Source organism: Perca fluviatilis, chromosome 6 (genome assembly GCF_010015445.1).
Source record: "Perca fluviatilis chromosome 6, GENO_Pfluv_1.0, whole genome shotgun sequence".
In the NCBI taxonomy this organism is placed as follows: Eukaryota; Metazoa; Chordata; class Actinopteri; order Perciformes; family Percidae; genus Perca; species Perca fluviatilis.
In genome coordinates, this window is record NC_053117.1 from 30857391 (window position 1) to 30929479 (window position 72089).

Below are 72089 nucleotides of genomic sequence, written 5' to 3' on the forward strand. Positions count from 1 at the left end.
CCGCCAACCACAAACTAATTTATTATAAACCAACCAAACGAAGGCCTCAAGTGTTAATAAATTCATAGGGCTGCAAAATCCCGGCTATAACTTATATAGGGCATTTTACTGTGGTAATAAGAGTGTCCAAATACTTTTGGCCACATAGTTTATAACTTCCACTTCCTTGTGGGCTGAGCTTCATTTGCCGTTACCATGGGAAACAGAGGTCGCAGGGCAAAAAAACCGCGAGGAGCCAAAATTTGTAGAAATGTTTGTACACTTTAACTCTGTTCATTTACTCCAGTGATATATCACTGTTTATGTACAGTTTGAGTTCACTTCTTCATTTACAAACTTACTATGATTCATCGAAATTCCACGCTGGATCCGTTACGTTTGGGTACAGTAACGCCTGCCCTCGTTTGTGACCAGAAACGTCGTGCGCGGGCTAATACTGCTGGGCGTCCGGTTCGGAAGGAGTCGGACTCCCGGCACGCGCCCTGGAGCTCGAGTGAGGCACCTTCACATCTGGAAACTAAACCAGTGATCCAGGACAATGTGGGACAACATGTGGAAAAGGTATTTCAGTTATTATCCTAAAAACGGCACAATTTCAATCAAATTCAATACAGTTTGTTTTGTTTGTCTGTGTGTAGCCTATATTGGAACGAGACTTTATCAAACTTTCTCTCAGATGACTTTCCATCCCCACCCCCTGTAAACACATCATTACCAAATCATTCTGATGCCTTGAATCAGGATTAACTTCAAAGATGGCTTGCAGTTTATTCATTTCACCCAAAATATTTTGAAGGAACCCAAACTCTCTCTCTCTCTCTCTCTCTCTCTCTCTCTCTCTCTCTCTCTCTCTCTCTCTCTCCTCTCTCTCCCCCTCCCTCTGTCTCTATCTCTCTTTCTCTCTCTGCTATCTTTTTTACAATTTCTGATTGATCCCATCCTATCTGGCAGCTGCTAAAGATCAGAAAGTCTTCACATGGTCCCTTCTGCTTTTCCTTCCTTGAACTGCTAATGCCCCTCTCAAGTTATATTTTCATATCATTCTGTGTTTGTGATCCCTTTCATTTCATGGCAGTGCTTATATCTCTCATTCATCAGTAACCCAAGCTGCTCCCCCTCCCCTCCCCTCCCCTCCCCGGGCTACACAGAGCAGTCCCATCCAAGACCAGTTGCTCTTTAATGGACACATGCGTGCCCTCAAGCACATCAAGTGTGTCGCAAATCAAATGCTCTAGCCCAGATGAAAACAAATTTTGAATATGCAGTCAAAGTATGGGAAACACACCTATGGCCCAGTTTACTTGAATCGTCCTCAGTGTGCGATTTGAGGTGAAGAGGATCTCAGAGGTAGTTTTGAAGGCCCGGTGGGCTCTGCAGAGTCAGCTTTCATAAGCAGTAACACAGGTGTTGTGTCTGATCCCCCAAAGCCTGTTACCACTAATAAATGCATTTGAAGTAAGATATTGCCAATTGTACGATGATAACAGTCACCTATGCTCAGGGGAGGGCTCAGCAGAGGCCAATCACAGCGACTCATGAGGCTTCAAACAGCCCGCCGCGGAACCAGGGGGTATTAGCGGCTAATGCATCAAGGGGGATGAAGTGTCAAATGGCTGGTTTGTTCCTGTGGACACTGCATTCATCATAGTTATTGTGGAGCTGGCTCAGTCACTGAGGATGGCTGGAAAATAGAGAGACGTGGTCCATATCAAAACTGACACATCCGAATGGAGTGGCTTATATATGGAAATATATTTTTGGAAAAGCCGTTTTACGAGTTATTGCAGCCAGCAATGAGTCCGAAATAATTCGGAGTGATGCTTGAACCTCGATCTAACATAAAACGATGGTATTGGTGGAATAGAAATGTTTTCGCAGAATTGGTTTAGCCATGCCTGTTGCCAATCCATTGTCTCTATGTCTACAGTGAACAGGAATCGCCCCGTATACACTTTAAATCACCAAGGAGGGAAAACGAGGCAATCTCATCTTCTGTTGAATCCTGCTCTGTTATTGCATTCACAATGCTTTTGATTTAGCACTCTGTGGTGCTGTTAAGACAAATGCAATACTAACAAAATTGTTTGGTTTATGTGTGTTACTCCTGGGTGGAGATGGAAATACACAGGACAAGGCCACTTCACAGACCACCTCTAAAAGAAGTATTTTTTTCTGTTATATGTATAGTATTAGAACATGCATTTCCTGTGTGCGTTCATGTGCGCACATACAGTATTCATATGCTGACATCTCTATTCTTTGCGTCCACTGAAGTAGCAGAGAGGCAACAACAGTGTCCCGGTTTGACTCAAAAGAGATTTGCAGCAAATGAGCTCATCCATCAGCAGAAGTGTGTGGAGACAAGGGGATGATGAGGAGAAAGAGGGTGAGGAGGAAGATGAAGAGAGGCGGTGGGGCGGAGCAGGGGCCCAGCAGAGGCAGGACCGCTCAGAAAGCAGCCTCACATTAAAATATGACGGCTGTGGCATTTCTGTGGTCTCCAGCACCTTCTTTTGTCCTTTGGATGTTGCAGCTTGAAGACCTGAGCTCATCTTGGTCTTGTCCAATTCATCGGTAGCTTTGCCATAAATAAAAAAAAAAATCATGACATTTACAGTGGTAGCATTTTTAAGTGTATTAACCACCAAGGATTCAGCATTTGCTCTCTGCAGTTTTCCCCTTTTTCGCCAGTTGTAAGGTTGGAAATCATCCTTTCTGACAGTATCATTTACAGTATATTTGGTATCAGTTTGTTTCAAGTCCTAATTGAAGATGTATCATATTTACAGTAGGGCTGTGTATTAGCAAGAATCTGGCGATACGATACGTATCACGATACATGGGTCACGATTCAATATATTGCAATATATTTTTCGATACTGTGCGTAAGGCGATAAATTGGGATTTTTTTTTGAAAGTATCATTTTATAAAAACTAATATTTAAAAAAAGACATGATGTGCATTAAAGTCAAAGAATATTACTTTAGGTAAACAATTCGGTACACAGAAAATCAAACAGCCAGTTTGGGATTGTGGTTCACAGGTTCTTAGTGAGCAAATTTTGATATGCTAAAGTAGGCCAAAGTTCAGCCATAGCTAGATTGTTAGCTTCTAGCAAAAAGTCAGGCACTGCTAGGAAAGGACACTAGTGGTGCGTCTCAGCATAGCCATCTAGTAGTAAATGTGAACCACTGTCTTACATGTATATTTTTGCACGTAAAAAAATAAAATTCGATATTGCGTTTTTGAAAATCGATACAGTATTGCAAAATAAAATATCGCGATACTCAAGTGTATTGATTTTTTTCTTACACCCCTAATTTGCAGTGAGTAAAATATTTAAATCTAAGGCTTCATGTGTTTTTGGTCTGATCATTATATGGAAATATTCTAAATTTCTTGTGCATCATTTTAGACACATTTCCCCCAATGTGGTATCTTTGGAAACTTTGGGAACTAAGTTTTTAACAGCTTGGGGCCATGTTGGAAATAAGTGTTCTAACGTTAACGTTCCTTATCTCTTGGATCTAATGTGTTTTGTAGATGGCTAAACAAGTCAAATGAAAAATCTGAAGAAAAGAAAAATCCATTAATATCAAGTCCAAGCTAATGACACTTTGCCTCCTCTCTGATGATCTATTCATAGGCGACTACAGATGACCCACCAAAGAAAGTCGACCAATCCATTAACCGCAACCCTCCAGATTCCACAGGAGGTTGTAAGGTGTGACTGTTAATCATTGAACCCACATTTCTTCTCCTCTCTCACCCTGCTATCTAATTTATTTAGTAGAAAACATCAGTTTATCTTGCACACAGAGATTTCTTTCTACTCATTGCAGTTAATAATTGGAGATTAATTGCCTGATTATCTGTCGTTTCCTTGAACAATGTCATATTAGAGACACAATCCTTAATCTTGGCCTAGTGCCCAATTTTCCTCAGCAGAGGTCACATGGGGATGCGTCAGAGCTTTTCATCGTTGAAAAAGTGCTCCGAGCTCCAGAGCTACTCAGAAGACAAAACGATATTAGCTGCTTGTCCTTTTTTGTTTTTTATGCCTTTGTTTTTATGCACTTTCTTTTCAGAGTTGGCCAGTTTGTCGTACGCAGGCTGGAAAACGAGCAGATATCGTTTCCCTGAGGAAGCATCTGGGCCACGCCAGGTGAGGGTTACATCTGTGGGTGTGGAACAATGAATCCCTTCTGTTGATATAAATATGTGGCGTCTAGCTGCTTTTCCCCCTGAAACAGATGTAGACTGCAGCTATTTGTAGAGAGAAAAAAACGTCACATTTAACAATAACAGGAAAAAAGGGTAATCTGCAACAGTTTGCTCACTGCAGGTATGCTCAGCTTTCAGCGCTCCTGTGTCCTGCAGCCAGTGGAGTCCTGGCACTGACAAAGCTGTGGCATTTGGACTGCCGTGTGTGTTATGAGTGTGTGTCCAACCCCCTAACCCCACCACAGGGTGTGGAGACAACATCCTCTGGGGGCAGCCAAGGGTACTTCCAACCGGCTGACATTTCTGACAGCCTCTGATAGAGCCCGGAGTGTTGAATTATTCATACAGGTGTTATGGGGAAAGGTTGCCATTTTCACAGGATATACTAACCCCCAGATGAATTGTAGCTGTAAGTGAACACAGTAGTAATGATTTGGGGCTGTGATGCCTTTTAGGCCAAATGGCAGCCCAGTCTCTGTCAGCTCACATGCTGAAAGCTCCTACATCTCGCTGCTTCTCTGGCCAGAGCAAACCTGTTAAACTTAATCAGCCGGGTTTTGTTTTTCAGCTCGGGGAGTTAGGTGGAAACATTTGACACTTATTGATCAGTTTTTCAGCTATTCCACATTTCATAACGGCTGTCTTAATGGAAATATGAACAATCTGAATAATCACCATTAGACACTGAAGGGTCTGTTCACTCAAATCACAAAAAAACACATTGTGTCACTTCCCTCTAGTGGAGGATACAACATGTTACTTAGTGAGCTTCAGAGGTGCTGGTAGGCGTGTTTTTTGTACTTTAGAGAGAGCAAGACAAGCTGTTTCCCCCTTCCAATTTTTATGCTAAGCTACGATTATGGCTCAAATACAAGTATTCCCTCAAAGTGCTTTCTAATGAAGAAATGATCTTTGTCATTGTTATTTGTATGAGTTTCATTTATTTATTTATTTACTTTTTTCTTTTTACATATTTTGAGAAGCACAGTCACACTTAATGGCATTATCATGTACATACTACTGAATTATTTATCAAATTCCATTCACTTCCATTTGGATGAACGGGCAGCTATACAGTTCATAAACTATATGCAAAGAATCTAAATGATTATCTGAAATGCATCACTTTGTTTGATTAAAATAATCAAAGGCGTGCTGTCAGGTCTAATATCCGTTTTGTTTTTGACATAGGTGTTTGACAGAAAATATTTATGGTTTATTGGCTGGCAGGTGTCTGTTAAAGTTAGATTCCAGGACAGCTCAAATATATTAAGGTCGACAGTTTAACTACTCTTCCATAATCCTCTTGACATGAATTAAATTAATGAAGATCCTGACAAGTGAAATTCTTTTCACTTGTCAGGATACATTATTTTCTTTATCTGGATGTCCCAATGTGTTGTTGCACTTACTGTATGTATGGTACACTACCGCTGAAAAACAAGATCAAGGGATAAGTTTAGTTTAAATTATTCCGTTTTCAAAGCTTTGTTTGCAATCAGTTTAACATCATAGTTTCCAGGAGTTAAATATACCTTCAGAAAAAATATCACAATTCTAAAGCACAAAAATATCGGAGAAATGGAATGACAATATTGCATAGTGTCAAACAGTGTTTTTGCGTCGAGGTTTACTCCTCGACGCAGGGGGCCTGGGTTCGACTCCGACCTACGACCCTTTGCTGCATGTCATTCCATCTCTCTCTACCCCTTCACTTATTCAGCTGTCCTGTCAATAAAGGCCTAAAAATGCCCAAAAAATTATCTTTAAAAATCGGTTTGTGGAAGACTTAGGTGCATGTATTTGGCGAGGGGTTTATGGGTACTCCCCTAAGAAAATATACATTTTTTTCAATACAAAGAAATGTAATTTCAAATCATTTGGACCATGGATATTACCATATGTGTGTCTAAAACATTGGAAAAGCAGATAATAAATAAATAACACTCAAAAAGCCTAAAGACAAAACTTGCTAAAGAAGTCCCCTGGGGGCCAACTACAATCATTAGATCTGAGAAAAGTTACTTACAGTCATTTGGCCTAGGTGGCACCCAAAACGGCTTGGGTGCTGCGCCTAAGCCTTATATTGGTAAGGAAAACCAAGTCAATATATTTTTCAAATGGCCTTGATCCTCCTCTGTAGGATGGGGATTTGTTGCATAATTTAGGTAATCCCAAAAAAACACAGACACAGATGTAATGAATTGTCTCCATTTAAAAATGAGGTGGAAATTAGGACACACATTTAAAGATATTCACTTGAATTTGATGGATTCCTGAATCACAACAGTCATGTTATTTACATCATATCTACATAAGATGTTTTTTTTTTTTTGCATCTTGGCACTGCTTAATGGGTTTTACTAATCCTTATATAGCATGCATGCAGTCACTAATATCTGTCACAATATGGAGGTAAAGTGGGATGCTCCATGAAATGATCTGGTGTGCAGATACCATGTGCTTCAACTTTGGTTTTGTATTTTAGCTTTTTCTGTGTTTTGTCTGAGTAGACCCTGCAAAGCCTAATCATGTCTCTTACCCTTGCCCATGGCACTCGGTCATTCATGAGTGCGCCAGCCTGTGTTGTCGTGGTCTGCCATTTGTCTCTGGCGATGTTGACATGAAACATCCCACGCTGTCTTGTCAACACGACTGCGAGTCCTGTTTCTCATCACGTTGCAGCTGACAGATAATACTTCTCAAGTAGCGTTGTTTTTGCTAGATTTATAATTAGGATTTAATTACGAAATGTATTTGAACTTGTAAATGTCAATGTTGCAGTTGCTTGTGTAGCATACCCTACAAAATTCACCATGCTAAAGGCTTTAATCATAGCTTGCGCATGAAAAATTCACGTATTGAAAGTGATGATGATGTGAGAGTAGATCCAGAATGGAGCCACACCATCTGAGTTGGTCTAATCACTGTAAAGATTCCTCACCTACTACAAACCCTATCTCTTTTGTTGCCTGGCAACAAGCTGCCACCCAAGGGCTCCCATGATCTGATCTGGTAAAAAAAACTATCCCCCTTCACCACCACCCTCCCCCAGTGTACAAATGTCTACATTTTTTACATTGAAATCAATTTTTAACCACCGATCAAGCCTCCCGTCCAAGCATTGTCATCTTTAATGAGCTTTTCAAGCCAGGCTCTGATTTGTGGTTATGATTCACTCTCACAAAGAAGAATAACTTGTTATTGACTGGAAAGACAGACGGTGGTGGTGATGAGAAAAGGCACAATGGGGTTTCACTTCAGAGATTCTTGGCTTTCAAACACAAAAGTTCCATTGTCTCTTTATGTATTGATGATACATTGCTTCTTCTCAATGCCTTTTATTTTCTTGTCACACCAAATTCTGCAGCCTGTCATTGACTCAGCATTGTTCTCCTGTCTGCCTCTTTCTCTCTCTTCCCCTCCTTTCCCTTCACCTTATTATTGTTCAGCTTTCATGTTACATTGCTGCTGTTGTCACAAACACTTGTGCATATGGTGCATCAAACACAAGCAAAATAAAACACCCACTTGCCTGCCAGTTAGAAGATATTAATCAATTAAAAAGCACACACACACACTAGCTGAACTAAATTGAAGGAGCCACTTTAGCACAAAGCGCTAACAAAATTAGTCACGTCTAAAGGCAAGGTCACTGAGCCACCTCCCACACTCTTGGCAGGGAAAAACTTTTTGCACATTCGAAGCTACGAGTCATTAGCGATGCTGATAGAAACACACTTTAATTAAGACTGCTGCATTTTGGACTTAGATGTCACATCTGAAGATTAATAAGTTATATCAGGGGTGTGGTGGTATGCAAATAGAGCAGACATGCCTCCGAGTTAAACTAGTGCACTCAGTGTATCACCGTACAGAGCCAAATTAGCATGCTGGAACACAAGTGCTCTGTGGCCCCCTCCTAGGCTGAAGTGCTTGGCTCTACTTGTGGGCGAAATATTACCAGCCAGCTGCTCGCTAGATAACAAATAGGAACTGGAGCAGCAGAGGTTTGGAACATATGCAGGCGTTTGTGCCTTTGTCTGGTTTTACCATTGCAAAAACATCTAGTTTGCCTGTAAAGGAAAAGTCATGAGAATATTGTAAGGTCACTGTGGCTCTGTCCCTCACTCTTCTTCTTGTTGGATTCTTGCCATGTTTATAATCCGGAAATTAAAGCTGCTTCTTGTCTTGCTTCTTCTCTATATTCATCGTGAGTCGCTCTGGGCAACTGGGTTAGCTACATGTCAAACAAACCTAATGGATGCATTTCCCTCCTCCATTAAACATTTGCAAAATTGCATAATTTATATCATGGTTGTCTTAGGAGAACTGGATAGCATGTTCGAAAAATTTGCTCACCGGCCACATGCTCTGAAAAAGTTTTTCAGGTTTACTTTGGCTTCCGCATTTTTGGGCTCTTAGAGTATGAGCACCAGAGTCTTCTCTGGCCGAGCCAGTTGGAAGGCCCACTGCACATGCACGTTAGTGTATCTCCCGCTGGCCATATTTCCTGCTACGTCCGTAGACTTTACATTGAGATGATGTCATGCACATGCAAACCTTTCTAGGCTCTGGGAAAGTTTTACAAATATAAAGCCTTCATGAGTTAAAAATGTATAATACAAAGAGTAATAATTGACCTGTTTGTAGGTCAAGGTGTCCTGTGAAAAGTTTTACAGACGTCACTTTTATAATAGTAGTCCATGAGCCTTTTTGTTGCAGTACAGCAAGTGGCCACTGGAACAAATTGGCAACAAAGCTGAGTGGTGGCACCTATCCAGCGATCTTAGTACATCCATGGCTTACATCCATTTTTGCTAGTTAGCTGTCTTTTTCTTCTCTGCCTTCTTCTTTTTGGATAATAAGTAAGGTAAGGGTCATTAATGCCACCCACTGTCAATCAGTGGAATAGCATTAAACTTGTAATTTGCATTGCATCATCTGTGTGCACATCCTCATGCATGTGCTAGTGCACATTCTGTTGGACCTCAGAATATTGTAAAAGAAAATACTATGTTCATATCTTCTCGATACAATTTCACTTAAAGTATATAAACAATAATATAGAATTAGTGACCAACCCTAAATCAATTATTCTCTAGATTCACAGTCATATTGGAATTCCTGACTGCTAGCCTCTTCCAACATCAGCAACACCAATATAAGCTAAACCAAAGCCTTATTTTATTTTGTTATATTTTAAAGCACATATATCCCTGTAATATTCCAAAATCAAAGGATCATACACAACTTTGACTCGTCATTACAGCTTACCATAAAGAGCTTCGTAGCAGCATGCACTTTGACCAGCTTTTCTCTGCCTCCTTCACTCAAAAGAAGGCAAACTGCTCATGTTATTAAGAAACACTGAGGTGTGTTACCTCTACTGGCAATGTCACCTCGACCGTTGCTTCTAAGCAGCGTCTTTTAATTTTCCACTACAGCTTTATTGCAAAGGTAATTACGCGTGCAGGATGAGAAAAACAAGCAAACCATATTTGAGAAAAGGTTATGGTTGAAAGCTAAACCGCAATAATTAAGTCATTAATCTGGCCAGACGTAACACGTTTTTCCCATAATGCTCTAGTTTCATTGTCATTTGTGCTTGCCTGCTGCTTCGGGTTGCTCTGATTTGGATGATTTACTGTGTGTGTGTGTGTGTGTGTGTGTGTGTGTGTGTGTGTGTGTGTGTGTGTGTGTGTGTGTGTGTGTGTGTGTGTGTGTGTGTGTGTGTGTGTGTGTGTGTGTGTGTGTGTGTGTGTGTGTGTGTGTGTGTGTGTGTGTGAGGGATAATTGTGAGGACACGCGAGCACTTTTGATCGTAAGTCATCGGCTTTGATGGTTTTTGTATGACTGACAAAGACAGGAGAGGCTTGGCATTTGTGGTTTTCTTTTCTTTTTCTGTCATTTGGGTTGTTGAAAAGTGAACATGTGTCATTATTTTTGTGATCAACAATTTTTTTTGTTTTTAACACAAACGCACAAAACATACAATTTGCAACATGAACATTGTCAACACAAAAATCAAGAAAAGATGACACAGTAACTACAATTTTCAAGACCATACAAGAAAAATAATACCAAAATAAGTACATAATGTATAAATGACAACACCATAAGCCCATCATTCACGTCTCTCCCCCGCCAAAACTTCTTAGGAGCCCCCACACACACACACACACTCACACACAAGGGAGAATGAATGCGTGTGCATGAGTAGTGATTGACACGCAGATTAGACACCCCGGCCCAGATTGGTGCATCTGAACAGGGAGCTGTGGATTTTTGCAAATCGCGCTACAGGCTGTAGGTGGTGCCAGAGGAGCCTGATTTTTTTTTTTTTTTATTACCTGCTTCATGTAGTTCTACTCGATCATAGGGTCAGTTTCAGCAAATATGACAGAAAGTTAGTTTAATAAGTCTTACCTACTGCACCTTTTAAAGCACGCTAGTGATTCCCTGTATTCAAGACCCTTGCTTTTGTCTCTCTGCTTTGCAGGCTTTTGTCATCAGCAATTAAGGGGGGCCAAAGCTACTTCCACCTCTTGCAGAAAGAGGAACAGGAGGAGCAGGCGAAAGTGGAAAGGCAGCGGATGAGCAGGGAGGAGCAGCGGAAAACAGAGCCACGACCTCCCAGTTTCTCCTCTGACTCCGACAGCGATTCAGAAGGGTGATGTAACAACTCACATCAGCTCAGTTTCATTTCTTCTTGCAGTGTCTCCCTCTGGCGTAGTTTATCAGTTTATTACTTTTTAGACTACTTAAAGCGGCATTAATCAATATTTTTATATTAACAATGTATCAGATGACTAAAAAGGGTTGCTCCTAATGACAAAATCATCACCCTACTGGGCTGTTCCACTCAGCTCTACAGAGCATTTGGGTTTTACAGCCCGGAATTTTACTGTCTTGGTTAACCCTCACAGCTCCCATCAACTGCGTTTCCAGCAGTAGAAAAAAGGCTCTCATAAGCCCAATGTATGCTACCTGCCCAACGGCAGACAGACAAAGTAAGCGACTAGCCGGTGAACGTAGTGGAGCATTTAGCTGCTACAGAGCCAGGTATTTCCCTCAGGAATTGGTGGATACCAAAACCAAGATCGAAGGAGCAGCAACATGACTCCAAATGAATGCTAATGTTGCTCTGTATCTGCTGGACGTGTAAATAAGCAACTGCTTGCAAACACGTTTGACATATGAACATTTAAAAGGTGATAATATGTCAGGGTTATGTTTACAGCTGGTTTTGCTGCCCTCAAGTGGCCCAAAAAAATCTATTAATTAGTATTTTAACGTAATTGTACGTATTGTAGTTCTGTGTGTTGCTACTTCATGCTCTGTATGGCACCTGTTGCTGTCCCGGAAGAATGATCCCCGTGATTCCATTTCCTCTTACTGAGGATTCCCACATTTTCCACACACACTAGTTTTTAGTCCGAACCAAGGGTGTTAAGAAATATTTATTAGAATGTTGAATATTAATCAATATCTAACACACCTAGCAGAACATCGACAAACATTATATTAATGCATTTATTGGTTCAATAGTGTTTTTGTTTATTATTATTTTTATATGTTGCAGAACTTTTAGTCAAAGTATATTGTGGCCTATGTATGAATTTTGACTGGAGATTTGTAAAGTCACATGATGGCCCAAATATTTGTTTTGCAAACACGGTATGCATTGTTGTAACGTCTCGTGTAAAAATATGCAGCCTAGTTCACATTTAAACAATTAGTATTAACAGCTTTCCAAACTTCCATATATTTTTGTTATTAACAATTTTTTTTTTTTAACAACATACAAAACATACAACTTGCAAAATGATCACATCCCCACTCACAAGCCCACTCCTGGATTGACGGCACCCATTCATTCTTCCATCCAAACTTCCATATATTGAGCAATTGTCATATTGAGGTAATTCTCTTGTCATTGTTAAAACCTAAAAATAACTGTATCACATCAATCGCATCATCCTTATGCTCCTATGTTATTGAAAGCTAACAGCACTGTATCTCTGCTGCGTTCAGGTGGCCTCTGCCTGCAGGAAGCAGCTGGTCAGGTGTGAATGAAGCCCGGCCACGCAGGAAGAAGAACCAGTCAGCACGACCTTTCACCCCTGTCCATCACTCCCTGACCTCCCCTCTGCTGAGCCAAGCACCGAGGTAAGGTTACTATATACTGTACAGCCTTTCCCTTTAACAATATTCAAGATGGTTGCCTTTAAACAAGAGCTTGCATTTGCTAACAGCTAGCTATTTGGGACCAAGCGTTCATTCCGCAAGTTACATCGCTGATGCTTGAAATGTTTAGGTTTGCCACAATGTAAAACCCCCGGTCTCTCTTTGTTCATCTGTTCTTGATAGGGCTGGCTACCGAATTTAACTTTTTAGGCACAGACCGAATTGCCTCTTAAGTACCAGACCGCAGGGTCTTAAAAAGTCTAAAATTTCTAAATCAAAATTTTAGGCCTGAAAAAGTCTTAAATTCTCTGAAGTATTGTGTTCTAGGTCTTAAATAATTTTAAACGGGTCTTAATTTTCCTACGTCCATGCAATGCTACCTCTAATGCTCTCTCATTTAATTCCGTGGTGTTGTAGTTCATTCTTTCACTAGTCCAAATATAATTTAGCTGTATTATGACTACAAATGAGACCAGTGAGTCTCTCTGGGATTGTACCACAAACATAAAACAGATTGTATTCTTAAGCTATGGGGAAGTGCAAGTTTAGCGATACTTGGAAAAAAAACTGAATTTAGGGCCTGGTTGATGTTGTAATAAAGGTCTTAAATTTCATTCATAATGGTCTTAAAAAGTCTTAAATTTGACTTGGTGAAACCCGCAAAAACTCTACCCAATTTCAGTACCTAAGGAGTAAATCTCATCAGTGTCAGTGAGCCAATAATCATGCAGCATGCTTCTACCAAGATCTAATAATGCTTGTGATTGGCTGTTTAGCGTTACATGTTGCAGAGGCAGGCACGAAAAGATCTACGTTAACACACAGAGACGGGGCTCACCTAGTAGGAGCTGAAAAATAAATCAAAAGATTTGTGCCATAACATGTAATGTTGTAATTTATTTTTTTAAATAAAATTGGTATCGAAAAAAGTAGCGTTTAGGAACCGGTAGCAATGTCACGGTGTTGGTATCGGTATATTTATCGAAAATGTTGGACCGATACCGAGCCATAACCTATAGAGCTCGCACTCAACACTGCACTTCCTTGGGTCCTCAGCAACACACCCGCCAAGTGTGAAGTCGATTCGGTGAGATATACAGACAGACAGAGACTCCCTCCATTTTATTTAGATTTAGAGTAGTTAGGTATAACATCTGAATATTTGCACCTATCATCATAATCAAACTCCTTGTTTAAATCAGGGGCATGTGTTTTGATGCATATTCTATGAATCACCACACCCTGTGCAGCAGTAAAAAAAATGCTGACATGTTTAAAAAATAATTTAATTTTAAGGAATCGCTGCACTCATTTCCCCCTCTTTTGTCTGCCAGTGTTCATGTTTGATTCATGTCAAACAGATGTGTTACTACACCTCAGCAAACATCAAACAGAGAAAAACAAACGGATACATTGCTGAATATTTAATGCAAAACATCTGACGTTGACAGATATTCGTGAGGCTTTCATTTTGTATTTCTTTCATACCTTTGATGCTGCGTGATCCGGAGCTAACCTTTCTGAAATAGGCGTCAGAAAAAGTTTTCTCTGACAAATCTGCCTTGTTAGAAACTCAGGTGCTGGCTGACAATAAACACACACAGAACTCCGGTTCACAAAAGCAACATTTAATGCACTGCTTAGATCTTGTATGGAGGATGTGATGGCAATGCTGCCCTTAATCCACTAGGGCTGGCTTTTGAACACATTATGTCGTAACAAGTGTAATGTGTTTGAAAAGGATTAAATGGCAAAGCAGGGACATTTTAGCTTTCAAACTAGCAGATACCAGCAGTTTCCTAAAAAAGCCAAGATATGTTTGCACTTCTGTAACCCAAACACTCATTTTAACCATCTTCACAGACACAGGAATCCTCTGTGTGTCCTTTGTTTTTTGTTCCACGGGGACAAATCTACAACCTGTGTTTATGATACATCACCTCCAAGTCAACATGCATTTCCTCTGACATTGCATCATTGCCACTGCCAGAATACAGCCTTGTTTTCTGGCGAGACATCTGGAAAAATAACAACCCTGTACGAAGGCTTTTACCTGACATCTGACAGATCCTAATCTAGCAGGCTATCTGCCTGGCAGACAAATGGCCTGGTCGATAATGAAAAGAGCTTCGAGCGACCCGGGACAGCAGCATTTGTGCGCAGGGGGGAGCGAGGCAGAAAAGGCGGCAGCATTCACATTGTGTTTGATGTGTTTAGAGAGATCATGGGAATGGATGTGGTCATAAAGCCTCGAAGCGTAAAAGTGTCGGGGAGACGGACGGCACCGCTTGACTGCAGGTGACACTGTAACCACGCTTTTAGAGAGATGGCATGCTTTGCATTTGTTCCCACTACAGCAGCTCTTGTATTGAAGAGTTGGGCCTCTTGTGTAAATGTTTACATCCACTTATTTTACCTACGAGACTTGACTGGAAATGAAGGGTTTTCAAATACGATTGGTTTCGCAGTGGCAGTGTTTTGCCATTTACACCATTGCTTAATGTAATGCTATTAACCTTTTCATGTGGGATACAAATCAAACACAATAACTTTGTGCACTTAAAATGACTCATCATACAATGTAAAATGGCTGTGTAACATTAGTTAATTAGGTAGTTTGGTTCTATCTATTTCTCAACAGAGAAAAAAACGTTCACAGTCAATTTCATTCAAGCTGGCAAGGGCAAGACATTCTTTATTGTCAGGCTCCCTCCAACAGTGCTCATACAATATGTACAGAAAGAAAACCGTGCAAGTAAAAAGTAAAAAGGCATACTTACTGTAAAATAGTGCAGAAGTTAAAATATATGAATACAATATAATTATAAATTATAAAATAAAATATAGTACTGTGGTAGAGGGGTGTACAGAAGTAATGAAATGAATATGCTATCAAATACTCTTCCCTACAGCATTTTTTCTAAGGTGCTCTTGAGCAAGGCACTTAGGCCAAGAGATTGTGGTTGCACAGCACACTACCCAGACACCCAGTACAACCAAGAGTAAATGTGCATTGCTGTGAGTGTGGAGCCGTGAGTTAAAAAAAATTACATTATACAACCAGGTAGGCTCTTTTCGGTTTCTATACAACTCTGTCACTCGTTTTACTGTGTGGGGACAAATCCTCATTCAGAAAAGTGTCACAGTTTTTAAACCATTTGCATAGTTTTGCTTGTGAGTTGCTCTGACCACAAAAAAAGATAAGAGACTATCACCTCTCTCTTCTGTTGCTTCAACTGCAACAACAAGAAGTTCCTTACAAGTAATTTAGCCATCATGCTTGGTTGTAACTCCTCCCTGTGTGTTATTGCGATCCAAGCAATATGTTTGCATCATGTCTCAAGTGGGGGAATATGCCACAACACATTCACTAAATGTACATGCTGACCTTTGACCTCTTGAAGTCAGACAGTTCCGTGAGTGGAGTTAAAATGTAGTAAAAGTTACTCTGAGGGCGCTCTGCTGGCTGACCTTTGATGCATACCGTTATGAAACAGAGGATCTCGCTCTCTCTCTCTCTCTCTCTTTCTCTCTTTCTCTCTCCATGTTTCCTGTTTTTCTACACTGTCAAATAATGGCAAAATGCCAAAAACAAATAGATTTTTTTCCAGCTGAACTTAAATTCTTCATGTTTATAATCCATTACAAGTCTTGGAATGCAACTGTTCAAGTCAAATGTTTCTTTATTTTTAAATAGCTGTGTTTATTCTAACGGGTTTAATAGATACATATTTGAAGCTAAAAAAATTGCTTTTTTATCATGGAAATATGAGTTGGATAATTTGTCATTGTTTTGCTTGCTGTGTCTTATGGACTTTTCATAATAGAGCACTTTGTAATCTATCTTTTGAAAGGTAAATATATAAATACAATTTGACTTGCTTAATAATATTGATGTACTCTGTTAGACAAACCTCCGATAGATGTGGATTTCATGTCTTTGTGTGCTGTTGCAGGAAGGTCATCTACCGCCAGCTCTGCTGTCTGAATTGGCTGCTGGAGGCCTTGACTCTGGATCGCTCTGGCAGAGTCGGCCCGCTCACCGCCTGCTGGGACCCCAAGTAAGTTATTCTGAGGTCAAAGGGTTTTACCACCCACACACAACCTACCAGTGGTCAGTTAAAGCACATACATGAATAAGAAGTTGCATTCTAAAGCTGCCTACGACAAGATTTCTATCTAGAAATACACCTAGTTAACTCGCCCTCCGGTTTAAAACTCATAGACTGATTTGTTCTAATTGCCCAAATAAAATTAAATTTTTTTTGCATCAACTCTGGTGGAAAATGTTCTCAAAGCACCTGCTGTGAAACGGTTCATCGACATAATGTTTCATAATTTGTTAGTACTGAAGCTTAAGGCCACAATGGTGCATCTGAATCTCCTGAATATGTTTGAATGTGCTTTAAAGGTGCCCTGCCACACATATTTCATTACTTTGTGTTAATGTCTGAAGTTCTACCATGGACTTTGTAAAACTTTTTGTGGAAAAAATGCCTTGGTTACCTTGTTTCAAGCCATTCTAGCGTGGTATAGAAAACCTACAGGAAGATGCCGCTCGATTTCTGCCAGTTCTCATTAATATTCAATAAGCTAAGCTGTTTGAATCTGATTGGCTAACAGCTAGCCAATGAGAGCCTGGCTGTCAGAATCCTTTACCCAGCCCAACTGGGCGAGCTAATGAATAGTAATGAGCTCAGGCAATATGATGTCAGACTGACCAGCTTTTGTAATTGGCCTGATTTCTCTGCTTATTTATTTTCAGTGGCTAGAGCTGACAGAGGAGGTAGCAGTTCATTTTCACATTTACGACATAACACAAACACATATGGACCTAACATATTTCAAAAAATGCAAGTAAAAACGGTTTTGTATGGCAGGGCACCTTTAAGTATTTGTTAAAACATCACTTGCATAATTGACTTGCTCATGAATTAATAATCCCTCAATTCTTCTCGAAAGTGTTCGCGTTTGAAAAGATAATGGTGCATTTAATGTGAGCAATGAGAAACAAAAGCACATAGCGTTAGTCAGGGACTTGTCTTCATACTACGAAAAAGTTCAATACATTAACTGTCATTTACTATTAAAGAGTGATTCCACTGCCTGGAGCCCCCGATCCAGAGGCTAAAACACAGCTCATTATGGCGCTGACCTCTGCACGCTGACCGATGAGTAACTCCTGTCAAATCCACACTGTTTTTAAGCGAGCCACCTGAAGAGACGTTGTATCTGTACTGTAGCGAGCCAGTGATGAAGGGTGGTGGTGCTCAGGAGCTGCAGGCGTGAAGCTGACAGTGCTGGATGAAATATAAAGTCCAAAGCTCCGGAGGGGGCCCAGGCTTAGCGAGAAGATTGCATTCTTCCATCTTTGTCCCCCCTCCAGGTTTCAGCTACCGTGATATTGACCCACCACAGGGCGTTGAGGGTGAGGAAATGGAGAGAAAGTGCAGAAGCAGCAGCGGTGTGGTGCTTAAACTCGTATGTTTAACCCACAGGATTGCTGTTGCGTTGAACCTGTAGTGTGCTTTATTTCCTCAAAAGCAGTTGTTTCCAAGGTTCCCTCTTTACATTTTTTTTTTCTTGCCTTGATATTGATCTATGATCATCTTTCTTGTCAAAGTATCAGAGGAGACCTATGAGAATAGATTATTTCATAAAGGTTAAAAAAGACTGCACGGCGCTCAGTTACAATGGCTCCTTGTAGAATGTAGTAAAGGAATATTATTGCACACCACTCCACGCCTTGAATAATTGATAGAAAAATGAAAAATAAAAGGAAAGAACGGAAGGAAGGGGAGGAAAAGAGCTACAAAGAGAATTTCTTTTGTACCCAAACGTCATCATGTTCCAGCCTCCAGGGCCTTCACTCAGCTTCAAATCCAATTTCCCAGAAAGTCTTAAGCTTTATGGGCCAAATGATACAGCCGAGGTATTACTGTACAGGAAGACAAGGAGAGGATGAAATGAAACATTATCACAAGGTTACGACACTGCTGGGCTTTCCACCAGGCGGGCAGCTGTGATGTCGGACATCAATCTAAAACACTGCACAGTTTTTAGGATAAGATGAATTATGATTTTGATAATGGCCAGAGTGACTCTCAAGCTGTCTCTGCCTCAAAGGCCGGTTTCGACTAGTGGTGAGTCGCAGAAGGTCACTGGAGTGTTGCATTTATCACAACAGCGACAATTCTTTTCCATTCGCAGAGACCCTGGCCGAGGCAGGACCACGATAAAGATGCTGAAAAAAGAAAGAGCCATTGAGAACAAATGGGAGCAGTTTGTTTCAACCAAGGTACCCCCCCACTCTTATTTACTCTTTCTAATTTGATTATTACATATTAATATTATTATAGTAATTATTTATTTTTTTAAATCATATAGCCTAAAGTATTTGGACATGCCCGTCGGCATACTTACCCTTCCAATTAAAGGACGAGTCTGGTTATTCAGCCTGTTCTCATGAACCATACTCTCGAAAAGCATTGTAGCACTATAATTCCTATGATTTACACGTTGTTGTTTTTTTGTTGCTGTGTGCACCACATTGACTACTGCTGTATAAGAATGCGGCTGGTCGGGGAGGATGGGTGGGCGTTAACATACAGGACTTTCACCCAGGAAATGCGTGTTCCTTGGGAGTGTTTAATGACAAACCCTGATCTTTTCCTAAACTTAACTAGTCGTTTTGGTGCCAAAACGTAACTATCGTCGCCGCTTAACGCTCACTTCTTCTTGCCTAAACTTAACCGTAATCTTGGCCGAAATGACGGGCAGCTCGCAGTCACTTATTCTGGGGTAACTGACCACCAACTCGGGCACCGTAGCCAGCGGGTTAAAAACGCAGATTCTGTTTATTTTAAATAATATCCAATTTATTAGATTTATTAGATATTAACTATTTTAGATTTGTTATTATTATTATTATTATTATTAATTAGTTGAACTATTGAAAAAAAAAAAAAAAAAGAGTACTGAACAAACTCTGATATCAGAAGGTTGTAGTTTGACCAGAACTTATCTTTCAAAGTCCTCTACCTGCAACGCTCTGCAGAAAGAGAGAAATCCTGCACTGTGACAACTGCATTAACAGGTGCACACACAAACACACACACACACACACACACACACACACACACACACACACACACACACACACACACACACACACAAGCGGAAAAAAGGGAAAGTCAGGTGCATTTACTCACTCATGCTGGAGCATTACACCGAAAAGACTGAATCGCTCTGAACCTTAAATATTGATGCACAGGCAGACTTAAACAGTCAAACATGCATGCTTAAACCCACAGACTGGCTCAATAATAAGCACAAAGCATCTTCACACAACACACACACACACACACACACACACACACACACATATTTACTCTGTAGGATGGCAGTGTGGCAGTAGAGGACATTTGGAGAGCTGTTGCTGAAGTGTTGTGCTTCCTTCCACCCTGATAATTAGGCTGATGGGAGCGTCACACACACACTCTGACAGACAGGCGGGAGAGAGGGAAGGGCATAGGGGAGAGAGGGAGAGACGTGTGTTGGCTCCTTTCTGTTGCTCATATGTCGTCCTCAGTTGAGAGATGTTCTACCTATGGGTGTGTGCCAAGCTGCCTCCTGTCAGTGTGTGTGTGTGTGTGTGTGTGTGTGTGTGTGTGTGTGTGTGTGTGTGTGTGTGTGTGTGTGTGTGTGTGTGTGTGTGTGTGTGTGTGTGTGTGTGTGTGTGTGTGTGTGTGTGTGTGTGTGTGTGTATTTCTGCCCTTATGAGGATCATGTTTCCACAAGGAGCTAACATAAATTGACGACTTTGCTTCAGGCTTTAAGGAAAATGGATTTAAAAGCTGCTATTATTAGAGGAATGTTACACCATTTATGGGCTTCTGTGGTTTGTTTGTTGGCCGTTTTACTTTTTCTCCTTAATAACTGCCCAAACACAGCTGGCTAGACATCACACCGAGATATTTCTAGCATGGGGAAAATGGAGCTTGGTGCAGAAACAGTAAAATATCTAAACCATCAGTAGTTAGCGCCAGGTTTAGGTGAGTGCCTCACAACTAATACCAAGAGACTCCATTTTGTGCTGACATTCAACAGTTATACATGGAGAAAAGAGGAAATTATAGACTCTCTGTTGACAGTAGCTTCAGTAGATGACAATGACAGCCATTAGAGGTGTTATGTTTTGACTAAGGGGTATGGTAGTCATTAGTGGCACTTGTCTGTGCAGCTAGCTATAATGTGTTTTTTCGACGAAAAAAGGGGAAAAATGGGAATGAGTACCCAGGGCCTTCATGGGAGGAGGGCCCAAAAAGATGCTAGAATGAATAGCTGTGGATGCGGGGAGGGGCCCATAAAAAATGCCTTTCTACAGGGCCCAGAATTTTGTGCTACACCCCTGCTTGTGCACAACAAATTATATATGACAACATACAATTATCTAATCACGATATTATTCAAGGGTGGATTTCTCTTTTAAGTTACAATTAGAACCCATTTTAAAGATTATGATATTTTATTTAAGTGTCATTCCACTAAATGGCCCATCCCACACAGCATTACATGACACCAATACAAAGTAATTTCATCCACAGCTTCCGGTCCTATGTCCACACACAACATACTCTACTTTGCGCAAAATAAAGAATAAAGAAAATATATTACAGCAGCCAAAATAGATGACAAGAGATTATACTTAGATGGTTATTTTAGGGTTGAAGAGGTGACTAAAGAAGAGCTACTGCATAATCGTGTAATTGTGTACGGCAGAAAAGCTTTGTTGTACTGACCTCTATGGGTTGAAAGTCTGAAGTCTGTTGTGATCGCAAGAAACATTGGTTTGTCGTCCCTGTGTCCTTGCATTCTGTTTTTTTAGGTAACAAACTAAACACCTGCTCTCCTTTATGAATGTGCACTGCCTTTTGTCTCCTTCTCTTTTCCCCTCCGAAAGCCTCGGAGAGCTCATCCCAGGCGCCCTCGTAGCTCCTCTGCTCGCCTCCACACCCACAGGGAGTCTTCCTTCATGAGTGGGGCCTCCCTCTCTGCCCTCACCCCCACCCCTGTGGGCAGCAGTGTGTCCTCTCTGGTCCCCGGTGCTGAGGAGGACACAGAGTCTCCAGGAGCACCTAGGGAGACAGACCGGCCTCCCTCAGAGTGTAAGTAAGCTGTGGAGAAGGGCGGAGGTGGAAAGTAACAAATTACAATTACTCATGTTACTGTAATTGAGTAGTTCTTTTATGTACTTTTTTAAATCTATAATTTGACTTTTACTTAAGTATGTTTAGTTTGAAGCATTGTGCTTTGCTACATTTTAAATCACATCCGTTACTGAGTAAGAAAAAAGTAAATAAAAAATGTCTCTAATGGTGTGTATCTGTCAACAAACTCAAATGGAAAGCAGCTTTGTGCCCTTATCAAATCACAAAGACTGTGATTTAATAAAATAAGTATAAATAAGATATGAAATAAGTATAAATATAAAAAGTATATATCCCCCGCCGACTGTTAAAAAGTAACTAAGTAACTTTTACTCTTAGTAAATTTTAAATGAGCTAGTTTTTGCTTTTATCAGAATCAGAATACTTTATTGATCCCCTCAGGGAAGTTATTTAGTTGCAGTTCAAATTCAAGGTAAAATAAGAGTAAGAAAAGAGCAAGTGTATAAAGTAAATAAAGTAGCATAGCTACAATAATAAATAAATAATAACGTTAAGTAGAAGAAGTAATGGGTGTTTTAAAAAGAGGAGGCGCGTGTTCGGCGAAAAGTTACTTTGTGCTATTCTGCAGTTTCAGAAAACAATTCCGCCATTGACCAGGAAAAACCTGGTCTAAAGTCAGTGGCGCTTAGTCTAAAGTCAGTAGCGCGTTATTCAGATGCTATTTTTGGAGGGTGTACGCTTGGCCATAATGTAGCGCGGTGCACAACGCCGCATACACTTCTCTCATCTAAATGGATGCAGCAGTTCCCATTTTTGCAAACCATACATAATTACAAAGGAAAATATTACTGAAAATGCTCTTCAGGTGTTTGGATAGATCAGGAGGCACTTTACAGTACAGTCCTCAAAACGTCGCAGCATTCTTTGTGGCTTGTTGTGTTTTACACAACATTTCCATGAAACCCGGATGTGTTGATGACATAAATGAGGAAATATTAGAGGACTTAAGAAGACGTGATGTTGAACTAGCGGATCTGGTCCGGAGTAATGGGCGCGATCCGCTCCTGGTGGAGCGGGTGGACGGAGATGGAGTGGGGGAGGAGGAAGGGGCACAACAGGTGCAGGTGGTGCGTTTTGAGGCCCACGCCCATGGCTGCAGCAATCCTCTCCAAGACTTGAGGAGATGCGCCCAGAGGCCGCGAAAGCAACCGCCAACCGGCCAAGACGGGCATTTATTACTTTGCCGCATCTCGCACCGGCAGCTCCCGCTGGCGCCGCGGGCAACTCGCCCGCCATAATAGCAATCCGCCATGGAACAAGCCCTCCTCTTAAAGGGAATGTGAGATGACGCTCTGATTGGTTTACCGCTACGCCACCAAACCACACCTAGCTACTTCAGACCAACCCATTTTAGATTTGCGTCGGGCGCAAGAGTCATTTATCCCGCCGGTAAAATAGCAACAGCGCCCGAGATCCGCCCACAAAGCTACTTGCGTTTAGCGTTTCATACTTGCGTTTCAGATCGTTAAAATAGGGCACAAAGCGTGTAACACTCCGTTATATCATTTGATGGCCACAGGCAGGAACAACCTCCTGTGGCGCGTGGTTATTAGGGGTGGGAATCACCAGAGGCCTTATGATACGATATCATCACGATACTTATGTCACGATACGATATTATTGCGATTTCAAACATATTGCAATATTCTGCGATATATTGCAATTCATTAACTTTTTTCCAACTTCAAATTTTTCCCAACTTTAAATTATGTCCCCAAAAGAAAACTTTGTCAACATCTGTTTTATATAAAGAAATACATTTCTCTGTTTGTTCATCTCACTTCAATTGTATTGCTGCAAAATCAGATTGTCAAGCAGACAAACTGACCAACACATATATAATAAAAGATCGATACTTGGCGTCTGTGTATCGATACAGTATTGCCACAGAAAATATTGCGATACTATGCTGTATCGATTTTTTTCCCCCACCCCTAGTGGTTATACCAGTAATTTTACTTCAATTCAATTTTATTTATAGTATCAAATCATAACAAGAGTCATCTCAAGACACTTTACAGATAGAGTAGGTCTAGACCACACTCTATAATTTACCCAACAATTCCCCCCTTGTACTTAAGTATAAGTTCATCAAAGTAATAGTACTTTTACTCAAGCAGAATATTTTTGTACTCTTTCCATCTCTGGAGAAGGGCTAGGATTAAATAAGTTTATACTTCTACTCCTTTTCAGGCATATCTAGGCTGGATACTGTATTATATGTTATGTAATATTCTTTTTATTTCATTTTGCGAACTAATTTATAAATTTTGTGTGTATTTGTGTAGTTTCTTTCATGTTGATGTCTGAAATACATTTCTTCATTTCTTCATTCATTCATAAGTTTTATCTGTACAGACCGTACAGGCAAACTCATGAAATCAAACCGCCATCTCAAAAAGTAACGTCATTATCAATGAGTCTCTAAGTACATGTATGGTCGGAGGATATGTAAGACAAGGGCAACAGGAATCACAATTTAGTTTGCATGCTGGCAACAAATGTTAATGTCCACAGTCTGAATATGAGACACATTTCCATACCAAGTGAAATGGAGGTGTTTGAGTCACTTTGTGCAGGGGTGAGGTCCGCATGCAGTAGCATTCACTCATCTCCTTATTGTTGTAGGAACGCACAGCACAGAATAGACCCTGTCCATTTCCCACCAACAGCGTCACTTTGCTGAGACTTGAGCGGAAGGCGCACGATCATACCAATGTTTGTCTTTCTGTGCTTGATCAACTCCTGTTGTGGTGTTAGTCACTCTGTAAGTGGAAAGTTTCTGAACACTCCAAGCTCCAATTTAATGTTATGATTATGTTTTTTTATCTATAAATTTGTACCCTTTTCTTGTTCCTAGCATGGCTTTGAAATGCAACAAACACTAAATAATTTACTTTTTTTTATTTTAAAAACATAACAAACATATCCTAAACTTCTGGACTTCACATGTCAAAAATACAATGTCAAGACTACAAGTTACCGTCTTGAAGATCTCCTTTCGTTCTCTTTTGGCGGCACCTATGGCGATAATGGCTCTTATATACTAGACGCAGCCCAGCGGGCGCGTGCAAATGTGACGTCATGGGATCGCCGTGACTATTTATACCCGCGCTGGTGCTCGCGACACTAGTTGCAGTCTTCTCCTGAACAGCGGTGGCGCTAATGAGCAAATGCTACCGACGTTGCTCTTTCTACGGCCTATAAGAAAAAGGTAAACAACGGCAGAACTGGCAGCAGCATTGCCGTCAATGCTTCGATTTGATTCAATGACCTACTTGGTCCGATCAAGCCTTTCATTCACCATAAAAGAAGTCATCTTAACCCAGTAAGTTTACAAGACAGACTTGCAGTCACTGTGAGAGTCCTGGCATCCGGTTCTCGGTTGAACTCGTTCAGGCCTCCTGTTTCCGCTTTGTCGGTGCTGAAAAAAAAAGAGCCGTGCGCGACCTCTGCTCACGCGCTATTATTAGTCAATTAGTCGCTCTTTTTGTTCGGCCATAGTAACCATTTAATCACAATGCTATTCGGCGAAAGAATGTGACTTACAAAACATTTATAAAAATTTCAATCTTTAACCTTAAGTCAACCCTACACCCAATATAAATCCTAAACTGGACCTAGAAGAACCAGCCAAGACAATCTCTCTTCACAAAAACGCCCTCACTGTGAAGATAGGTGACTCAAAATGTGTTCACAGAAAGAAAGAAGTTTCATGAACACACATACTAATGGAAACTCAACTCTGTTGTCATAGAAACAGCTGTTTGACACAAACGTATAATCACAAAGCCTTAAAAGTCACTTTACTCCTGCGGATAGATATGGAGAGAACTAAAATGATGGCACAAAAATGTCCTGTCCAACCTCACGAATATACACCTACACACACACACACACACACACAGAACACACTTACACTTTCCCACCACCTGCTGAGTCTGAAATGAAAACCAAAATAAGAGCTGGGTCCGTTCAATGATCAGAGCCTTTGTGACGGGGTTCAGCCCTCCTATGCCCTGTGTTGATTCCCATAGTGCACTGCTTCAGGCTTCACAGCAGAGTATAATTAGTCATCTGATCTCCCCCAACACCCCCGCCTCCTGTAGATTACAGGTTTCATATCATTGCCTCCTGATGAAAGACTGTTCAGCTAGCTGTCACTGCCTCAGTCATTGTCATGTTGTTGTTGTTTTTCTTTTTCGTCTCTATTACTCTCTCTTTTTCACACTTTTTTCTCTCCTCTCTCTTTCCCTCCCTCCTGCGTTTTGGCTCTTATCATAAAAGGAGTCCAAAAATCAAAGGAATAATTCAGCGCCATTGGTTTAAAGCAATTAACTGCTGTTCAGACTAATCCCCAGAGTTATGTCTCAAATCCAGAAATTGGCCACTGGAGATGTGCAACTCTGCCCACACTACAATGTGTTGCCTGGTAAATGTATTTGAAAGATGAGTTATATTCTTTGGGAAAAAAATAAGTAGTTTTTCAAACTCTTTGATGAAAAAAGGAATTGTGAAACTTTGAATAATGAGGAGGTTTGTCTTTGCATTTCAATGCCCCCCCCCCCCCCTGTAGTTTTTGAGCAGCTCAGATAGTTAATCCCCCTCATTCATTTGGGATAATTAAAATAAGAACTCTATTTATTCAATCTAAAGCCAGGCAATTTGCAAACGTTATTGGCTATTACAGTTTTAGCTGCAGGTTTTTTATAGCTATTCCTCGTGAGAAATCATGCTATACATTTTAATAAGCGCCTCATCTGCTTGATTTGCCACACTGTGATTAATTTTGTCACAGCTCTTAGAGAAGTTGAATCATTTAGGCTGGTATTTAACATTTTAATGAATGCTTTATGCTCTTGGGAAGCTTCATGAAGATTTATTGTGTCATCACTGTGTGACATCTACGTGTAAACTGCTAGCTGATGCTTCAGTGAGATTACAAAACTTCTCAGTTTCATGGTGTAGTAAAAGCATGTTAACACCAGAGGGAGCTATGAGATTAAATATGAAAATAACATGGACAATGAGACATTTTGCCTTCATTTTGTAACTTTGTTTTAATTCAATTCAATTTTATTTATAGTAAATCATAACAAGAGTTATCACAAGACATTTTACAGATAGAGTAGGTCCAGACCACACTATAATTTACAAAGACCCAACAATTCCAGTAATTCCCCCAAGAGCAAGTATTTAGTGCGACAGTGGCGAGGAAAAACTCCCTTTTAGGGAGAAACCTCGGTGGTGAGAAAAACTCCCTTTTAGGGAGAAACCTCAGACAGACCCAGGCTCTTGGTAGGCGGTGTCTGACAGTGCCGGTTGGGGGTGTGATGAACAGTGGCAATAATAGTCACAATAAAGATAATGGAACAATGACCAGAAATAGTACTTGTAGTGTATAGTAGTTCATGGCATAGCAGGGCACTGCAGGGCGTTACAGGACGTAGCGGGGCACAGCAAAGCATAGCAGGGCGTAGCAGGACGCAGCAGGACGTAGCAGGGCACTGCAGAGTGTAGCAGGGTGTAACAGGGCATAGCAATGCGTGCATTGCAGTTATACTTGCACAAGCTCTAATGTGTTTGCACAATTAGTCCTATATTTGTACAACCTCTTACATAGCACATAGCAAGGAGCCATAGTTCCAAACCGTTATATCTTGTGATCCATTAGAACTAACTATGTCTACTCCTGAACATGACTTGTGAGGAGACCAACCAAAGAGGTTTTTCATTTGAAGGATTTTGAAATGCCTAAAGTAATGAAAGTATTTAATATTTCACAGGAAAATATGTCAAAGTTATAGAAAGTATAGAAAAACGTTTTGTATTACAACCTTATCATCTTGTTACCTCTCAGATTTGCCTTTGGATCCCATAGTGGGGTCCTGACAGCATAGGACACGAAAGCTATCACACACAACTGACGGCAAGCTTTATTTATATAGCACATTTCATTGACAAGGGGAATCCTCAATGTGCTTTATATGGAAATTTGAAAGGAAAGACAGACAAAGAGAAAATAATAATGCAATAATAGCCATTCGCAACAAGCACAGAGGAAGTGAGAAGTAAGCACATCTGAAGTCATCAGGGAAGGATTATGAATGTTCATGAATTGACCCTTAGGTACAGCAGGTTTACTAGGTCAGTGGTTCTCAAACTTTTCAAGTCACAACCCCCCAAGAATGATCAGGTTGGCGTTCGCAACCCCCAACACACACACACACACACACACACACACACACACACACACCGACAACGATGAGAGAAAGTGTAAACAGCTGTTTCTAAGCTTCCCCCTGCTGATTTCGAGCGATTATTGTGAATGCTCTCATTAATAAATGTAAATAAATAATGCTTTGTTTGTGATGACAGATTTGTTTATTTATTTTGATAGCTAGCACCTAGCCATTGTCCAGTGTGCTCCAGGCTCTGTTGATTTTTGATGCGATCTGTGACCCCCCCCCAAAAAAAATTAAGCACCGAATATAACGCATGAAATGTACCGAAATCACACAGTAATGTAAAAAAAAAAACATTCCCCAGTCTATGTTGTATTTTATTTTTTATTATTTTATTTTATTTCTCCACAACCATCCCCCAACCCCCAGGTTTAGAGCCACTGTACTGGGTGACCTGAGAGGTCATCAATGTCTGTTACACATTGACAAATGCCTTATTGATTTGTATATTGAGGAGGGGTGACACAAAGTAGATTGCAGCTGCATGTAAGAGTGTGGGTTTTGAACAACAGAGAAATGCTCTGGAGGGAGGGAATGCATGGAATAACAGGTGAGCCTCGTTGGGCAAAGACATTATTCCTGATAGTGTATAAACCTGACTTTGCTTCACTCCTGCCCCAAAAAAACCTGCTTTCCTTCAACTCCACATGACATGGAAAGTAATGTTTTTAGATGCGCAAACCCCTCTAATCATGAACATTTCAAAAATTAGAGTTAGACGGAGTTACAGATCCATAATAACATGCAGTGATGAAAGAAATGAGGAGAGATGCAGCAGAAAAAAAGTTTTAATTCAAGTTTGTTTGTTTTTTTATCTCCAGGTCTTCGCACACTGTCTGATGACCAGAAAGTCAAGAAAGAGAGCCAAAGCTCACAAACCAGCAGGTAAGCTCAACTTGCAAGGATCTACATTTTAGCAGAACCTCCATCTCATGACTTGTATTTCAGCAGCTGGAAAGATAAAAGAAAAAAACAGTATGTTTGTTTACTAGCCTACTGCCATAAAATCTTAAATTCTACCTCTAACTGTTGTTGTTCTTCAGGCCTGGGCTCCCATATTGATTTAGGCACTTGTAACAGTAGCCAAGGCTTTATTTCCTAGATAAACAACAGCTAATCATAAAGAGTACAAAAGTCTAAGCCATCATGACCGGGACAATATTCCTGGAATGATTGTGTAAAGAGAAGAAGAGCAGGGAAAAGAAAGCTTTAGCGGCAGCTCAGCCTATACTCTTCTCACTTACTCTGAAGTGACAGCCCTTTAATTTGTGTTTCTAATTCAGCCCTCTTCATCTTCATTCCTTCTCTAGCCTATTCAGAGTTTTAAAGACAGTGATCTGAAAGGCTATGTCAGGAATTTGCTGTAAAACGTCAGTGGAATAGTGTTGTGAATGAGGGGACAAAAGGGCATGTTGTAAAATGCTATCAGTGCCATTTCATTGGTACCTAATACTTACCTTGGCTGTTAAAGATGTGATTACCATCATTCAATGACTGATTACATGTTCCAGATGACTACTTTCTCTTAGTCAGCTTTCAGTAATTGTGGGTTTGTGCCAACAAGGTCTGCATCAATGGCTAATGTGCAAAATGTTAACAATTCAAAACCATATTTGTTGTGTGTGTGTGTATATATATATGTATATATATATATATATATATATAATATATATATATATATGTATATATATATATATATATGTGTGTGTGTGTGTGTGTGTGTGTGTGTGTGTGTGTGTGTGTGTGTGTGTGTGTATATTGTGTGTGTGTGTGTGTGTGTGTGTGTATATATATATATATATATATATATATATATATATATATATATATATATATATATATATATATTTATGTATATATAGTTGTGGTCCATTACATTTTTTCACCCCAAAGAGATGAGCTCTGTTTTCTATTATAATCTATGGAGAAATTTAGCACAGCATAGCACACCATTCCTGATCATTCCACACATTTTGCTGTATTTTTTGCTTATGTGTTAGCAATGCTACGAGGCAAGCAGTGGGACAAAAAATGTGTTTGATACATGAGCTTCAAGTTTTCATTATTGTGTGCATAGTTCCATTTTTTGTGTGTATGCAAAACTGTAATACTGCACTTTCTTTCCAGGAGTTTCACGCCAGAGACTGTGTTCATACTGCAAATATATAAATACTGCAATACTTTCATCAGTGGGCCCTAGGCTATGTCACAATTATGTTACCTACTTTGGTGATAGCTAGTGACTTAAAAGACATTTAGGCTATTTGAATGAAAATCTTTGAGATTACAGCTTTAGCCTGTAGCTATTCCTTAACAAAACATTGCATTGTTAGCTAGCTAAAAAGTCAGTTAGTTTAATGTTACTTATGAGTCGGCAGCAGGGGCAATTCTAGGATCAAACCTTTAGGGGGGCCTTCACTGGGTTACAGGTGCATAACATTGGCTACAGCGACACAGGATATTAAACCTGTTTCAAGCCCTTATAGACTATGTTAGGATCAATCCGTAAGGATTGCCGTAACTAGCAGTAAAGAAATAGATTGCATAGCCCATTTTTCTTTTTTTGTATTACTTTTTACATTTTCGATTCACTTAGCACATTTGTTTGCAATTTTCGTAAAAAATGCTTGGCGAATCTCTGAGAAAAGACTTGTAAACCATTTCTGATCATTCCACATGTGCGCATGTGTTGGCAACGCTGCGAAACAAGTAGTGTGACACAAAATGTGGCGGAAGACGAAGAATAACAACATTAAGTATGACGAGTACTAGTCATTGTGTCAGTGCTGCTTGCAGCGCATCAGCACACTGCATAATTATGACAAGACGTACTATTGTTTTGTTTGTTTGTATACATACAGTTCATAGCATACATACATAAAGCAATAACTATTAGGGTAAAGTGCAGATTTTTTCTTGAATGTGTTTGAGTATGTTCATGTCCACATTTTCAAGAGTCACAGCCCCTTTTTATATGTAATCTCTCAGTTTTAGGGCATTGAAACATAACGGCAATCCTAAATATACATGAAACACTACCAGCAAGTTTTGGGTACAAATAGTGAAATGTTCCGGCTAAGTCAACTGAACATGCTGCAGACCAGACTGAAAGCAAAAATTCCCCAAAATAAGCAAAGTTTTTACTCATAAAAAAAAAAAAAAAAAAATATGACTTTATTTAAGTTTATTTTGTTTATTTTGTTTCGGAAAAAAATTGGTCCACGAAAATTGGGGGGCTATGTTTTGTATAAAAAAATTAAATTATATACAGAAGGCTGGGTAAGTAAGCATGTATACCTTCTAATTTTTTAATTTTTTAATTTTTTTTTAAAAAAAAATATAAAAAAAAAAAAAAAAAAAAAAAAAAAATAGTTAACGAGATGTCTCAGAGCTACGTCGACATCCTGGAGCTCAAAGCCAGGTCTGGCAAACATCCATTGCCAACAATTGCATGTATTCCATCCTGTTTGTTTTCCATTACTATCACTCAAGTATCAGCATGATGATTACCTGCCATTGAATGCTGCATGTCTTAGATGCTTCATCTTTACTAAATCCTTCTTTTTTTTTCCCCACAATTTTAACTTAACAGGATGAATAGATTATGAAAAGTGATATTTAAAGGAATAGTTTTACATTTTAAAAACTTTCTTGCTAAACATCCAAATCAACTGGGATGAAGCTGTTTTGTCGTAAGAATTGAATCATTGTGTTGATTATAGTGATCTTATCGTGTTTTGTCATGTCACAAACTTTGAGCCACCTACTCCCTGAACAATTGCTTTACTTTGGCTCTAAGGGATAACCATCCTTAACAAACCCTTCTGGTGCTATTACTCATGTAACAACCATGTTTGTCTTGTTATATTAGTCTGCCTGCTTATACCCTATTTAAATATAACTCAAATACAGTTATGGTTAGCGTGCAAGATAATGTGAGCTCTTGTAGGTTCCTCCAATTCAGTTTTCTTCTCCAACCCAGGGAGAGGTTAAATAGCGGTCTCCAGAGGTATCGAGCCCTGTGTCACGTGACCGAATCCCATGGCCTTCCTCATCATGTGACCTGTGTGTCTCAAGAGACAGAGGCTCCAAACAAGAACAATAAAAACAAGCACAGCACCAATATGTGGTATGCAACCTGTTGAAGACATTATCTAGTGTGGAATGTTGAGTCGGGGTTATTGGGGCTTGATTTGGTCAGATTTATGTTTGCATCAGTGGAACTGCATGCACAAGTGGTATGCATATGTGTTGCGTAACTTGCACATTACAGCTACTAAAACACCATATTTTTGATGTGTTGTAACGTGATGTTGTCAGTGGATCTGACACTCATGCTGGTTTGTTTTGTCATTTTCTTCCAGGCTGTCCACTCTGCTGGGCAGCCTGCCTGAGGAGGTGTGCAGGGAGCGAGCGGTGAGCCGGGTGCTGGAGAAGCTTACTGGCTTTGCAGAGCAGCAGACCCTCAGGGTTCGGCCACAGATCCTCCTGAAGGTGCTGGGGGGTCTGGAGCCGTGGGAGCTCTGTCTTCCTGAGCTTTGTGTGGCCATCCAGGTACACAAAACACCTCCTCACACCATGTTTCACAAAGAAAATAAAGTTACAGGAAACGGAGAATTATTTTAACGATCATAAAAATCCCAAAAAAAAAATCCCCCCCCCCAAACTAAAAAAAAAAAAAAAAAAAAAAAAATTAAAAAATTTGTTCAAAAAAAAATTATTTTTCCCCCCAACCATAAAAAAAAAAAAAAAAAAAAAAAAAAATTTTTTTTCAAAAAAAGTCACATTGACCGCTGACCATTGAACGCTTGAGCAAAAATCTCATATAAACGTATATGGAAGAAGTACAGTAATATATCACAGTAAATAGACTCCTTTGGTCTGAAATCCACAAAATCAACCAACAGTTTGCCGATCGTGTGTTGCACCGTGTCATTTGGTACAAATTAGTTTGCCAGTAAATGCTGGGAACAGACACTAGAACACTACACTGGATTATCTAAATGCAAATGAAGTTTACCAATTTGGTAATGAAGGCTGATTTCCAAGATTGTGGAGAATTTGCAAAAAAAATTGTAGTTGTTTTTGTAGTTTCCACAAGTTCAAAATTCAAATTTCCAAACCAGCTAAAATTTTCACAATTAAATGTAATATTATTGATCTTTACAACTGAAATCTGGGCAAATGTGATCCTGTGCTCTGAGCTGGGTAACGGTATAAATCCGAATGGAGGCATTGGACAAAATGGTGATGCCAAATTCTTATTGCAGTCGGATAGTTTGTTCCCATTAAAAATATTCTCTAATGATGTATTTCCACAGGGTCCATGTAATATAAAAGAGATTGAAGAGTTGGATTTCATTAAACTCCTCAGATTTTCCTCCAAACTTTAAGCCCAACAGTAAACTCTCAGTCACTCCCACCAAACCATCAATTAGGGATGAGCCCCACTCCCAAAACTAACAGACTCCAGACCCTCTGAACACGCCCCTACTGGTCAGAAATGAGGGGTAATAGATCCTTCCCAGACTCCAGAGCAGATAGCTGAAGGTGTAATGACAGGAAGCCGACTGATAAATGTCACCGGAGGACAGCAAAGGTGGTTCACTGATATAGAGAGTCAGTGGGGAGGGTTGGCACTGGCTGTTTTCTCACTGTGTTGCTTTTCAGGGCAGTACGTGACAATGTCCCTCTCTGAAGCTCAAAACAGAATCAAACAGACCACAGATGACTTGTTTTAGGTTCCATTTCTGGCTCAGCAGGAGGACTCCAGTGTGGACTGGAAAGTTGTACCAAGGTTTGGGGCACAAAAGTATAACTTGGTTTGGTTGCCAGCAGTGTTTTTATCTCCAGTGTCCCTTACGTCAATGGATCAGTTGTCAGATTTCAGTTGTATATTTGTGTCTTATTTCTTAGTGAATGAGGTATCAACATAGATTTCTGTTTCTTTCTGCCTGTGTCTGTCTATATTTAGTCTATATCCATGACCGTCCACTTCCGGGATTGCTCCGTTCCGCTGGAGATTTTGCCGTATGTCCGTTACCTTCCGCTTTCATTGTGTTGGAATTTTAAACTCCGGCCGATTTATGACTGTGGTTAACTGCTCCTCATGTCTCTGCAGGGTAAATCCAGACAGCTAGCTAGACTATCTGTCCAATCTGAGTTTTCTGTTGCAATGACTAAAACAACCTTTTATCGAGCACGTTCCACCAAAAAAAAGTTCCTTCACAAGGCTATTTTTCAGCAGCACCGGACCTCCGTGTGGCGCTTAGCGCTGCCCATGACGATTGTGATTGGTTTAAAGAAATGCCAGTAAACCAAAGCACGTTTTCTCTTGCATCCCAGAATGCTGTGTGGACTAACCAGACCCTCCTCTGCAGCGCTGTGGAGGAAGGTCTGGCAATGCGAGACTAGTCTATATCTGAACTATCCCTCCTCCGTCTCTCTTATTCACCGTCAGATTGCCACGGAGCATGTGGTCCAGATGCCCAGGGAGGAGTACAGTGCCTGGCTGTGCTCAAGGGTCACCCTGCCCCCACAGTACCACTGTGACCCTCAAACACCAGGTGACCACGCTCTTTTAAGACCTGGAGGAAGGCTACAGGCATGGACAAATAGATGAAGGGAACAAAGGCACACCAGAGTTGTAAATTAAATGTGAGCTCAAGGCTGAATTAGCCCAAAATAAGCCTTTAAAGTAAGGGCAAAGGCTGATAAAAGTGATAAGTAGGAGTAGTTATTTTGCATTTGCACATTATCACTGTTCACTCAAAAGGAGTTATGTTGTGCACCACACAACCAGCAGCAGAGTCAACTTGAGACACATCACTGCATCAACAATAAGTAACAAATAACACACACAAAAAAACGTGAAAGTTAGAAGACGTAATTGTTATTTTTTCATAGTTGAATAAAAATTGGCCAAAGAAAAGGAAGGATTAGATTAAAGGTACAGGTTTTATACCCTAATAGGCACGTGGTAAATGCATGTGTACAGGATAAACAATACAGGTACACACAAGAAGGGGGAAGCAGGAAGTAGCACTGGTGCAAACCTTTCAATCTATAGTCAAGGGTTACAAAAAGAGCAACTAAATACCTTCCTTTCTAACATATTTCCCTGTAATGCTCCAGTGATAACTTACAAGATCACATGTCACATGTTGGTAAAATCATTGGTTCTTTAGTGCTGTGTGCTGGATGAAGTTTTTCTGTATGTGGCACTTTTCATTGTCAGTTTTGTTATGGCAGCCATTGCCATAGCCAACTACCCAGTTCTTCTGTTATTCATTCTAAACAGACCACTGTAGATGTTGCCAAATGTGAAATTCGTTGTAAAACCCACCCCTTCCTGTTTGCAGGAACATTTTTCCTGGAAAGACCTACTTGACTCAGTGTTTAGACCACCAAATGTGCTTTAAAAGCTTTTTAGAACTGGCTAGTGTGAATCACTATCACACACAGTACAGTATTTTCTGTCTGTAGAGAGCAGTTAAACAGACATTTACATGAAAGTATAAAAGGCCACTATTTTAAATACCTCTGTTGACCCCAGTTGACATAAACAATCCAATTGGGTAATGGATGAACAATCTAATATACTGACACTGAGTTGTGCTGTTGAACTCAGTCAAACACTCACAGTTGCCTTTAACCCCGCCTCGTCTCCTGATGGGTTTGTGAATAAAAGAGGCTGACCTTCAGCTCTGCCTGTTAGATAAGAATAATGAACTCCCTTTTCATTGCCTTGATCAGCATTTTGGAGGAAATAACTGTGAATGTTTGAACTTAATGTGGAATAGAGACTTTCAAACGCGATATATATCATGTATTATTGCAAAAAGCAGACCATATGCTAATATAAGTGATATATTACAGTAGTAACTACTCCTTTTTGAAAACAACTTCTAGTCCTCCTTTTTTGATAACATGTACTGTATTCTTATCCACATGAAATGGGGCAGGGCATATCTACACGTGTGTGTGTGTGTGTGTGTGTGTGTGTGTGTGTGTGTGTGTGTGTGTGTGTGTGTGTGTGTGTGTGTGTGTGTGTGTGTGTGTGTGTGTGTGTGTGTTTTTGTGTGTGTGTTTGTGTGTTGTGTTTGTGTGTGGTGGAGCAGCATATAGAGTGAAAGGGAAAAGTGTCTTGCCTGGAAGAGGAGGGGCGGGATCGGGAACAGGGGCAACAGCGAGCCAACACTCATTTCAGGAATGCCACACAGTCTGGAGGCTCAGCTCAACCCACCCCCACAGTGCTCGCTTAGCCCTGGGCAGGGGGATGGTGGGGTGCAGGGCGGCAGAGGAAAACATGAGGGGGGGAACAAGAATTCTTTCATTTGAACTTCTCACTCAGGTTTTAGAGCTCATGCCTGAGGGCACAAAGTCTAGACCAAATGAAGTGGGAGATACCAAACAAAATTCTGGAAATAATAAATATAGCTGCAAGTCAGTGGATTTAAACTGGTAGAATTATGCACATAACTAAAATATAGAACAGAGTTTGAAGCTGAAGAAGACTCTTAGTTGCAATGAGCATGAGCAAGCTGGTGTAAATAGATAGAAGCAAAAATGTTTCTGTTCCAAAAGACAGCTGTTTAATGAATGCAGCTGAGTCATGTCTAAATTACAAACAGGTTATGATTATAAGTCATTAGTTTAGGGTTGCATATTCTTGTCTTCTGGTATATTCATATTAGCCACAAAATGGATGCAAATGCAGCTGGTTTCTGAGGAACTCCACCAATTTGACATAAAGATCAGTTCACTTGTCATGGTTAGTCCGAAACAGCCTGTAGAAGCAGTTGTGAATTATTTGCTGTGGCTCTAAAGGGAGACTTGTGAAGTCTGAGGAAAATAACCCTGATGATGTCAGAGAGCATCTCAGGAGCACCTCAGTTTTGCCTGACTTCCAATGTTTAAAAGGTCTGTGTGATGTCAAGTTTGAAAATTCTAGGCATTTATTAAGCACAGAGGGTCAAATGAAAGACGCTATTGAGTTGCATTATGGGAAATGTAGGAGTGCTTTTGGGGGGTAACTCATACTCAGAGCTAAAAGTACAATACTTAATTGCTTGAGTATTCTTTTATATAATATGTTAACATTTATAACAATGACAATAACAGGATTCAGATGAGGTTGAAGTCGTGGAGACGTCCTGATCTTAAAACCTTGTGTCCTTTACACCGCATCATATCAAAAGCACAACGACCGAAGTCGCCTACAGGAAAGTTCAATATTTACTCTCCAGTTTACCAGCGGCAGCCTCTCCGTGCTTGTGTAGTTATGAAAGTGAATTTGGCTGCATGTAGGCAAACAGAGAAGAAGTGTTTGCTTAGCCGTGAAACATTGTGCAACTAAAAGCTGGATCTCGAAATGATTACGTAAAAAAGATGAGTTGTTGTGCAATCGACTTTGAACTAAGACATTCGGGGTTGAGAAATGCAGGTTTTATAGTACTTGTGCAGGACGGGTTCCACATTAAAAAAAACTATATTTGATCATTTGTTCTTCATAATCCTTATAGTCGCTTGCTGGCAATGATGGAAAATATGACATTATTCCTGTATGTTACACTCATCTTTCTGCATGTTCCATTGGTTAGCCCTTTGTCCTGCTGATAATTTCCCCCCAGCTGGCACTTTGCACATGTAGACAATCTCTTATCACTGCTCAAACAGCTAGGGGGCTTTCACTGTTCTCAAAGTCACACACTCAAATTTTCTACCCAAATATTGTGTCCAGATGTCTATCAGGCTAAACAAAACTAGTGATTCATTGGATTTTAATGTCACAGTGACAAATGTAATTTAGTCCAAGTTCAAAGTAACTTGTCACACAAGCTAGGCTAAAGGCTGTCTTCACCGCTGACTAAAATAGCTGTGTAGCATTTAAAGCTTAAAGTACACACATGTGACACTTTTGCTGCTGAGGCCACTGAGGGAAACCACCTGTTGTGGGCACAGTGGCGAAAATGTGCTGTTCTACTGTCGCTGGAAAATACTTTACATCTGACCATGACTGTACAGTATCAGCCAGGTCATGTCAGCCACGTTGTGACTTTGTATTGATCACATTATCTTTCTCTTCTTTATCTTCTTGGAAGATGAAGTAAGTAAGCTTAGTTCCTTTCAGTGGCAGAAATAAAAGTGCCTTCACATCAGTTTCCATTTTATGATGCAAGCAAATGATACTTTTATCTTTCTTTTGTGTGTGAAAACCTCAATGTCTGTCAGGCAGTCAGTCCACGACTTTAGTCCAGACTGTATATCTCTAATCTGTAACTGTAATATCTCAACATCTATTGTTGGATAGATCACGTAAATTTGTCCAGACATTCGTGATTCATAGACAGTGAATCACTATAACTTTGGGGGTCCCGTGACTTTTCGTATAGCCCAACATCGGGTCAAATGTTCCGTTTGTTGAATACTTTACAACCAGATACCTAATGACATTTTCATCAGCTTCAGCTGTACTTTGGTTCTAATTAGAAAATGTTAACATGCTAACACGCTAAATTAAGATTGTGAACATTGTAAACAGGCCTGCTAAGGGACTGTTTGGTATTTATGGAATGGACCACCGGAGGAAAATAGGGGAGGGTCATGTCTTTTTATTCTTTGCTGAGGGGAGGGTCATCCAACATTTTTTAGTCCAGAAGGGGGGTCACCCAACTTTTGTATTCATGAAAACCGCAAAATTTCAAAGTGACTTATTTGGTGCATATTTTTCCATGTAGCTCTTAGTCTCAGCCCTCCTTTGCTACCAGATGGGTCTGACCCATGAGTTTGGCAGTGGGGCACAGGCATACATCCATGGGCACAGGGAGCACTGCCCCCCTGGTGGCTGAAACGGGTAATTTCATTGTTTAAAAAATGAGTGGAGTAATAAAACGTCTGGCATGATCAGATATTTTCTGAATATCTTAGCTGAATAACACAAAACAACTAAATGGTGGTAGGTAATACATCTGATTGAATATACTGCTTTAGTAAAAAAAAATATTTCCTGGGTGACGATGTGAGCAGCAGGACGCAAAAAACGAAAATGAATGTTGCTAGTTTGGACATCTTACCGTGCCAAGGTTACAATAAAGGTTTCCTAAATGCCACATTCGATGTCAGCTTACTAATTGATTGCAGGTTTTGTGTAGATTTGGACTTACGTTTATTCCACTTTGTTTAAACGGCGAAGTGGAGGAAGCTTAGTGAAGAGTCCATAGCAACCAGTGTTGAATTTGTTATTTCCCAGTGTCCTTTGCTGAATGGTCTCAATATTTTCTTGTTTTATTTCATGTGAATACTAGTTTACTAGAGGAGTAACTTAGTATTTGAAGTAATGCAGTAATGCAGGAAGTGTGCATTTAGTTTTCATGCTTATTGTGTTTCCACAACAACGTTAGTGAGTAAATCTACTGAAATGGCCACCACACCATAATAGAGGAGTGTGAGGCGTCAGATGAGAATGCAGAGGATTAGTCACATAAGTCATTGCTGTAAAAAAAGCAATGGTAATCTTTATATATTTGTCAGATGCAAACCAGTGCAGAAGGTATCGATAAATTGTTGGGGAAGGGTCATGCCTTTTTTCAAAATAGTTTTGGAGGGTCATAGAAAAATGATTACAGGGGAGGGTCATGTCTATTTTGACTAAAGGTCCAAAAATGGCCCCTGAAATAAATAACGAATAGTCCCTAAACATTTCCCTGTTAGCATTGTCATTAGTCGTGTTTCCATTCAAGTGTAGAGGGAATTTTAGGCGAACTTTTGAAATGTCGCAAAAAAGAAATGCAAATTAGGCAACTGGTTTGAAGCAAATAAACTATTCTACGCAGAGTGTTGTCAGAAGTTGGCGGTACAGGCTACGCATGGCTGTAATCCGCCAGTAAACGCAGTGGCAGAATAAGAGGTTGAGACCCCGAAACAAAAGAAGTCGCCTTGGCCATTTAACCACATCTACAAGAGAAAAATGGAGAGGGGATTATCCCATTTGTTGCCTAGTCCTTAGTTTTCAATCCAATGCTTCAATACCAATGTAGGCTATTAGGTGTCCCAACTGGAGTGCGCTTCTCCGCTACTTTCCGCCGCAAAGCTAAGTAAAATTCAGCCGGTGCTGAGAAACTAGTCCCTAAAAATGTAATGCGATCATTGAGATGCAAGGGTAGTTTTATTTCTAACATTATTCTATCAACACAGACATTTACATCGATAGTCTGGCGTTATAATTTATTTGCCTCGGGTGTACTGTGGAATGGGTAAGACTGTTTTTAGTGGCAGGCTAGCAGATACTGTTGACTTGCGCTAGCCTAGCACCAGCGAACTCTGCAACTGGAAGGACTGGATGAAAAGTGTTGAAAACGGTCTCCACTGATGAATAACACACTGACTAACTTGGAAATTAGGTCCTATGTCCAAAATTCTGAACCACCCCTTTAAAACTAATTCTGCAAATGCGTTTCCATAGTCTTTTTCCACAAAGGCAAAAACCACCATTTTCTTAGTGCAATTGAAGTAGTCTCTTTTGCCTGTTTCCATACAGCTTTTGTGATGCAATACTTGAAAATGCGCATCATTTAGCATTTAGCTCAAAGCACCACTGAGCCTATGTACATCCTCACAGAGTGGCTAACATGGCTTGTTTGGACATCATTAGGTAACGCAAAAGATTGTTTCTCCCTAAAGTTTCCAAAAAGCTGACATACAGCACAAAGTTTTCACTTAAAAGCAACACTATTGATCTATGACTCTTACACAATATTGCAACAGACACAGTACAAGCCGTGACAGCGAAGGGATGTTTATTGTCTCAGATAGCGTAGGTGGTCCTGATGAAAACACATGAAAGATGACAATCCAAATCAGAATTACGGTACTTAGCTTGCGTATGTGTGTCCATGCCTGTCTGTCTGTGCTCTGTAATAATGTCTAAGCATACTCTGTAATTGCTGGCAGACACAGGCTGAGGTATGAGCCTTTAACCTCAGGGGACTAGTTTTAGCAAGCAGTGAGAGGGCCTTTTAAAAGTTGTGTAAGATAAAACTATCTTTGAAAAATTGGAATTTGAATTAGATTGCAGAAGTAAAATGCAAAGCTGTGTCAAGGTTATGAGAGCTGAAGGCATTCAGATAATATCAAAAGATATTCATAATGTGCAATTTAAATCCCCTTGATCCGCTCTGAATCTTTGTTATGTGGGTTTTCTACCTTTGAGAGAGCTTCAAAGGCAGAACCTGCCAAGCTGTGTAGGAGGAATCCAAGTGATTAATGTTTTCCTACAGCAGATGGGCTGCCTCTTGCAGACTTGCCACATGTACAGGAAGTGATACCATGGCAATGGAGCCTTGCGTAATCTGTAACGCGAGTTCATCCGCAGCTTGCATTAGCTTGTGCCTATTAAATATCACTCCGGGTAGCCCTGGATAGCCTGCTGTCATTCATTTTACAACACGTCTAGTCGTCTGGTTGTTTCCTCATTGCTGATCTTTCTTCCAAAGAATATGTTATTGTTTTTTTATTTTAAAAGCATAATATGGTGATGTCTCTCTTATATAGATAAAAGATTATTTCTTGAATCTTTTGAAAAAAGTGTCACTTATTTTGTTGCTTAGTTTGTGGCCATTTATTACCTTACAAACTGTAAAGTCCCCATCCACCCAAAAATGTGTTTGGCTTTTTGTTACTTTAATGTTTGACCTTAACTAAGTAGAGTGATGAATTTGCGGAGTTTGACACTACAAGGCTGTATTTACATTCATCTGCTGAAGGAGGAAAGTTTCTCTGTGCTCAACCTAAATCTGAGTTGAAGACTAGTTTGCAACTAATTGTGGGCCAAAAGCCAACTTCTTAAAAAGGAAACTTGAAGCCTCAAGCGCACAGTGAGAATGCACTTTACAGTAAAGTAGGAGACATCTTGTGTCCAGTAGTTAAACCTTTGAAATAAAAAAATATTTGCATATTCATAGATTCTGGATTTTTATTGAAAAAAATATAGATGTACTTTTAAGATGTGACAAAACCCCATTATTCTTTGTATTTTTATGTCTTTAAACACCTCTTGGGGGGGGGTCTTTAAATACAGTTCTACAATTGTTCAACAAGTTTTAGAACTGCATGTTCTTGACTTTCAGGGACACATCTGACTCCCATAAGTAGCCTTACTGTTCTCTCTCAGTGGGCTTTGGCTTAGTGCCGTGGATCAGACATGCATTAACACACTCCACTGACGGTCCTTTGTTGCCAGTGGTAACTGAGGATAGCAATCTCTCACAGCTACAGAGTAAACCCTCTGGCCTGAGCACAAGAGCGAAGTGAGCAACTGCATGTGAGTGCATGTTGGTATGTCACTTGATCACATACGTCTGCAGCTTCTTGTTAGCACACACATTCAAGTTGTGATGCAACAAAAGAAACAGTTGACTTGTTCCTGACGAGACAGGAGGGGTGGGGTTGTATTGTTATTCTTTGGGTTCTTTCAAGTGAAAAGAACAGCTCGTACAGGATGATGCAGATAAAAGACAGATGATTGACGGCTTAATTTCTGTATAATGAGTTACTGCGTAGACCTGACTAAAATCCGGAAAAACAAGCCAGACTTAAACGGAAAACAATTAAAATAGAAACACACCTTTTTGAATAAAAAAAGCAGGATTAACCAAGTATTGTTTCTTGGAATGCTAAAGGGATAGTTTGGATATTTTTAAATGGCGTCATATGAGGTACTTATCCATTGTCAGTTACCTACAGTAGATGGTGGTCGGCACGCCCCCAGTTTAGAAAAGCAGGATGCAGTACCCACACGGAAGCTAAGCAATGTACTGCTGTTGATGGGGGCAGCAGCAAAACATATTTTAGCCACCTAAAAAAGGCTCAACTTAAAAAACCAACATTGGTTTAGTGTACGCTTTATTTAGAATATTTGACAGTAGTTTTACCTCGCTCTGGGATTTGCTGGTCTTTGGTCGTATTCAAAATATCCGAACTATCCCTTCAGCAGGTGATTGAGTGCAGCAGTTTGCCTTAAAAACATGCTGGTGAATCGTGTTCCTCGATGTCCACAAACAGAGATGGACAGATGTTGTTTGTTGGCAATGACGGGGTCGATGACTCACATTTCCCGAACTGAATCTTTGATAAGGTGCCCTAAATACCAAAGCTATGCCCCCTCCCCAGCTTGTGATCAGCCATTTGTTAGACTTTTAATTAAAAAGGGCCAAAGGGGGTCGATGATTTACATTCCTCATTTGGGGGAAGTGACTGAAGTCCCTCAGTTCTCAAGGGTCGGCGACTGCAGAGAGTGAGACCCCCAGCTCACCCCCACCCAGAAACACCATTAACATTACCTCTCACGTGAGAAAACTGTCACATGGCTGCCTTGCCCTCTTATTTGCTTTACACCTGACTCACTTTGTCTTTGAATCCTGTTTGGTCAGGTGGAACTTCTTTTTGCTTGCTTATTTATTTATTACTCAGAATCCTTGTTGTGAAGGGTTTCTGTTATTGTGTCAGAGCAGATTTACCCTGTTGCTCTCAGTTTAAATGTAAATTGGGGCCGTCCACACGGAAACGTTTTTTTGTGCAAACGCACATCGTTTGCATCGTTTGGGCCGACCATCCAGACGAATCCTGTAAACGCACTGCCTGAAAACGCACTTTTTTAAAACCGGGTCTCAGGGTGAAAAAATTCGAAAACGGCTCTCGTTTGACTTCGTATGGATGGCGAATACGAATACGACCCCATATCGATGATGTCATCGCCACACCCCACGACCTCTTACCGCACTAGTGCTATTGCACGCTGGTCACACATGACTGTGGTGAAGCTAAGCGAGCATATCCCATCTCCATGGTCAAACCAGCTCACTTCATCTAAATACTTTGTCTCTGCTCCCTGACACTTCCCTCTGCCCTGCCGGTCCTGGATTCTACACAAGATATATTGCTAACGTTATGTAGCCAACGTTAAACATCGCTAAAGTAGCTGAACGCTACAGCTGCGACGTAGCTAACGTTAGCTGCTATGGTTGTTTATAAAGTGGAAGTAGACAACTTATCAACTAGCTGGCAGACAGAATTGCAAAATAAAAAGCAATCCAACAGCACATTATACAATGTAAACAAAGACATGTTTTCTTGCGGCGGCCTTTATAAAATGAGCAGTGGTGAAAGTTATTATAGTCCATGGATGTATTAAGAGAGTGTTAGTCTACTAGCCATGTTATAATGGGAAGTGGAAGTGACTATGCTCTTCTTCTTCTTTTTGGTGAATTTCTGTAGCAGAAACAGCGCCGCCTATAGGCTTGGAATATGAAGTAGCGTGTTGAGTCATTTACAAATGGATTTGTTTGGACGCAACTATTCTTGAAACGAATCCAGGGAAGACGGGTAAAAAAAGATCGTTTTGGTACATGTGGACGTGGCCTTAGAGCACACTGTTTACAGTGTAGACAGAAGAGCTTGAATGTTCCAACTGTAAAACCCATATTTACATTGAAGTGGCAGCTGCCAGTGTAGGTTTAGCAATCCTCTTTATAATACTGCTGAGCGTAGTAACTCGAGGCCTGCGGTAACGTTTATCCAAATCCGTTCTTAGGTGACGACAGTGTCATATTAGCGCGTCAAATCTGGTTCTAATTTGAGCATGAACTTTGACATCCAGAACCAGGTTGGTTTCATACTGGTTTAGAGGAACACACTGGCCTGGAGCTTGTCTTTATCAAGTCTTAGGCAACAGAAATCAACATAAAATGCAATATTTTGGTCACAAAACATCTCACGTCCGTTTGGACAATAGCAGGAAAGGGGCCCATAAATGTTGAGATGATTCAGGCCTTGTTCATACAGATAAAAACAAGGCACACTGAAGACAGTAGTCAGCATTTCCAGGTCCTAGTCATTAAATAGCCACACAAAGAACTGATGAATTTCAGGGCAAACTATCGGATATTTAAATCCAGACTGTGGCGCACCCAAAACAAGTCAACAACAGATATCCATGTAAGCAAATAGGATACAGCATTTTTGTACCATACAACACTCCAAATGAAACAGTTGGACCCTTGAAAGCGAAGTTGTGAAATACAGTCACAGATTGTATAGAGGTTGTAAGTGGTGACTGGGGTTCTTTCTCTCGAGATGTCAGCAGATTTTTGATTAGATCATTTATGGGACATCCAGGGTCCCTTTTCTGTAATACATTCATCGACTTAGTTTACATACAATCGTTATTCTATCTGAGCCATGTTTGTTGTAGGCTGGAGTGCAATCTGGTTTTCCCAGTGCCCTTGTTATTCATTGGTTTATTGTTGCAGTTTGACAAGTCATTGTACTATTTAAATTTACATTTTTTTTGCCCCTTCTCTGCAATAGAAATTGTTTCCTTTTATTGAAAAACATATGGAGTTCACATGATCTTCATGTCATCTTTGTACCCCTGCTGTCAGGGCATGGGCAAGCTCCGGTTTAATTGCGCCCCTGTGCTTTTGACCTCATCTGGGATGTCCTGAATCAATTCAATTCAATTCAATTGAATCACATGCTTAAAAATGTTGTCAGTCAAACAAGCCAAATGTGGCCACTGGCAAGATCCAAACTACACCATTTATTGTCCACAGATGAAGTTGAATTGGTGCCGGGCGATATGGAGAAAATCAAATATCACAATATTTTTGACCACGTACATCGATGTCAATATTGCGGCGATATTGTAGGGTTGACTTTTGGTGCTTTCACAAACAATTTACACAATGAGATTTTAGATGAATATATCATCAATAATGTGGCTATAATGACTGAGTGGGTAAAGGCAAATAACACAGCAGCTAGAACAGTCTGGTAAGTTCAGAAAAGAACATCACTTTACTGTAATGCAGCCTTTAAAACCAGAAAAAGTCAACACTCGTGTCATAGCACCATATTACGATATCCAAAATTGAAGACGATATCTAATCTCATATATCAATGTTGATATAATATTGATATATTGCCCAGCCCTATTAAACAGTTTGTCACTTTTTTGCTTAAATTACTCCTTTGGCAATTTTGGAGAATGAATATAAATATTGAGGTTCACGTCTTGATTTTGTTACAGCAACCACCCGGATTCATATCCCAAAATGATCTTCAGTTTATTGTTGATGATTTGAATATCGGTTCTGTCTTGAATTTTAAAACAGCTGAAAGGAAATATTATGGGTGCTTTTAAGGGGAATCCTCTTCAAAATTTCCAGTGACAATAAAAAATAAATTAAAAAAAGTGCTTTATTTTAGCATTTGACCAGAATTGTGGCAGGAATCTTGGATTAGCAGGAAGGGAGTTTCCCTAAATGGGATTATAAGGATTTACTGTAGGCTGTGTTTTAATCTAATGCAGAAGACTCCTGAAGGGTAAAGATACGTATCTCTTAACTTAGCAAGCTGATCATTTTTAATCAAAACGTATTTTATCTAACCAGTGGGTGAAAAAAAACTGTAACTGGCTCACACATGCACCGAGTTGAAACAGAAATGAGTCCATTGTCCCTAAATAAACCAGAATCTACAGCCTGAAATCAAAAGACATGCTTCAGCAGATATTTTTCAGTTTCAGATCCACAGCTGTAAGGCTGACTTACGTCTCTGCTGTGGTTTTCACCTACGAGACAGGAAACATACATTTCTCACCACACTTCTTCAGAGTAGCTGAGGCATATCTACGTCAAAGGCTGTTGCGGTTTCCTTCAACCTACCACAATAACAAAATGGAAGTCAAATTATAATGAAATAGCTGAGTTGCCTTTTTTGTTTTGTTTTTCCTCTTCAATCTTGAAGTATTATTGACAACACTGTTAGAGTAGAGTAGAACTCAACATTTACTTTCATGTCCCAGCGGTACAGGCATTACATATCAACTTCTGTGTTGTTTGTGTATTACTCTGCACTGCACACTACACATTATACCCGTCTTAAGCATATAACAACAATTCCCTTCCAGATAATTTGCCGTCATGTACGAGAATAGTTGCTGTGAAACATAATGGGTGATCGCAGTAATAAAAAGCTTTGTAAGCAGTGAACAAGAGCTACAGCTAACAGAGACAGGCAGCCAGGCCCTGCAGAGTTCAGATCAATTACATCAAGTGTTGCATCTAAAGAAAACTGATTTAATCAGTTCATACAACAACAGGGGCTCGTACAATGGGTGGGTCATACCAATCAGAGCCTTGGGAACGTAAAAAGGGCAACTATCTCCTTTGACACACACAATGAAATCTCATTGTAATTAGAATAACGACCTGAGGGGAAAGGTGTGTTCCCCACTCAGCCTATTGTCTTTACACCAGGCCAAAACACCAACGATACTTACACTGACCTCTTTCTGATGGGAAGTAAAGAATCAAACTGTCTCAGGTTAGATTCCCGGTTACATTAGAAGGGTAATACAAGCAGGCCTCCTCAGAAAAGCAAGGTTGTGCTGGCACAAGAAAGATAGGGCATATAAACACTGTGTCTGCACACGTGAAATCATTTCACAAATGAGGATAGGAGACTTGTACAGATAACTGTGAAAAGATTGTGCTTTGTATTATTGAGTTATGCATCTTGATTGCTCATATTAGAGAGTTTGAAATAAGATTGATGAACCTGTTTTGTGAACATACTCCTACCTTGAACCTTTGATTCCCCATACTAAACTAAAGAGCACAGTAAACATTCAACAATCTAATTAAATATCATTTGCATAGTTAAAACTCCTGATATCACTACCACGTATGGGGGTAAAACTGATTCCATTAGTGATGTGATTTAAATTGTAAGACAATACATGCTTTTTATGAAGCGTCTGTGTAAGCAGAGATATGCATCAGTGGTTAGAATATGATTCCATTAGGGCTGCAGCTAACAGTTATTTTCAATGTGTCTGTCATTTACCTTTATAATGTATTGCTTAGTCCAATCATTTCCAATCAAATATCTAAGCAAGGACAATTGCAGTCAAACAAACAGTCAAGTACCAAGCTATGCAGGAATTAAATTTACTCCAGAGACATATCGCACAAGAAAAAAGTCAAATTTGATTTAAAATGTTTGTAAAACAGCCTAGATATATTGGAATGATGTTGAAACTAGTATGGCTGAGTTTTGAACAAAATACAAATGTTAGTTTGATTATGTTGATATGTCTTGTGTGGCTCAGGGTCTGTCTGAGTTTGTGGACCAGGAATACTGGGGTGGAACAGACTATAATTATGTATTTTGATTGTTCTGAATACTAGAGTGAAATGGACTGTATTATGATTTGCAATATGTTGAGAACACTCGAGTGAAATGGACTATTTCAAATCTCTGGTTTTTGAATTGTCGGGAGCTTGTCTTGTCTGTGTTTAAGTCTGTCCTGTTTATTCTGTAATGTTATCATGTAACTTGTAATGGTTGCATTGTCACTATGTAAAAAATCTGTTTTGTGGACCCCAGAAGAATAGCTGCAATGCTGTAGCTAATAAACTTGGGACCCCTCATCACAGGTAGTGGAGTAGGTAGGAGTTCAGCCTCCAAGTGATTTGTTTTTGAAATGTCAGACTAAATTTTGTGTAACGTTAGTTTTTTTTCTCCATCAATCATCTTGTGACACATCTGATTTAGCCCAGGACCTCATCCATTGCTTTAGTCTTGAAAATTGGGATGGGCGTTTTTCAGTGTTTTCTGAAGTCAGCGGGACATCTTTAAATTGCTGGTTCTGTGCAACCATCAGTCCAAAATCCAAAGATATTTAGTTTACAATATGAAGCAGTATTTGAGAAACTGGAACCAGCAAGCACATGGCTATTTTGCTTAAATTAGCACAATCCCCAATGATTTGTCAACCAATTGAACCATTTCTTTCAGCAGTAGTTTCTAAAAGCGGCAGAGTTCACGATAGAAACCTGTAATGTCCTATTGACATGCATTACCTATTCCTTAAAAAGTATTTTTTTAAATCCTTAAAGGAAATTCTAAAAATCCTTTCATGTGCATATTCATGCCAGATGATCCCAGGTTGCATATTTAAAAACTGTTCTGTTCTTCCTGTATAAAAAGATGCAATGACTAAAAGAGACAAGATGCAATGCAAAAAGTTTTTTTTAATGCAGTAGACTACATGGAGAGCATCAACAAATTAGAAGAAAGCGCGTTTACATGTGGATATACAAGGACTCCGAAGCAGAATACACAAATAAATAAAAAGCTATTTAAATGATCGGTCCCTATCCCCCCCTATTCATTTACAGAAATACTGGATTCCACCCACGTCATCTTTCAACAGTGAGCGAAAGATTTGTAATTAATCTTAAATCCTCTGCAGTAATTAAATGATGCCAAAATAAGCTGTCATGAACTCCATCTCCCACAAGTCAAGGTAGCATCGCCAATGGTACAGACCTGCTGTATTAAAAAAGAGATTATGTGCTTAACTTTAGCAAATATATGAGCAGACTCAGTGGTATGTATGTATGTATGATATATTTTAATTATTGGTGGGCTGGATGGTTGATTCAGACACTGATGAGCTGGGGGAAGAGTTCATTAGCAAACATGTCATCCCAGGTGCTCTCTGAGCACAGGGAAGAGGAAATGTCGCTGAAAGGGGAAGGGGACCCTTCGTATCCGGAGTCGCTGTAGGTATCCGCAAGGCAAGCTTCATTATCCAGGCCGCTGAGGGAAGTTGAGGAGGCTCCAGACAAAAAGTCATCCATCCGACTGTGGCTGTCACAGCTGGGGATGACCACTTCCTCTGGCTCGTCTTTGATGCAGACGGTCTCCTCCTCGACCACCACCTCGGGAATGGGGACGGCGTCCTCGTCGATCGTCTCCTCTGTGTCGCTCTCCGAGTCGTAGCGCTGCCCGCTGCTCACCTCCTCCACGGGCTTCGTGTAGATGTGGTCAAAGTGGATCAGTTCATTAAGGGCCTCCAGCTTAACTGATGGGGCCCCCAGAGTCGCAGGTGTGGTGGCAGGTACTGGGTCCCCCCCTCCGACCAACAGCACCTGCGGCTCCTGGCACTCCTGTTCACAAGACTTGAGGAACAGCTCTGGGTCAAGGATGTCCAGAATGCCCAGGAGCAAATCAGACTAGTGAGGGGAGGGGGGGGAAAACCAGAGATTAGCCTAGTAACCCATGACCTGACTCTGGAGCTTTCTTAGAAACAAGATTTAAATCTTTTCATAAAGAAGGAGCCATCTTTATTAGAGACTTACCTCATTGTCTGCAGTGTCAGAACCATTTGTATCCATTGAGAAGTCTTCAGATTTAGGGAGTGCTGGGCCTGCACCTGCTGCGGAGGCACACGTAGCCTGAGTGCTGCGGACTCAGAAGACCCGATCCCTAAACCTGCGTCGTTCCCAGTGGACAACAAACTCTGAACCTGGGATGGAGAAAAATGGACAAAGGGTGAATTACAGCTAATCCACGCAAAGGACAATTACCACAAGCCAACACACTCTGCTTCCCCTACAAGTATGAATTACAATCTTACCTTCTCTTTTGAGTCGAGGGTGTCCAACCCAAGTCTCTGTCTTAGTTCCTCATTTTCTGTCATTAGGCCATTTGATTTGTCCCGAAGTAGACTGTTTTCAATGTGAAGTTTCTGATTCTGCAGGATGAAAAAAACAGATGTTTGTACCTGAAACTTGCAACCGTTTATGGAGAAGTGATGCATGAAGCCAACACACTAGAAATGGAACTGCACCAAATAAGGGTGTGTGTGTGTGTGTGTGTGTGTGTGTGTGTGTGTGTGTGTGTGTGTGTCTGTGTGTGTGGTAGAGTGAGGGAGATGTGTTTGAATTGTAGGGCTGGGCGATGGACAAAATCAGATATCACGATATTCTTGACCAAATGCCTCAATATTGCGGCGATATTCTAGGGTTGACAATTGGTGCTTTAACAAAATATCTTCACACTTAGATACATAATCATTAGTAATGTGGACATAATGTCTAAGTGGGTAAAGACAAATAATAGAACAGTACATCCCTTTGCTGTAATGCAGCCTTTAAAACCAGAAAAAGACACCACTTATGTCAAATTACGAAATCCAATATCCAAGATGATATCTAGTCTCCCATCACGATATCGATATAATAAATATATTGCCCAGCCCTATTGAATTGTACTTCAGATGACATATTGGGAGGTGGAATGTGCTTTAAATGGGGTCCTGTATGCCCCGGCTACACCCCTGTTTTAAAGGTGCTTTACCTCCAGCTCCAACTCTAGTACTTGCTGTTCCAGCTCCCCCATTTTTGCCTTCTTCCTGTCTCTGGCGGTCTGAGCTGCGACTCTGTTCTTTAGTTTCCTGAGGGGAAAAAAAAGAAGAAGAAGAAAATATTAGGAGAAAATAAATTTAACACATTCTTTCCATGATGCTGACAAAGCCCTCCGACGTGCATAGAGTTCACGGTACTGCGCAATCACCGGCCATGTTCCTGCCACGCAGGCATATCAGGATATCAGTATCCTGCTCCGTAACAGCAGAGCCCAGGCGGGTCCTAACCGTCAAATCACTGAGATAAGCAGTTTGACAAGCTAACGTTAGGCCAAAGTACAAAGTTCACAGAAATACGACGTTTAACTAAGTCAATTACTGGCTTCATGTGGCAATTTTAAACAACGTAACGTCACATGACCTACGGATAATATTAGGAGATGCAACATTGACCTAATTCAGTCACGGTGCGATTTTAATCGCCATCAGTTTCACGTTACTATTGTTCAACGGAGATCAATATCTATGGGCGTGCCCCTGTAGTAGTCTCTTTAACAATCGCCGGGTTTACGCTTTAAAAATAATGTTTTTACCCAGATATGATGGTACATTAAGGATATTTTTCTGTAACTAACCTGCGAAGTTGCTTTTCCTCCGGACTCAAGTGCGTGAGCCTCTGTCTTTTTCGGATGGGCGGCCCAGCAGAAGAGTTGGAGTCGGAGTCCGACGACGCCGTGCTAGCCGATGACGGTAAAACGACAGAGATGGCCCGGTTGAAGCCTGCCTGTGAGCCGCTGGAGGAGCCGGTCTGTTTGCCGGAAATCAGGAGCACTTTATGGGGCCCTCCGGTCCCTGCTGCTACCACCACCATGTTGATATATCCTACAGACGGTTACTTAAAAAAATAATGGGGTATCCTTTTGAATTTAGTAGAAACCTTAAGGTTTCTCTGGTACCTGATCCCCGGCAATTCTCAACTGTTGAACAAGATGGGCTGTGCCTGCGATGCTTTTCTACTATCGTGGTGACAGCTGATAGGCTCCAAGCGGCTCTGACGCAATTTATTTACGCCCTGTGATTGGTCGCAGTGCTGATGTAATTTGCATTTGAAGTTTCACTGCTGGCAAAGTAAAATACCCAAAGTTCCTTGTAAGTGTAGCCTAATTTCCCATCAAGACTTGGTGTCAATTTCTGTTTCAAGTCAACAATATGTAATTCAGCCATCTTATTACATAATATATTATATTGTAGCCTGTAGCACTTTCACTGTATTGATCGTGGAGCTGTGACATTGATTTGGACTTTCCTGGATTTACAACCTCTCTGTCCAGTAAAGACAAACACAACCCAGTACTTCATATTGGTTTTAAAAGTAGAAGGTCACATTAAGCTTTTAGATTTTATATCCGCTGAAGTTAAGAACATAAATTCCACTATAGATTCACAGGTCACACTTTGTTTGTTTTGTTAGTATAGGAGATATTCTTTTTTTTATTTTTCTGTTTAAACCTCAGTTTCATGGTCCCAAGATGCAGAGAAGAGAAGTTTGCATGCTTCCTGCTCTTTGTCTTGTACATAACGTTTCCTCATTCTTTTCTTTGAAGGAGTCTGATTAAACACACAAAACATGCTTTACCACTCTGATGGCTTTCCCTGAAGTGCTCATTCATAGTTACTGTAAGGACTGTTGAATGATGGATTGTTTGTCAGTTTCTTGTCTGTCAAATGATTTCTTTCTCCTTCTTTTTTTCCTCATTTGAAGGCTTTCACACCTTTGAGAACACAATTTCAAAAACATCATTAGGCTATTATCAGCATGCAGTGGTTTGTATAATTTAAAGATCATTTAACCTTAAAGAAACAGAATCCTGTTACAGCGCCATAGATTATTGTTCAGTGTTTGCACACTTTCTTATTGTGGATGATTCATTCAGCCTATATTCTTTTTTTGTTACATTTCAGTTTATATTCTTATAACATCAACTTCATGTTGAGTAGGCCTAAAAGGTTTGCAGTGAAACTGGTTTGCTTGTCCCACAAAGAGTAATAGAAACACAAAACAAAAATAATTTTGAACACAACTAAAGGAATTGAATTACAGTTCACTACATGTATAAAAAATTGAACAAGCAAGTTCACAAGTACGCTCTTTTCCTAAAACTCCTGTTCGTCCTCAAACGGGAATTCACATTTTTGCAGTATCTGGCCACCGTTATTGTTTACAGCTTTTAGCTGTTTGCTCCTGTCGTCTCTCACCTCAGCAGGAGTAACTACAGGAGCAAGAGCAAACACTGGCCTGTTTGCGGAACTTTACCGTCACTACAGAATCAACATCTGAGAAAGTCAGAGCAGGCGTTTATGATGGTGTGTTATTGTGTGTGTGTGTGTGTGTATGTGTGTCATAGTGTAGTGTAGTATTAAAGAAAGAGACAGGATCCAGGATGTCCTTTATTTACAGAAATTACCCTATAGTTAAATTAAAGTTTAAACTAACTTCCCACAAGCCCTAAAGCAAATAGGGAAATGGGTGTTCCTTTGAATGTCCTAGTGAACATTTCCTATTTTCAAGTGTTTTTATGTCATTCAAGAGAGCGAACAGGAGAATACTATTATACACCACCCAGCCAAAAGATGAAACGCAGTTAGTTATTTTTGACTTGCAAAGTAGGTTGGGGATCCCCCATCATGTATGAGACAAGTGTCACATTTGCCATCAGTGAAGTGACCTCATAAATGTGTGTTGCTCTCAAGTTATGTTTAACCCAGAATAGGATAGAGGTGTAACAACTCAAAAGTATTCAAACTATAAAACAGTGGTTGGCGTACTTCCTGGACATAGTTATGCTTGAGCTCTCTACAGCAAGGATTAACAAAGCCAAATCATCAACTATAGACCTATGGAAAAAACGCAGCAGCACAAGTATCAGTCCTAATATGACCTCAACATCACAAGAACTAGAGGAAAGTGACTAGGCAAGGTGTGATTTCTGTTTTTGTTTTTTTCCAGAGGGTGGGGGGTGGGAGCGGGTTGTTGTTCTTGTTCAATTGTGTTTGTCTGTTCTGTATGTTTTAAAAGATAAAAACAATACAAAAAATTGATCTTAAAAAAAGTATTCAAATCTTTCTGCAAAATAGCCAGAGGGATTTTCCTTTTGTGTATCATACTTCAGTCTCACTACATCCGGTGCATAGCCAGTGCAGTGGGTATCTGTCATCAATTGCTTTTGTTTTGAAAATTGTATACATTTAAATTGCAAATCATGTCTTCAGTCCACATTGTTTTCTAACATTCCAAAGTAAAATGTCTCAGTGAACAGTGGTGGAAGAAGTATTCAAATAATTTACTTAAAGATCCAATATGTAATATATTTACTGTAATAAATCAAACAATGACCCCAATGCGAAACATGCTAAGTTGAAATACTATCTTTTCTGACAACAATGCTAATACCAGTATTTTCGCCTTTTGAAATTTCCGTTCCATGATGGAATTTCTGTTTGTGTTTTGGCCTGTGTGTTGTTATCAACTGCCCAGTTTGACAGCCAGGCCGGGTTGCCAGATATAACGTTACCTGTAAAAACGTAAACCCAGCGCACTACAGCTGTAACGTTAGTACAGCCATCAAAGCAGCAAACAAACAGGATCAACGGAGATAGATTCTACCCAAGGGGGTAAGCTTCTCTTCAGAACTTGAACCTCCTATGGCGCCATTTTGATGCTACAAAGAAATCACCTCCCGTTAGCATTCCACTGACTAGCATACATTTTGGCGCCACTTTGACAGCGAATAACTTTACATCAGAAATGTTTAAAGACTCTATTTGTCGATTGTTTAGTTCTAAAGAAACACGACAATGTATAAAAGGCTCCATTACCTTGTACCTCACGTTATGGCTCCGTAGCAGACGTTTTTGTAAAAATAGACTAATGATTGTGTCATAACCAAGTGACTTATGGTGCTTTCTTTTTGTCTTGTAACAGCTTGAGCGTGACGTCACATTCGTGTCGAAAAACGAATAACCGCGGGTTGTTGCGTTCTTTTTGTCACACAATACTACGAGTTGGAGAAAAGATGGATTTTTGAAACATTTTTAGTAACATTTAGGATTCTATTCACCCACTTATTGACATATTACACACATATATTTCACAGTTTGATACATGAAAATTACGTTTTGATTAACGTTAACGTTAGGCTACTCCTCTGCTTTCTGCTCAAGACTCGGCTTAAAGCCATTGTTGTCATATAGCAACCAAGCGTCTCTAGCCAATTTCAGCTGCACAAGCTACAAAATAACTAATCAGGCGGTATTTAACTCCTAATAAGACTGTAGCGACATGCCTATAGGTAGCAGTATACAGCGCTATGTGTACAACTTCTTCATTTGGTTACAACAAAGACAAAAGTGCTTAAAATTGTAGATAACCACAATGTTTACTACGTGTGATGCACGACGTAGCCATCTTTGAAAGTGAGCTCGGGGTCCTCTGAGTTCAGAAGATCTCGACGAGTCGTAAATACGACCTCGGGGGCGTTCTTTTTGAAACTTCCGGGTTGTAACTCCGGAAAACAACTCGTAAAACGACTTCGGTGGACAAAAAGAACGCACCATTACTGTTGCACAGTAGAGGAATTACCGTATAGTACAGGAGAAGCTCGCAGGCAGCTTCGACTTACGTTAGCTGTTTAGGTTTAATTACTAATGTTAACTAGCATGTTAGTTAGCAATAATTAGCCTGTGCCCATGTTATCTCCTTACATATACCTACACTCTCCGTCTCTTTAAGATTGGGAATGATTGATATTTCTCTTGGCACAGCTACCAGAAGACTTATAACTTTCAGACACGTTGCTCACGTCACATTTACGTTGTCTCTGTCAGTTGGAGGCTGCGCAGTAAAGCAAGAGATCACCGGAAAAGTGCTTCTGATAGCCTTCACTGGTCTCCGTCCAGAGCAACGTGGTCTATTGGTCCATTATATATATGTCAATGATTCTACCCGACCTAAAAAAAAACGGCATGTTTCTAACAGTTGTGTGACCAGAGACATAACAAACCCCGGGTAAATATTGGAGATGTATTTGAAAGATGGAGACAGCTTAGAGCCCAAAAGGACGCAGAGTTGGCTAATTTCCTCCTGAACAGGTAGCTAAGCATTAGCTTCAGGCTACTTTACCACGGCTACAAGGGACGGTCATTTCAACATTTGTGTACTCACATTGAATTATATAGCTAGAGTACCCGAGTTGGTTACTCGCAAAAACAACTGAGACACAGCCAGTAAAGTGATCCCGACTGGTCCTGGCTAACGCTGCCATGCTAACCCTGCTAACGTTACCGGAGGACCGGGCAAGCGGGCCACAGCTGTTTACAACGTGTAGCCTGTTCAGCGGCTGTAGCCGACAATGGTGAATTATTTTAAGCCAAGAGAGGGGGGCTGTAAATTGGGAAGAGAGAACTGTGAGTTTGCAGTGTGTTTAGCGATTGTTGCCGTAATTCTAAGCCAATAAAGTGTGTTCAATTGGGTGGAGAGGACAGCAAGGTAGTGGTATTTTTAGCAGTTCCTACCGTAATTCTAAGCCTAGGAAGTGTGTCTGTCCGTCGGGTGGAGAGGACAGCGAGGTTGTTGTGTTTTTAGCGGTTCCTACCGTAATTCTAAGCCGAAAAGTGTGTCTGTCAGTTGGGTACAGAGCTCTGCGTGAGCACGGGCTTTTATGACTGTCAATATAGCTAGCATCTAACGTTAGCTACTCCACTGTGCTGTGCAGTAATGTCTGGCTATGTGAGACAATCGTCTAACAACGTTGTTGTGTATGCTACGCTCTCAGCCTGGCAACCAACGTCAACTTCGAGTCTGGGGATGAAGGGGGCAGGGGAGACGACTCTGTCCAGTATTTTGAATTTGTACTGCAATAACTATTTTAAACACTTAGATATTGCACCTTTAAGGAAAAGTAGTGACATTTAACTATTGAAATGCTCTATCAGAAGTAAAAGTGCTGAATTCAAATATTTCACTTAAGTAAAAGTATGAAAGTATTATCAGCAAAATGCACTAATGTATGTGTTTGTCAGAATGGGTCCTGTGTTATATTATTATGTTACAGTCGCATTATTATTGATGAATCAACATGTAAACAGTACATTAATGTTATTGCTGGTTGAGGTGGAGCTCATTTTAAATGCTTTATGTACTTAGTATATAGTTGTGGTAGTCAAGCAAAGAACAAATACCTCAAAATTGTACTTAAGTATATTACTCAATGTAGCCTACTTAGTTACACCCCACCACTGCCAATGGACTTATACTACTATATCAACCCATAGAAAAGAGAGCTTTGTAAACACAAACTAATACTCTGTAAGTACTCAATGAAATCCTCTTAATAGATTATGCGCGTACATGGGTGTAACCACACAACGTAAGCACAAACAATTACCACTTATTGAGTGAGACAAGGAGGTTTCAAGATGCTCTTAAACCTGAAAGGTCTTTGCTGCCTGACTGGTTCAAAAGAATGTGAAGTGTCTTATTATTAATGTTCCAGAAACATCTTCACAAATGACTACATACACAGAAACCCAGTAGAATCACTCTATTTTGTAATTAATGTTCCTTAAATAAGCTACAACGGGCAGTTAGCGTAGCTTAGCACAAACACTGAAAACAGGAGAAAATTGCTAGCCTGGCTTTGTCCATGGGTAACAAAATCCGCTGACCAGAACCTCTAATGATCACTAATTGACATGATATATCTTGTTTGTTTAATCCTGCTTAAAGCCAAGAAATAGTCCGACACTTAACCGCCTGTAAAGTAGCAAAGTGTTGTTTTTATATTTGGTTATTTTATGGATTAAACAACCGAACCAAGCTAGATGTTACTCCCAGTTTACAGTCTTTATGCTAAGCTAAACTGTCTATAGCTTTATATTTAACGAACACATGTGAAAGTGGTCCATCTTCTCATCCAACTCTCTGCCAGAAAGCGAATAAGTGTAAATCACAAAATGTCAAACTATTGCTTTATACATTATTTTAGCTTTGGTTACACATCCTGGATTCTGATAATCTTCCTTGGAGGCTCTGAGAGGGACTGTGTGCATAGTCTGTCCTGGCTGCTAGACTCAGAGACTCAACCAGTACTTACACACACACACACACACACACACACACACACACACACACACACACACACACACAGCTCAAAATTGGAGCCTGTGATTAAGGTGGGTGGATCCTCAAAACCATAATTCAAAATGGACCAATCCCAAAAGCATAAAAAAACATCTCAGGGCGTATAAATCCCATTTATTTCTTCAAGCTGACATAGCTGTGATGTAAGATATAACCAAGCCTTCCAAATTAAAACTGCACCCAGTGGTATTCAAACTGCTGTGCCGACTGAGGGCGTACTTATTATTCTGTCTCAGTACTTTGTGTTATGTCATTTGTCTGCAACTTTTATGTTTGTAACAATGCTCTTTTCTCAGCCAAGTCTCCTTTAGAAGATAAAACTTACAATACGGTTTTAAGCTATGCTAGTTCATTTCTTCTTCTTTGTTTTTAGGGAAGGTGGGAAACTTGATAAAAGTTTAATGAACAGCGTACTGTGAGTGGGATGTTTTCCTGTCCTATCACTTCCCCACTAAATGACTGATATTCAACAATCACATAAAAGGCGCTTATGAAACCTAAATGGTCATTTAAATGTTTCATGTAACTGGTTAGGGTTTTTTTCTCATAGAAATTATAGAAAGAAACGTTGGGACTGATTAGTAACTCTAAAAGAAGTTAGTTCTCTTTATGACAATTCTGTTTATATTTTCTGTGGATTGAGTCCTGACAATCTCTTTTGTTTGGCTTAAAAAAAAAATCTAATTAAAGATAGCTGCATATTGGCAGAACATCTTGACTATTGGCAGCTTCAGTTGGCGCCAGTAACATCAACTGTGTATCCTACACCTCACTCCACAGCATTCTTTCTTAGTTATAACCTTGATCCAAATAACATTATTAGATTGCATCATGTCTCGACTCCAGCACTTGTGTTGTAACTAACTTTATTGGAGGCTGCTGTCAACCTACCATGGTTTTTTTTTCTAGTGAAGGCCTGGTGTCTACAGCTAAAGGCATGGTACGCAGGGTAAACACTAATGCCTGTGTGTGCTCACCGGGCGGGTACTGGTGTAAATGGTGTTGTTATGGGGCAAAGCCGGGCTGGACAATAGGGGTGAGACCGGGGTCACACCCTGGGACAGCATCCAGCTGCAGGGGGCGGCTGGTCGTTGTGTTTGCATATACCTCCTCCCAATCGTACATCTTGCTCCCTACCCACGATCCACTGGGGTGTTTGTTTGGCCTTGAGCCTTCCAACACCTTCCACCTCCTCTATTTCTTGCTCTGTCACTTTTTTTTCTCTGTTTTTTTGTTATATCTTAATTGCCGATTTCAGCACCTCTCTACAGCTGCTTTATTTCCTTTATATTTGGAAATATGCATTTTTTCTGTCCGATTGTTTCATAGCAAGTGGTCATTTCCACTTCTGCATCTCAGTGCTGTGAAGGTGTGAACGCCTCTGCGGGCCTGCAAAAGCAGCACTGTTGACATTCTGAGTCATTCCATCTTAACACTGAAGCATGATGCTGCAGTAACTCATTCATCTCTTTGATACCTCCACACCAGTTACCCTACGATCACTTGTTTCATTGTCTGAGTGTGTGAATGCATGTGCATGTGTGCCAGCCTAATTTGCAGATAAGGTATCCACCACTTTGCATATCAATTTCTTGTGTAAACGGGCAGTAAAACAGTAGTAGCATGTAAATGCCCCTGCTCTCGGATCAAAGAAATCCTCTTTGAGGCATCACACATTTTTAATTAATCCATCCATCATACAGTTTCTACACCAAATGACATTTCTGGGAAATAAAACAATCAAGCCAAATACATCTATCAGTATAAATTGACCTAAATGCAACCAGTGGAAGAGTGCATTTTGTCCGTCCTCTCCGTAATTGTCTTAGGGTCTCTGCAAGCACTTTGTTCGCTCAGATAAGCCGTGCTTTGTTGGTACAGAGAGCTGACATAGCACTCTTTTTGTTCGATGGGCCACATTTACTCTGCTCTCTCACTGTACTGGCAGACTAACGACAACAACAACACTGTGTGCCAGCGACGACACTGTTATGTTCAGATACAGGAAGGCAAGATTGTGCAGGAGCCTTGTAATAACATGTCAATGCTGTTTACTGTTGACTGTAGGGTCCTAATATATGTAGTTAAAGTGTGTTGATGGAAATTACCTAAATAATGTGTCTATTTTACATAGGCCTACACATAGAGCTGACTGACTGACTGTTCATGAATGTGTCACCAGTTGCACCAAAAGAGCAACAATGAACTCACAGTGGTGAATATGCCGTGCCAAAGGAAATAGATTACAGATCTGCTCAAAAAAAAAAAAAACGAGCAATCATCATATGTGTCATTTAACAGTAACATGCATGATATGATCTTAACTTGGACAGATCGTCTCCACTATGATGCAACATTGATCTGATGCAACACAGAGGCAAGAGGGAAAATATCCGGCCCTCAAAATGATGAAACCCACGTTAGTCATCACAACATGCATCTTTCTTCATGACATGTCACTTACTCTTTCTCTTGTGAGTGTCAAACTCAGATATTCTACTAAGAGTGTTTATAAGACTTGATATTAACCTTTTCTTGACTTCTCCCACTCAGGTTTTTGAAGTCTTACATCTACTGCCTACCAGTCATGTGTCCTACTGCCCTCTGGTGTTTGAAACAGCAAGTTACTCACAATGACAACACCCCTTTTGAATTGATCTGTTTGTTTTAAAAAAAAGAAGGTATTTTATACATTAAAATATACATTAAAATCGTGATTCTCGGGTTCTATTCACAAATAAACAATTCATGCACAAAAAGCAGAAAACTCAAACTTTTCTGAAGTTAATTTTTATAAGTTATTTTTCAAGTTAGTTGTTGAACTCACATTGGAACTTGTGAGATTGAGAAAGTCTTGCATGAGCAACTGCTTATTTCTGCCTCCTTGTGGTGAATTGAAGAATACTTTCTCTGCATACAACAAGTTAATCCAATGTATGAAATCTGTTATCACAGATCCCAGATCTGCATGTATTGTTACAGTTGGGCCAAAACACTTCTGCTGTTAAATTGAAATGAGGTTCTAAATGAAAGGTGAGGTGCCTCCGATCACATCTCACGCAGTAATTTCACCAACATTTTTGATGGCTCAAAGCTAAGAGCATAGCTGACCAAAACACACCTTCAATAGCTAAGACAAGACATTTTACAACAACCAGAGCCGAGAGGATACAACTGAATTTTATGGCCTGAAACTACAAGCCTCAGCAGTATTACAGAAATATGTATTTCAGAATTTAGTGCTGCTGTGACTGTTCTCTTGAAACAGTCCATAGCAGAAGTTCAGATAGGTGGCATCAGCAAACAATATGAGAGTTGATCGACACAAGGAGCTGTGACTTCAAACTGACTTCAGTGGTGTTTGGATTTTACATAAATGTTAACCAAATCTTAGCTTTCCATAAAAGTCTTTATGGAAGTTCAGTTTAGTTCAGATTTTGGTATCACTTTACATAGTCTTGGTTTTAGAAAACACTCAGGATTAAATCAAGGAATGATCATCTTGGAGGAAAACATCATTAGTTGTTATTTATTAAGAGTTAAACACATTTTTTTTTAAACTCGGCTGATGTGCTTTATCAGGATTGTGTGGGCATGGGTTGATACGATTTAACTGAAAAAGAAATTGGGGTTCATGTCGGACCTTGTCATTCATAGTAAAAAAAACAACAACGACCTACTGCATAATAGGTGCATCTTATTGGTTATTGGTCATTGGGATATAGAAGAAAGAAAGACATTTTTTTGTGCAGCACAAAGCTGTTCTCACTGACAGAGCATCATTGCCGCAGACAAAATAATCTCACCACAAGGAGTTAGCACCCTGACTCTCCCCAACTCCAAACTCCATCAGCAGGAAAGCAGCAGCAGAGGAAGATCATGTAATATGATCAAAAGCTCTAGAACATCCTCTGAATAGACATATTAGTGGTGAGATTATTTTGTCAAATGCTATTTCCAAAATAGATAGATAGATAGATAGATAGATAGATAGATAGATAGATAGATAGATAGATAGATAGATAGATAGATAGAGAGATAGATAGATAGACAGACTTTATTAATCCCAAATTGGGAAATTACTCTACAGCAGCAAGTTACAAGGACATACACACATACTAGATCAAGGACATACACACATACTAGATCAAGGACATACACACATACTAGATCAAGGACATACACACAAGGACATACACACATACTAGATCAAGGATGAACTTCCAATCATAACTATTGCTGTTTAAGGACATATGAATAAAAACAAGTATTGCAGTACTTCAGAGTTTTGGCCTAAATCTGAGTTGAAAATCTAGTGAACTATTTTTTTCAATACAGTGAAGCAGTAATTCAATGATCTGGTGCTTCATACAAAGATCTGATTCTCAAGGGAAAGCGAATTTGTGTCTACCGGCTAAGTTTGAACTGAAGCCCCTTTGATGTCTCCTTCAACTGGATCCTATGCTGGTGTGTGTGTGTGTGTGTGTGTGTGTGTGTGTGTGTGTGTGCGTGTGCGTGTGTGAGTGTGCGTGTGCAACCATTACCTCAAAATCAGCAGAAAACCAAATAGGTCTCTCAGACATCTAAGAGACCCATCAGGGAAGATGATCAGTTTTCAACCAATGGTAAACCACATTTCTCTCCCCGACCAGTTCTCCATTCATCCCTCACTCCGACCCCCATCCTTACATCTCTACTGCCATCCAACCACTGGGGCGTGGCGTTTTAAAATTTTTCTTTTACTTTTTGTTCTTCTTTTTATATTACATTTATTTTCCTTTATTATTATTTTTTTATATATTTTACTTTTTTAAAATTTATTGTATTCTTAAAAATTACAGTTTTATATCTTTATGTTTGAGGCCTGAAATGTGGCAAAAGGTCGAAACGTTCAAGGGGGCCGAATACTTTCGCAAGGCACTGTATGTCAGCATGTCCTCTCACGCAAACCAAAGATCCCTTCTTTGAGACCAGCATGAGTGATGTGCAGACCAGCTTTTCATTTGGGGATTTGGTGCTCTGATGCATTGTTTTCCTCCTCAGAGTGATGATCTGTGCCTGCAGTCAGAAGCAATTAGGGAGCAATCGAACGGGACGCTGGCGAATATGTTGAACCATCAGAGAGAGTGATGGGGGGGTGAGTGAGGAGAGATGGGGACAAGACAGTCGAGGAGATGAATGAAGATGAGAAAGAGTGAGTGAAAGTGTTACAAAGACTGAAAGACTGAAAAGACAGAACAATAAGTGAGTGGGAAGCAGGGAGAGAAAGTTTGGTAACTGCATTTTTTTGGCAGCCTCAAGTGGTAGCAAGAGAGAAAACCTAATTTGTTTAATTGCCTATAAATAAAATAAAAAAATATTCGTCTTACTGGTATTTATTTTGAGAAACAACTCTTTTTATTTGGCAGTTTTGACAGCTCTTGGCAAGAAAGCGTATTCCCCCAAAATGTCAAACTATTGCTTTTTTCTTCTCGTGCATCAATATTTTCTGCCAGCGACCACAGAAACCGTAATTTATGTTCATGATACAAATTGATGTTCAGATAAAAATCTGAGATTGTAAAGTGGATGAAGTTACCAAACATGAAAACAGGCTCGCTGTTGTCTATGTACGCACACGCACGCACGCACACACACACACACACACACACACACACACACACACACACACACACACTGTCCTGAGGGGTCGTCATCTCTATCTTCTGTTTCCAGTCTTGTTTCCTCATGCACTTTCCCGTCATTTCGCCAAAGGCAAACCCTACTCACTCTCTTTGATCATTGGTGAGGACATCAGCCACTAACCTGTTTTTTTCTTCTTTTTCTTTTTGGTATATTGTTTTTTTGTTGTTGTTTTTTTTACATTTCTCTATCCGTAGAATAGACGTTTTCAGCTCCTGTTAGGTGTAAGGGATTTCTTTTTTCACTAATGGAAGCAAACTGAGCCTCCACATTTTTCTAAATCACTCTGTTTTGTTTTTTTGTCTTGTTGCTGTGTGTGTGCATGTGAGTGTGAGCACAGATTCCATCCATCCATCCATCCAGGCCTTTGAGAACATGTTCACGCCTGTGTGAGTGTATCAACATCATATCCCCCCCTATCCTACTCCCTTCTCAGAACAGATTATGAGCGTTGGAGCTGACTGAAATGACTTTGAATTCTCCAAAGCCCCTAACCCCTGGGAACATACCTGTTCTTGCAAGCCTCAAACGTTCAGGTGCCTCATTTCAAAAGACTCCTCTCTTTCTCTCCATCGCTACTTTCCTCTCTCATTTTCACCTCCCCACGGCTGCAACTTTAGCCCTCGACTGAACTAGAGGCCTATTGAAATACCTCCCCCTGGTCTAGTCTGCACTTCAAAGTCGACTTTCACCCTCGAGCCAGATCCGAAGGGGCGGTCTAACCAGGAAAGGGCCCATCCCCTGAATAGTTAGTACTTCAAAGTCTGTAACATTTAGTTATGAGCTGTTTTAAAAACACCTCTTTTTTTAAAGTAGCAGATTGATGCTATGATTTGTCCAATGTAAAGTTGATACTTTAATTAGCCTATAATTGTCTGACCAAAACTTTGGTCAGATAAGATTAATAAAAAAAAGAAAAGAAAATTCTGTTTAATTTACTTTGCAGATACAGAAAAATGAAAAGAAAATGCTTTGGGTCATTAGGTCGTTACATGAAGTGAAACTGGAGGAGTATGTTGTGATCTTATGCTGCGTTCATGCCACCTGGTTACGTTGTTTTTCCGACTGCCAGCGTTCACATGGTCTGGATGCGTGTTCTTCTTCTTCTGTTATATTGGCGTTTGGCATAACAACTTGTTGCATGACTGCCCCCAATGGTTGGCCGTAGTCTAGAGCATCAGGAGTGTGAAAACATGGAGGCCACGATAACAAAAGATTTGCTGCTGTTTTCTTATGAGAGCATAGAAACGGCACATCTACAGGTGTTTGTGTTATCTGGAGGACAACGAACGGGAAAGAACATGGATAAGGTGTTGTTTTTTTATACATAGGCCTATTTATGAATAATTTGAAACATGTTATGTCTGTGTAGGTTTCTTGGCAGAGGCATTTGTCCACAATAAAGAGTTAGTCGATTAGCAAAATCCAGCCCGAGTTTCCCACCTCTGATTCCCACAGGAAGTGACGTGAATGATGACGTTTCCACTCGTAAAAATGTTTTTCTGATGTCTATGAACGCAGCAACAGACTGTATAAAATAGGTTGTCAATGCATAATGGTGATACAAACATAGATATAGGCCTATATTTATGGATACAAACGTCAGCAAAGTTTTGTCATGTTCCTGCTAGACTATATGAAGGTTTGATTTTAGAGTTCTGATGTATAGCCTACATCCACACTACTTTGTTTACATTTTGCGTCTGACAACGCATTCTGACCATTTGCATACACTGGGCATGCGCGTGCCGGTGTAAACAGGAAGCAGATTGTCTAATGCTACTTTGCAGTTGAAAATCATGGATGTTTAAGTTGAAAATACAGAAAATACTTTGGAGAGAGAACAAAAATGGCGAAAAACAAGACTTTGTTAGTTTGTTATTTGCTTGGACCAACGGGAGCGTGCCTATGTTCCCACAGCCCTATGTAATCTTTTTCAAAATTAGGCGCTATGATCCCACAGTTCCCACATTTCAAGATTCTTTTTCCAAAATTAGGCTCTATGTTCCCACATTTCCTTTTTCATAAATTTGTATCCGATTTTATCCCCCTAACCCTAACCCAAACCCTAAAATATTTTGTGGGAAGATAGGGCTTAAATTGAAGGGAAATGTAGGAACAGAAGACCTAATTTTGAAAATGTCCTAGAAAACATAGGGCTGTGGGAACATAGGGGCCTAATTTTCAGTGAAAAAAAAGGGCTGACCCCGGACCAACAACGATGTGGAACTGTTACTAAAGGATATGTAAGCCTACCTAACCTGACATTTACCGATTAATGTTAGACTGACGGTCGCCATTTCCAAAGGTCTCCGTTTCTGCCCATCCAGACTACAACTTTGCTACAACGCAACCCCGGAATTTTCAAACTTACATCAACAGGATACAGCAATATCTAGCTAAAGTTTGCGAACGTTAGCTTACATTAGCCACCATAAATTACCGATAATTGCAGGTTGAGTATGGCTGTAGCAGCAAAACATGTTAATGTATTAAAATGAGTGTTTATAGTTTAACTTTTTATTTGTATGATTATGCCTTTCAAAAGTTACAAAGTCTTCACATCACGCTCTTTTTGCCCGGATGTCCGTCACCTTACGCTTTGTTTGTGATGGGATTTCAAACTCCAGGCCATTTATGAGGACTATGGTTAACTGCTCCTCAGATCTCTGCAGGGTTTCTCGGTTGCACGACTAAAACAACTTTTGAACATACACATGTTCCACCAAAACAAGTTCCTCCCCGAGGCTCTTTTGCAGAGGCACCGTGGCTCTGTCGGGCGCTTAGTGCCGCCAAAGACGATTGTGATTGGTTTAAAGAAATGCCAATTAAACCAGAGCACGTTTTTCTCCCATCCCAGAATGGTGTGTGGACTAGCCAGTCTGGCAAAGGTAGACTACGTTTTCGCTGAAAACAGCTGCCTGCTTCTGTCTAAAAACAACCTATGAGAGCGGTGAAAGGGAACCAAAAGAAGTAAAATTGTTGGGCAGCTAAACAATGAGTTAAAACTCACTCTTAAACTCTGTAAGGTGAGGAGAGCTCATCATCCTGAGTCTACATTTCACACTGAAATGTGATCCATTGTTAGTAGAAAAATATTGATTATTGCCGCTTTAACTTCACATATCCATGAAAGCTCATGTGTTTGGGAAGGCACTTTGGGAAATAATGTTTTTTTAGGACTGTCCACCATCCCTCCCACAGTGCTGGTATGTTTTTCTTTTCATGAGAGTTTCCCACTGGGGTTAGTGCAGTGACATCATTGCAAACATGCAACATACTCTGAGCTGGCTGGAGTCAATAGTCATCACTGTTCTGTGTCATCATGGGGAAAGCATCTCCCATAATCTGGGGGCTGTGGGGCCCCCTAATTGCTTTATGTAATAATATGCTGCAGTGATGCACTCTTCTGGGAGCCACAAATGTAAATCCTCCCCCTCCTTATCATCTTCTTTCTTCATTAAAACATAATGTCAGCACCATGCCAACAAAGGGACAATTCACAGAGGCTGGGAGCCCGGTTGGTACACATAGTGCGGCACTGATGGACTGATCAAACACATTTAAATGTTCCCTTTGGGTATTATTAGTAACCCGTGGTCTTGTGTTTATTTCATATTTATTCATTTATCCAGGCAAGTCAGTTAAGGACAGATTGTTATTCACAATGACTGGAAGGGGGGGTTGCAGAAACAATAAATATCATCGCAGTTATACAATAATGATGTATATAAATCTGTAAAAGAGTGAAGTAGCTCAGGGGTATGCTGGCCAACACAGGAGGGCTTGGACACAGTAAATGAGCCAACAGATAAGGTTGTAGAACAAGGGCACCATTAAACCAAAATGTATTCATTTCGATCTGTGGCTGAAAATTAAGCAAACATCCACCAACATAAATAACACTTAGTTGTAATTTTGAACAAGTATTTATATATGCCTGTATCCCCATTGAAACAGTGGTGTGTGTGTTTCTGACTATTCATTTAGACAAATTGACGATAGCTTTTTCGACTATTCGTCTCAGCTCTTGCCAGGTTTACGCGAAAGAGTCAGAGGAGAAGACTATTTAACTGAAAGAGATGAAAAGAAAACACAACAGAGGGGCTGTGCACCTTTTTAATATCACATATACATACATATCGTAAATTAGCCAATTATTCTTTACTTTATACGAGTTCAACTAGAAGAAAAAAAACTTTTTTTCTTCTTGTCTCTCAAAGTCATTCTCATCCTCAGCACTCTCTCAGCCTATATAAGTAAACAGCTGATTCTTCTCAGGGTGTCCTGAGTTTAGACACTGGTGTAGAGAGACTGGAGCGTCAAGAGAGAATCCACAGCTGCTGTCAAATGAAAACCACTAATGGGGGATAATTTGTCAGGAAGGAAGGGAGAAAATGATGCATATTCTTGAATTCATGTCTTTTTTAACAACTTGTAAAAGGCCAAATGGTCACCAAACAGTCCACGTACTCTCCTGAAACTAGAAAGCAAACCATGTGAACACTTAACTCAAAAAAAGTTCAAGGAAACTACAAAAGTGAAGTTACAGCTTGCAGCAACCAGCAGAGGGCAGACTTGTAATAAAAGAGGAACAAGACCCTCTGCGAGTAATTTGATTAGTATAACTTGTTGCCCTAACGTTGTCCATTAGCAAGCTGATCAAGTACATCTAATTTGATGTCATCATTAAGCTTGCAGGCATTGTGCCTTTAAAGCCCCATTGTTTGTGTTTTTATTCATTCAGTCACTGTGTGTGTGTGTGTGTGTGTGTGTGTGTGTGTGTGTGTGTGTGTGTGTGTGTGTGTGTGTGTGTGTGTGTGTGTGTTGTTTTCAAATCGGAATGGTGATTTGAAAGAATGCGATTAGCTAATCGTGAAGACCACGATTAATTGATTAATTGAACTATTCAGTTGACTGTTTGGCGTAACATTTGTTTTTTTCATAAGATACATGCTGTAATAATGTTACATATCACAGATTGTTTAAAGAAATATTTTCACTGGATTTTTCATTTATTTTGTATTACTTTATTTAACATGATCGTAGAAGGTGTAATATGTAGCTTAAAAAAATTACAAATCATAATCGCAATATCTGACAGAAAAATCGCAATTCGATTTCCCCCCCCCCCAAATCATTCAGTCCGAGTATATGTGTGTGTGTGTGTGTGTGTGTGTGTGTGTGTGTGTGTGTGTGTGTCACAAGATAGATATGGGACATGTGGTGTGGATCAGGATTTATAAAACAGAGTGCTGTCCAGTGCGATCTGTAAATTATTGTCATGCTGGAGGCGCTGAAGAACTTCTTAAGTTTTGGCTTTGGATTGTTTTCCGCCCTGCTTTTTCTTCTTCTTCTTTTGAGTCCGAACATATGTTGACCATCACGCTTTCTTCCAGAGGCGGCTGCATTCTTGACCTAAAAAGTCCTCACAGTTGGTTTTCATAATCACACTGCCACACAGCTGACAGCAAGATGAGACCCTGTTTTCTTGGCTGTTTTGGACATCCATCACTGTGCAGAGCTCACCTTTCATTTGAGTGTTTTCTTTGCAAGAGGCCTTGTTTGGTAGAATTATTGGGGGGAAAAACAGGGCTTTGCAAAGTGGTATTATTCAATTTCATGCATTTTTCTTTTGTAATATCTTGAAAAATAATCCACTTTCAGATTAAATTGAGACCTTTAAGTCATGTAACCTGCAGACAAAACAATGCATGTACAGTATCGTCATCACTTGCATGGTACTATGAGCTCTTTTCAGTTCAGTTGCACAAAGATTCAAATCATCATCTATTGTAGAAATGAAAAGATACCATGTGTCTATTCTTTCAGTGTCTATTCACATTGCGCTTATTTGCACATAATGAACAGACATAATGACACATAATGAACAGTCTGACACACTGAAAGAAAAGGCACCAGGCAGAAGATGTTCCTCAGAAACTGGTCAGCATGGAAGTTTCACAATAGACTCTTTATGCTGAAGAGGGGCTGATTGGGAAATAATTGTCTTCTTCTGCAGTAACTAACGGCAACAGTTTGTTTAAAAGAGAAATGCAGGATGTGCCGGCCTATTTAATAGAGTAGATAATGAAACTGATGTTTATCTATGAATCATTGATGAATTATGAAGTTGCTCGCTATTAGAGCTTTTACACCCAGCCACTAATTTGACTTTCTGCAGATGAATGTATGTCAAATTACATTTAAACATTTAGAGGTTTGTAAAACGCCTGAAATAACCTGTGATAAGATTGTCAGACCGGTCTTGATGTTGATGGCGACGATTTTGAAGATCAAAGGAAAAATGTAATTCATCAGACTGGTGTACAATTATATGGGCAAGTGGATTGCATTTAACGTGCAATACAACAGCTCAGGAGGACTACATAGCATATTGGAAGAGAAATGAAGAAGATCATAAAGTTTAGAAAGAGTGTATATAAAGAGAGAGTACAAAAATGCCCTTTTACAACAGCCAAATCACCCATAATAATCACAAAACGATTAACATAATGATCTGAGGTACATTAGAAATACTCATAAATAACTCAAATCTTAACTACAAACTGAACTAAAACTGCAAAAACTAGGACTAAATCTCTATTATTACTATATTATTTACATGGTTAGTAAAGTCTTGTGTATATTGTGTAGGCTAGTGTATTGATATGGCAAGGTGCTTCATCACGTGTTTAAAATAACTGTACCATAAATCTATTATGCTCAATATGCATATATCATGCAGCAGGGGCACTGCAAGAAATATTGTATAAATTGATCCCCCATTGGAAAACTTTTAATAAAGTTCCTAATTCCTACATAACAAAACAAATAACAAAAAAAGAAGAAGCTTTATTTAGGTCATCCGAACTCAAACAAACTGTTAACTATAATGTGATCTGTAAGTGAGTAAATATGAATCAGAAAAATTAGCCCGGTTAAATCATGAAGAGGGTAGTGTTTATTTTAAGGTGGCACGGCAGTCAAAAAAGTGTCAAAGTCGGGGAAAACGCCACAGGGCAATCCGGAGTTGCAACAGCGGCCGCAAATGTGGCTTCTGCCTCACGATAAACCCAACAAAACTGAATTAAGTCAAACTTTAACGCCAAATTTTACGATTTTTTAAACAATAAGCAGAGCAGCGAAGTCCACGGTGCCTCCTTAACTGAGTGCTGGCACTCCAGAGTGGGGAGTGCAAAGGAGAGGGTCAAAAAGATTGGTGGGAGGGGATATAACCCTTTTGGGAGAGAGAGAAAAAAAAAATCACGTGTTTGGAGATCAAAGGAGATCCGCTTTGTAGAGAGGGGGGGAGGGGGGGGGGGGGTGAGAAAGAAAGAGGGAGAGAGAGGGGGAGAGAGAGAGAGAGAGAGAGAGAGAGAGCGTTTGCAGGCAGTGTAATTGACAAGGCTTGCAGTGGTGAAATAAACACGCTCCAGCCCGGGCTCAGCTTTTATTGCACAATTCTGCCTCTTTTGACGCATTGCACGAAGCGCCCACAGACCTGATTTCAGTTACCTTCACCCGATTAATTAATCCGTGTGAAATTATGTCCCGATCGGCGCAGATCCAGCCGGCAAGATGATGATTTTACCACGGAGAGGCTCAGATCGTGTACCCGACTCGGTGGTCCTGGTGATCTTCGTGGTTGCCGCTTCTCTCGGTACCGTTTTCGCCAAGGATACTGCCTTTGTGGAAGTGGTTCTGTTCGAGTCCAGTCCCAATGGAGATTATACTACGTATACGACTGGCTTGCAAGGACGGTTCTCCAAAGCAGGAGCCACTATCAGCGCGGAGGGGGAGATCGTTCAAGTACGTGTAAAGTCTTTTTCTTTACGGGGGAGCGACGAGCAGCAGTCCTGAGCAGCACTACCAGGACGCGGCTTGTGATTTTACCAAGCTGCCCTTCTTGAAACTTTTTCCACAGGGGCTGAGGGGTTGACAAGAATTGTATATGTGTGTGTGTGTGTGTGTGTGTGTGTGTGTGTGTGTGTGTGTGTGTGTGTGTGTGTGTGTGTGTGTGTGTGTGTGTGTGTGTGTGTTGTGTGTGTGTGTGTGCGCGCGCGCGCGTGTGTGTGTATATGCAGGCGGTGTGAGGATGGCA

At 40.2% G+C, this 72089-nt stretch overlaps 3 protein-coding genes across 4 annotated transcripts in view; 2 read left to right on the forward strand and 1 right to left on the reverse strand.

The window, feature by feature from the left end:
• Positions 1-203: 203 nt before the first annotated feature.
• Positions 204-35890, forward strand: LOC120561064 (coiled-coil domain-containing protein 60-like). Its single transcript, XM_039804029.1, has 14 exons — positions 204-561; positions 3648-3725; positions 4090-4166; positions 10728-10898; positions 12263-12397; positions 16372-16476; positions 18626-18713; positions 21378-21582; positions 28712-28775; positions 31162-31169; positions 31263-31311; positions 31873-32019; positions 32255-32444; positions 34351-35890. Exons 1-14 carry the CDS (start codon positions 343-345, stop codon positions 34510-34512), a joined length of 1698 nt encoding a protein of 565 aa, XP_039659963.1. The 5' UTR covers positions 204-342; the 3' UTR covers positions 34513-35890.
• Positions 35891-48967: 13077 nt separating this feature from the next.
• Positions 48968-52099, reverse strand: xbp1 (X-box binding protein 1). Its single transcript, XM_039802153.1, is given in 6 exon segments — positions 48968-49972; positions 50099-50182; positions 50185-50265; positions 50377-50493; positions 51099-51195; positions 51741-52099. Coding segments are annotated over 6 exon segments (1191 nt in total). The 5' UTR covers positions 51977-52099; the 3' UTR covers positions 48968-49396.
• Positions 52100-71355: 19256 nt separating this feature from the next.
• Positions 71356-72089, forward strand: part of znrf3 (zinc and ring finger 3) — a 78552-nt gene continuing 77818 nt past the window's right edge. For both annotated transcript variants that reach the window (XM_039802150.1, XM_039802151.1), the window contains exon 1: positions 71356-71797. In XM_039802150.1, coding sequence (XP_039658084.1) covers positions 71567-71797 — 231 coding nt within the window. In that variant the 5' untranslated portion in view covers positions 71356-71566. The remainder of the gene's footprint in view (positions 71798-72089) is intronic.

Coding starts and splice junctions, on each gene's coding strand:
- LOC120561064 (XM_039804029.1), top strand. CDS start 343: ATGATTCATCGAAATTCCACGCTGGATCCGTTACGTTTGGGTACAGTA. Junction 562..3,647: donor TGGGACAACATGTGGAAAAG/GTATTTCAGTTA, acceptor ATCTATTCATAG/GCGACTACAGATGACCCACC. Junction 32,020..32,254: donor AAGCACAGCACCAATATGTG/GTATGCAACCTG, acceptor ATTTTCTTCCAG/GCTGTCCACTCTGCTGGGCA.